The sequence below is a fragment of the Salvelinus fontinalis genome, chromosome 18, assembly GCF_029448725.1.
Source record: "Salvelinus fontinalis isolate EN_2023a chromosome 18, ASM2944872v1, whole genome shotgun sequence".
Taxonomy (NCBI): domain Eukaryota; kingdom Metazoa; phylum Chordata; class Actinopteri; order Salmoniformes; family Salmonidae; genus Salvelinus; species Salvelinus fontinalis.
Genome location: NC_074682.1, coordinates 36,168,475 through 36,240,563, shown reverse-complemented (window position 1 = coordinate 36,240,563; position 72,089 = coordinate 36,168,475). Strand labels below are relative to the sequence as shown.

Genomic DNA, 72,089 nt, shown 5'->3' with positions numbered 1-72,089 from the left:
CGTGTTTATATTCTAACTTGTAAACTTTCTATGCAGGTCTAGACCCCTGGCCCGTTCAGCGTACCCGCGCAGGTAGGCTATCTGTGTGCATGGGTGTGCATATGTTAAGGTCGTTCACCCTGGCGTATTGGAATGTCACAGGATTTGAGCATGTGTGTGTGTTTTGTGTAATAATAGTCTATATTTTAAGGTTTTGGGGTGTAGTGAGTCCGCAGCTAGGTGACCTACAATCAATAAACGAACGCCGACATAGCCTACATCTGGCTCATACCTTCTTATTTAAGCAATGCTTTTTCAGATGTGTTGAATTCCATCGCGATACCCAATAAAACCAATAGATTTAGAAATATTTTAAGGCTACTTTACTAATCGAAAACTCTTTATAGAAAACCCAGATGTTTATTTTTTTTGCCTACTGAAAACATCTGACTGATCCGACTGACTGACTGATCCGATGTTTTTCTACGTATCTTATTTATGAAATATACACTTATATTATGTTATAGTGCTATTAATATGTTATACAGATTATGAAACCATGGTAATCCAAGGTGTTTCATAAAAAAATTAAGATAGTTGCACATACTGTCCTACAAATAATATAATGGGTATAAAACACTAACATTTCAGCACACTGTGCCTACTTCAAGGCTTTTTGGAATTATAACGCTGATTTTGCTGAAAGCTGACGGGTCTATTCATTTATTTAATTATACAAGAGCCAACAACCAATCACAGTGCCTTGGATCAGTTCTGTCTAAACACACCCTTACAAAAAATATTAGTTTTGTTCCTAATGATATAGGCCTACTGACAATATCTTGTTGATATTCACAAATGTGTGGAACACGGGTCGACCAGGTGTTACCGACAACACTCAGTCACATAACTTCTCTTGCTCCTCACTGTCAGCCCATCCTCTTTAAAAACGTCATTGATATCAAGTAGGCCTATGCTCCAGAAATGGGCTACATACCCTTTTTTGTGATCTTATTAAGAACCAACCTCTGAATGTAATCCAGTTCCTGACATGTATTAAACTCAGATAGCCTCTAAGCCTACTCACCACACTGAAGGAGGCGGGATCTCTTAACAATCCTTTTTTAAGATTGTAAATGAAGCCTCTGTGCGCTATAGGCAGGCCGGCTATAGGCCTAGCTGTTTTGTTTTATTTCATATAAACATAAGGACGCGATATTATCAATTGTAACATGGACAGCCACATCACCATTTTGTATTGCTTTGAAATCAAGCTCACTCTCAAAGGGCTGAATTCTTATTTTAGAAACGGCCAAGTACGGGTTGTTTCGCATAAATCATGTCTCTTTATTGATATAAATGGGCGATTTAAGATGCGTGCAGATATAGCCTAGCCCTACAGTTATAGGATTCGACCAGCATAGCCCACATTCACTTTCTCTCACCCCTGATCCGTGTTTAAATCGTTAGGCTACATCATAACATGCTGTGAAAAGGCTGGGTCATTGTCAGTGACCTCTCTTTCGGCGCCATTGAGGGCAAAAGTCGCAGGTAAACAAACCAGGTAAACAAACCAATAATTCTTAGATGGTAGGCTATAGTTTACTCATTTGTGGATTACATTTATTTTTAATTGCAAGGCTCTCTGGCAGATTATGACAGCGACACGTTAACTGAGAAGTTAGATCAAATATAGGCTTATATGCATATCTGGAGAATGTAATGTTATGTTGTATTTTCTAAATCTAGAAGAAAAAGAAACGCACACCTATTAGGCGAGTTGCTGGCTAGCGGAGTGGAAAACTTGAAAATAAAGGAGAGCAGCACTCTCTAGGAGCTCAGATGCAAAAATTGAATGTCCAACGTTTCGACAGCCAAGCTGTCTTCATCAGGGTATAATCACAAATACTGCGGTATGACTCGTTTATATAGTGTCAAAAGACACACAGGTGTCTGTAATCATGGCCAAGTGTGGCCTAATATCATTGGTTAATTATCAAATATTAAAATGTCATACAAAAAACAGCATACAAAAAACAAATGGATAGCATACGATCATAGATTCATTTTAGACTATACAAGCTTACAAACAATTACAATGGCAAAGTCACAATAATCACAAGAATGGCTTCAGATCAAAGTCTACATTTGAGACCGAAGGGAGCAAGGGTCTTTAAATTAAATATCCAGGCAGCCTCTCGTTTTACCAATAAATTATCAAGGTCACCCCCTCTCCTAGGGAGGGTGACATGTTCGATGCCAATATAACGCAGAGACGAAATCGAGTGGTTTGCTTCCAAAAAGTGGGCCGCAACTGGGTAAGTAAAGGTTTTGCACCTAATGGTGCTACGATGCTCTGAGATACGTACTTTTAATTCGCGCTTTGTTTTAGTCACATCATTTTTACCACAAGGACAAGTTATGAGATAAATAACTGCCTTAGTGGAGCACGTGATAACACCTTTGATTGGGATCGTATGCTATCCATTTGTGTTTTTTTGTATGCTGTTCTTTGTATGCCATTTTAATATTTGATAATTAACCAATGATATTAGGCCACACTTGGCCATGATTACAGACACCTGTGTCTTTTGACACTATATAAACGAGTCATACCGCAGTATTTTCTAAATCACCATGGATTATGTACGCTAGGTCAACAGGAAGATAATTTAACTAAGTAAAATATGAACGATTCGGATGCACATCTAGTATAGTTCACCATATATAATACATGCCACTAGCAGACTACATTTTGTTTCTGTAAGTGATCTTTGCGGGAATTGAACCCACGACCATAGCATTTCTAGCAGTGTGCTCTGTAGGCTACTTACTGAGTCACACAACACAATTAACACTTACCTGATTGAATCCAATGATTAAGAATCAGCGAAGAAAACTGAACACTCAATTGCCACTATGTTATTTTTTATTTACTTATTCCAAAGTCTCTTCTGTAGGTTTTCTCATGCTATGGGGAAACAGATGACTCTCTATGAAATTGCCTCTCACACATTTTCCTCAAACAAGTGATGGCAGTAAGTTTTTCAAGAATTGGAAATAGATTAACCATGATAAAATGGGTTTATTTAAGCAATAAGGCCCGATGGGGTGTGGTATATGGCCAATATACCATGGTGACGGGCTGTTCTTATGCAGGATGCAACGCAGAGTGCCTGGACACAGCCCGTAGCTGTGGTATATTGTCCATATCCCACAAACCCCCGAGGTGCCTTATTGCTATTATAAACTGATTACCAACTTAATTACAGCTGTAAAAATAAATGTGGTATGCGTGTGGTATACGGTCTGATATACCACGTCTGTCAGCCAATCAGCATTCAGGGCTCGAACCACCCAATTTATTATTAAACTGTATAATGAACATTACGTTGGTAACCAGTTTATAATAGCAATAGGGAACCTTGGGGGTTTGTTGCCAATTTACCACGGCTAAGTGCTGTATCCAGGCACTCCGCATTGCGTTGTGCTTAAGAACAGCCCTTAGACTTAGTATATTGGCCATATACCACACCCCCTCGGGCCTTATTTCTTAATTATATCATGGCATTGATGAAAAATCTTTCTGATTGGATTGAAGAGCATTCTAGAGTGCTCGTTATTTCCCTGTAACTCACGGTATATCAGTTAAATGGTTATAGTTCATTCTTACATGTTCTATTGAGCTGCTTTTGAAAGCAGAAGTCGAATTGAAAACATTTTCTGGCATTGAATTCGATTTTCATAATAGCAAGCTAGGACTGATAGTTTGGTTAGCTAAACTAGCATGTCTGTTTGTTTGGTTACCAAGGCAACTACTGTAGCTTTCAAGTAAACTTGCTAGCTGCTTCAGTGGATGTTGACCACATTTCTACCTGTGAACAGTGCTTGACTTGGGCAGGCGCTCACTGGAGCTGAGTACAGGCACCTCAAAGTGTCTACTGCTTGAGCTCCTGTTTCTCTTATAGAATCTTAGCTCAAAAGTATTGTGGAGCTCCCGCCCCTAAATATAAACAGTACCTGCACCCAAAATGAGTACTGGAACCTATTTCAGTCCGAGTCAAGCACTGCTTGAAAATGAACACATTTCTAGTGGCAAATGTGTTCAATTATAGCCATGGTTTAAAAGGGATAATCAACTCGGGGCTCCATGCATCCTCTGGAAAATATTGAAACACCGTGGAAGGTGAGTTTAACTCCCGTAGCGCATCGTGGAACACACCTTCCACGTCGTTCATTATTTTCCTGAGAACGCATAGAGCCCGGAGTTGATTATCCTTTACATAATTAAATAATATCATGATGCAAATGTTTGCATCACTATTATAGCCACTATTGTAGCCTATAGCCTATATGTGGTTCAACTATATTGATCTATGATCAATGCCAAAAAATGGCCAGTAAAATTAGATTTTTTAAAAAATATAAACAATTCAATGGTTTAAATAATTGTAATTAAAAAAAGGCAAACAAAAGGGGTAGTAGTCTTTTGCTTACTTTTGAATTACTTGTCAGACAACGACTGTCTAAGTGTATAAAAACAAATATAAAGGTTTGCACACAAAAAAAGAACAGGCTTTTGATAACAGGTTAATGCATAGTAATGTGAGAAATTCTCTAAAACACATTACAGTACCTTTTGGCTATCGATAATAGTGTTTATAAACCTTACATCCCTGATACACTTTCTCATTCCACTCCTTTCTTTATCACTCTGGCACAGCCTATAAACAAAGCTGCGTTCATCAATTGTATTGTTCTTTCTCTTTTATTATACCCTACTATTACATGCCATTTATAAAACTCTATGAAAGAGACCTTAAGTTCTGCCATGTCCAGTTTTAATGAACTATAAGAAATAAAAACAACAGATAATGTTTCGTTATTACCTTTAGGAAACATAGTTCTAATAAGATCAAATCATAGAACTATTTGGCAGTTGATATTTCAAGAATCATTGTCAAAACGTTTGTTTTTGCTCTTGATGCTTTTAAATGAAATAAATAGCATGAAATAACAATAGTCTTATTTTTTTGGAGTGCAGACCCTCTACACAAGAATCAAAGACAGCACTTATCATGATGTAATGTCAGCCTACATGTTGTGCAATTTACATAACATATCTTCTTTAGGTTTATCCTCTTCCAGCTCCATTGCTCACTTTTGTTTTCTAGAACACATAATTCGATAGAACAGTATTTTAATTAGTCTCTACTACTGTATGGTCAAGAACTTGGGTCTGTACCCTATCTGTATCTGTCCTGCTAGATGGCGCTCTTACTCTGTCATAGAGCTAAAAACTCGACAACTTGCCCCTAGTGTCGTCATGGCAGTCTGGTGCATCACGGCCACTTTCAAACATCTATTGGTCTGAAAGTCACGTGGCATGCCTCGTACGTCCATAATTATGTTGATTAAGTTTTTTTGATGCTCCACGCCCCCGACTCGAATATGTCAGATTCCTACCCGACTATAATCCTCTACGAGGGCTCTGAACAGTGGTATCAACATAAGAAAGATAACAATAAAATGGAATGTCCAAATAGAATCCCAGCTTCTAAATTCCATGTGGAATAGTTGGTAGGAGGATCCTCTATGTGCAGAGATAAGGGCTATTTTGGTAGTTCCGGAATGCAGGCTCTTAGAGGTTTCGACTGAGTATGACTGTTCGACGGTGAGAAATTATGGAATCGCTTCTTCGCCTCTTTCCAAAGGACCAGGTGCGCCATCTCTGACAAAGACGGCTCTCACCACCTACCATCACCAACATTACCTAACGCAGCTAAATGCTTTTGGGGCTGAAGATAAAAATGCATCCCAGATAACACAGCCTGTTATCAGACCACTGTTTCCATGTTCTTTCCCATCAGAAAATGTGAAGAAGGACTCAATGTGCGTCCTATATAGCGGGGATCCAAACGGACGCACGTAGACTGTTGTTTGACCTTGTTCCTACAAGAGGATGGCTGACAGACGCCATCACAGTCAAATGCACGAACATTCTCGTCCGGAATCGCCTACAGCCAGTCAACGGTACCTGAGAAAGAAGAATTTGCATGGCTTCGGCCCATATAGTATCTTCTCTGTGGTCGAAACTGGGACAGAGAATCCAGAAACATTTAACTACACCTGCGAAACCAATCAGGGGGCGTATCTGGCAGACAGTAAACTCGAGGAAAATGACAGACCAACGAAACAACTGTCTGAGAAAGATATTGTCCTCAATACGGACGGAAGCACAGACAACTCAGACAGTGAGGTTAAAGGTAACATACACACGGATTATATCACATAAACAAGCATTATCAGACCACGCTGATTAAGTAGACATTTCCCCTAAATTGAGTAGCCTAAGCCATACACTTCCCTCCCTACTCCATCTTTATAATTATAGAATCTCCGATTCTTATCTCTTTCCTAAACATCTCCAAATAACATTCACACAATACCGGTTAAGCACAGGCCTGCCTGTAGGCTACTTTTCGTTGTTTATTTCACTGGACTACGAGGGTGATCTGGAAGGGTAGACTGCGTCTGCTCTTGACATAGCCCATTTAAGCAACTTTATTTCGTTCCCAAAACTGCCATGCCATTGCCAATTTTCTGGGAGGAACATAATCCGTTAACCATTGAACTACATTTTTGATTTTGAGAAATGAAATCGCACACTGCATAGCCTCAGATACTTTGCAGTTGAGATGGAGCTCATTCATTCTTATTTTGAGAAGGTTCAACAAATGAGATTTGTTATGTCTAATTGGTGGTCATGACAATAATAATAATCAGATTGGATAGACCTACTGTAGTCCCAATGTCTCGTTTGGATTTTTTATAATAAAATAATAGGCTACTAGTAAAACGGGAGGCCTATCCAAATGAATACACAGTAATTATATAGTTACGGCAATTAATAAAATAAAGCATAATTCACGTTGTTATGTGCTTCTAATGTAGCCTGGTTTATATCTCATTGGATTTAAACAGAAGATGCTGGTTTCCCAGACAGATTCCTAGACTAAAAGCATGTTCAATGGAGACTCAATGTTTAAACTGTATTTAATCTGTGCCCGGGAAACCGACCCGAGAAACCGACCCGAGAAACCGACCCGAGAAACCGACCCGAGAAACCGACCCGAGAAGACATAGCCTACAGACAAACTGTGCAGACAAAAAAAAAAAAAACATAGGCTTTTGCTTATGAAAGTTTCCTGGGAGGTGAAGGGTTACGGAATGGGTGCTTGTATGATTGCTTATGTTTTTGCAGCTTGTTCGCTTTTGAAAGTATAAAACAACAAATATAAAACACATATAACCTCAAGTTATGACGTTTTATTTTGTAAGTTCAGGAAAGAAAAATTGTTAAAAAAACAATTGTAGGACCCACTGGTGATTGGTTTATTATTTTTATTAGGACTATTATTAATATTATCATTATTTATGTATTCTTCTTAGGCCTGGTATTGAGCATATGTGACCACGGCATGTGCATCTGAAATTCACGCCAATGCTTGCACAATTAATGTTTTATTTATTTAACTATTGTTTAAATCCGGCAGATATGGTGCTTCTATTTCCATGTAATTAAAAACAACGTAGGATTTAGGGCGAAATATTAAAAGTTGCTTCAGTCCTTAATTTCTCTCTTCCTTAAATCTGACAGATTCGTTACAATAGGCCCTACTAATAACTTGCTATTAAAATATAGAAATATATACTTTTATCCCACATTCTAAAAGACTAATTCATCAGTCATTCACTGAAAAATGATAAAAACACTGCGCCGTTGAATTACTAGCCTTTATGATTTCCGGATTGTTTTCCCCATGTGAGCAGTGTGATTAGTTTAATTATTCGTGCCCGCTGCACCATGTAGGCCTAATCAAGACAGAAACTCCTCCGGACTCCTTTATGGATAGACTCGACTATACACCCCGGACATCGTCCGTGGTATACATCCCTCTTACCAAGACCTGTATTACGGCATTAACTAATATCTACATTTAATGTATCTCTTATGCTATTTATGAGGGGATTGAAAGAACAGAATGTAATTCTTATCGCCAAAAAATACACAAGTTACCCATATGAATTAACAGTGTATTTTTATTAGCCTGTGTGCCTGATGAGATCAACTCACATTTTTCGTGGGCCCTGTATTGCTATATTGTTAGTTGTTTCAATTGGCCTTGATTGAGCGTAGGCTTCTCCAGATACGCAAATAATGCAGCATTAGTTAAGCTATATTCTCTGAGAAGAGGTAATTTATCATCTCACTAAAGACTATGATTAGGCAATACCTCCGTGCATTAAGGTATCAAAGACAACTACATGTTATGACCTTTATATAACCTTGAAAGAAAACAATTGGAGTTGAAATTATATATATTTTTCCACTGAGTTGCATCATTAGCAACTCCATTAAGCTTTAGGCCTACAGTGAAGTTGTAAATACAATGGCCAACAGATAAAAATCCTGTAATGATATTAAATGACATGGCATTTTTGGTAACCTGATTTAGTTCGTGTTTTATCAGCGGTCAGAGCAATGCTTTTCTACACATTTTGCCATGAGGCTGAGAGAAAATGTTGCTTTTTTAACGCAAATTTCTTGTAATTCTCCACATATTGCCATGGGGCAGAGCATTTTTTTTGCAGTTTTATAGCTAATCTCATATTATTCTACACATTTTGCAATGAGACTGTGAGAATTGAGCATTTTTAAAGCTGATTTCCTGCAATTCTACACCTTTACTGTGAAGCTCAAATATATTGTTGCCGTTTTATAGCTAATCTCCTGCTATTCTACACATTTTGCAATGAGGCCGAGAGAACATTTTGAAATTTTAAAGCTAGTTTCCTGTTATTCTACACATTTGCCATGAGGCTGAGAGAACATTTAGCACTTTTACAGCTAATTTCCTATAATTCTGAACATTTTTGCCATGATTTATGACGTGTGTGGGTGGGTGTATGGGGGAGGGGGGCTACCTCCAGGGGGTCCCCAACCCTAAATGCTGCGGAGGTGTGTGGCATATGCCAGTGATTATTATGTTCTATCACAAATTAGGCTACGTTTAGGCTATCAACGAATAATTATGTTAATTCAACTAATTCCCTTTTTTTTTACAGGGGACACCAGATTGGAGAATTGCATTGGAAACTGGATCATAGCTAAAAGTGGACGGAAAAAGCGTTACACCAAACATCAGACTCTGGAACTGGAAAAATAGTTATTGTTCCACATGTATCTGACGCGAGAGCGCCGCCTGGAGATAAGCAAGAGTATTGACTTATCTGACAGACAGGTGACTACACCTGATTTGACTACACCTTATTTGAATAGAAATTTCACAAAAACAACACTTAGGCTACACATAAGCTAGCAGACTAAACTCCACTCCATTGTTAATGAAGTTTGCTACACATATGCAAACAAGGCCCAGCTTTGCAAACGCTACACGCATGCAGGAGAAAGCATCTAGAGCAGGTTATAAATTGAGTTCATGCATGGTTTTGTCAAATGTTTCAGTTTTTAGGACTTGACAGTGAAATGCTATTAACCTCTCCAGATGCACATTGTTTTAAAACGCTGGACATGAATTGTTTAGAAAAATGTCTTAAAGTGACAGTAGTGCGTTTGAATTGTTTTCCATACACTTTTGATGAATTTTGATGTGTTTACTTGGTCTCTGACTTTCTTTCGTTTATGTTGCTTTGTGTTTAGTAGTTTTTTGTTCATCTGAACTTGTCCTGTGCATTACAGCATCATAAAGTCAATGTTCTTCCAAATAATTATCGCAAACAGTATGTCTGGACGTTTTGTAAAGATAGAAGATAAGCCTATACAAAAAATAAACAACATGTGTATGGAGCATAATTTCCCCTTGCTGTCCTTCTCCTTCGTTTCCTTTATCGCTTGCTTTGAGAAAGAGGGGGGAGAGGGAAAGGGCGCAATAGTGGGAGTTTTAATGTGAGTGGAAAGACCGACCACATAGCGGTGGTTTAAATAGCCAGGTGACCACAATAATTCAAGGTCATAAAATAGTAACGTCATGATGGTCGGAGTACAGCGCTAGAGGTGGTTTTTATGATCTGCAAGTATAATGTGCACCGCAGCAGTAAAGATGCGTTTAAAGGTGAGGAGGAGGAGGTCTATACCCACGGAGCCGGGCTAAAATGGGGTTGGTTAAACGGGCGCACGCCACTTCTTTCACCAGATGAGGGAAATGTGACCTTCTTCAATGGATGATGGAGCAAATGATGGAACAAAAAGAGACCGGGTGATAACTTTAAATGAATGGATATGATGGAACAGAGTCAGCAACTACACGACTGCAGGAGCATGGCAACGGATCCCCGCATGCAACCTGCGTTGAAGGTAGGACTAGCCGCTGGCATTTCCCTTCTTTGCTTTGATCACGTCTGGCTCTGTTCATTTGTCATATTTGCAACAGGCAGCACATTCATTTCCATAACACCGAAGGTATCTCGTGTTTTTCTGTTGCTCTATTTTAACCTCATGCAGACATTCTAGATCCGACCAGTGATTGTTGTGGGGGTTTTCTATGTTGATGAGCTGCTCGAGATTTGCAAGTGGACTTTGGATTATGATGTGTGCTGTGACAGTTTTGTTCAATTTACCTCTGCCTTGGATGGACAACGATGTTTTGTCATAGAATGAACAGACGACTGTGAACCTGAATGTGTTCATGGAGCATGCTATCCTATTAACAAAAAATAGAATATTACAAAGAATCTTACAAAATGTGATCACTCCTTGCTGGATATGCATTCAAGTCGTGGATATCATAATATTAGGCCTATCTTGCTATTTTCAAATATGACTAATATGCGAAACGACATCAAGCATATCAAAGGAGTCATTAGTCCAGTATCCTAATGTCGAAGTTTAACAGGTAGTCCTAGATCTAATTGATGAACATGGAAACGCAGCATAGCCTAGTATCGTTAGTCCTTGTCTACATATGCAGCATTTTTGTTATTCTTTTATTTTCTATAGATTTTTTCACCCATCGGTACATAGAAAAACGTTTGACTATGCGATACGTTTGATATTGTCTCTAATTCTCAATGGATTGACCTTTCACGTTCATCTGATGCGTGGTTTAGGTAGTTTCATGTTGTTGGGATTGACTTCCTGGCTCGGCAACAAGAAACTGCCTTGATTACGTCAGTTAGCCTTCATCAAGGGCGTCCATTTCTGCAAGATTACACACTCGGCTCAGGAGTCGCCGCAAATGGCATCAATATCCACGACGAGACCTTTTTTCTTAGCTCTTTGGTTTTATGTGGTGGACACTAAAAGGTCTATTGGTGCAGTGGGAGAATTTGGGTTGTAAACATCACGGGGTAAAAAATCCTTTTCAGCTTTGTGTTGTTGCGCAGAGACTTTAGAGGTCTAGCCTTGTAGACGGGATTATTGACCGGAGGTATTTTAGGGATGGTACTCAGCATTCCAAGAGAGTCTCCAGGTGCCATGAGACATCTGCCAAGTAGTAAAAATCCCAGTCTCATCTCTGGACTCATGCTTTTGTTGTAATATTTTATTATATTACTTGTATGATCATTGAAATATAATCAAAGAACATCAACATGACCATTAGAGATTATAATGGTTTGTTTTAGGCCTATATTGTTCCTCATTATGGTGGGCTTGCTTTCTCTTTTGCACTTAATCTCGGCTCAAATATAGCCTGCACAAAATGTTTGAAATTTAACATGGATTGCAGTATAAACCATTTTGAAACATTAAATTCAGTCGACATCACAATACAGTATATTGTTTATCGAATGGTCACTGAACAGAAATGTGCAGCACGCTAAAACGTGCCACTGGAACCGATTTAGTAGCCTAGATCTGGGCCTTTCTGTTTTCTCAAATTTACCGTTATGAATTTACCTCAACATTTTTGCTACATATAGCTACTTATCTTCGTTAGATATGCCAGTAACTTGATGAGAAGCTAGAAAACAGGCAGAATGCAAATTATTTCGTAAAATGAGACATTCATAATTTATCCAAAAGGCTAAACCTTGGCTATAGCCTGTAGATAGGCCAGTTGTAGTTGTAAGTAGCCTAGCATATGTTACATTTGAACAAATATATGTGTGTTTGTTTATTATCGCCTATTAAAGGGCTATTGTATTATGCATTATTTTGGATATTACTAGCGTAATGGGTTCAAAAACAATTACATCCGGTTTGAGGCCGGTAACACTAGCCTATCTTCAATATTTGCCATTGCATGATATCAGGTACTCGCTCTTTTGTCTTAATCACCACTAACATTACGTAGACAAAATGTAATCTAAAATCCTCCATGAACGACATACATAGAAATTGACACAAAAATGTTAGCCGCAAGAGCAAATCTTAGCCCATGAGTGCACATGCATTGATGTATTGTCTCTTCCCTGATCTGTTTATTTAGTATTTTGTGTCTGTCATGGCTCACTTGTAAAAGAGGCATGTGTCTCAATGTGACTCCCTGTATAAAATAAGTATATAGATATAGATATAGATAGATATATATGGGTCCACCTTTACCTACGGACCACAATCACACATAGCCCTACGCAGACGCTGTCATTGACAACATGACCTGTCTATCTACAGGTTTGCGATGCCAACGCTAGGACTCAATATGACTCATTGGAATATTATTAGGCCTTTACTTAATCCGCCGTGTATGGTGGCCATCTCCGATGTCAAATATTTTTTTGCAAATATATAGTCTTCAAATTTGAACCCTCGTAAGAGAAGGTATAGGCCTAGGCAATACTGCTGTCGTAATAGGAATGCCTTTACGATCAGAGCTTTAATCAAACGTTTCCAGTCAGTAAGGCCTTTAAGTGGTCTTTAAATGTGTTTACGAGTTCGCAATGTTACTCCAGTCCACTCCACGAAATTAACGTCAGTAATAAACAGTATTTTTCCAATCCAACTACTCTCAATTTTTAATCCCACGGCATAGGTATAAATGTATGTTATGCACTCTATTGCTAGCAACATTTTATTTAACTAGGAAAGTCAGTTAAGAACAAATTATTATAATACAATGACGGCCTACCCCGGACAAACCCTCCCCTAACCCGGACGACGCTGGGCCAATTGTGCGCCCCACGATCACGGCCAGTTGTGATACATCCCGGGATCGAACCAGGGTCTGTAGTGACGCCTCTGGCACTGAGATGCAGTTTCTTAGACTAGGCAAGTCAGTTAATACAAACCCTAACGACTTTGGGCCAATTGTGCACCGCCCTATGGGACTCCCAATCACGGTCGGTTGTGATACAGCCTGGAATCGAACCAGGGTCTGTAGTAACGCCTGAGATGCAGTGCTTGGGAGCCTAGTCCCCTGAGCCTTGATATCCAAGAAATAACGTAATATTTGTATATATATTTTGGCTTTTTGAGAGTTTATGAAAGCTTTAACCAATATGGCGGTGTTGAATTAGGATAGGCATATACAATTGAATTAACGGAGAAATAGCTTTATCTTATTTTTACGTCCTTTCTCACACACACGCAAATCACCTTCAAGATTAATTTTAATACCACCTGCGCTGTCAGTCTCTTAGCTCGTTTGTATTCATGTTCTTAATGTTATTATTAATGGCATATATATTTTTTATTGGAAATAACAAGAGTATTGATGATGTTATAAACATAAACAGCATTTTTTTCAATCCTCTTACACCGATAAAGGTTTTGTGGGCTGAAACGTCTATATTTTTTTATTAACTAATGAACGATAGTCCCGCCTATCTTTGCAAATAGGCAGGAACCTAGAAAGAAACCTAGAGAGGAACCAGGACCTGAGGGGTGGCAAGTCCTCTTCTTGCTGTGCCGGGTGGAGATTATAACAGTACATGGCCATTTAAGGCCAGTATGTTTTTTTTATGTTTTCAATAACGTTTTCAAATGGCTAATGTTTTTTAATAAAATTCATTATGACCATTATTCAGTGATCAGTCAGTGTAGCCTATACTTTACAGCTTAGCTGAAATACAAGTAGGCCTATATACCATTAGCCTACTGCTGACAGTGATGATGTCACCTTAAAATAGGCCTACTAGGCAAATGATGAGCTTAGATTGCCTGATTCGCATTGATCAACATTCGTATCTATGTGCACATTCATATGGTTCTTGTTGTAGGCTAATTCTTCTTAGCACGTTGTTGAGTGTTTTAACACTCCCAAGTTACTAAATAATAAAGCCAATATAGCTGTAACAGTGAATAGAAGTCAAGGCCCCATGTTTACATGCCTTGTACTAGACTGTGGAACAGTGATGTCACCGGAGTGGACCAGCGTTGCATGCAGTGTGGCTGTGTGTCATTTCCATTTGCTTAGCAACCGCATGGTGCTCAAATGCGCTTGAAGTGGGTGATTAATCAAAATAAAGCCTCCTATGTACTTTAAGTGTATTGTTGTTATGTAAGTCATAAAAAACGTTGTAAAAAATAAATACAAAAATATCATAATGGAATCAATCAGTTGCAACTGGTCTACATTGTGCGTGTGTGTGCGTGTGTCTGTGCGTGTGTCTGTGTGTGTTGGTTCAATTGGATCTTCCCAATATTATGTCAGGGTTGTTTATGTCAATTTCATTTCAGATACATATATTTTATTCATTAAATGAACTGAAATGTAAAATATCCATCCCTGAAACGTATATTTTAGAAGATCTAGGATATTTTATAATGTGAGTTGTTTGAAATGGAGTCAACACCTATTTTGACTTATTTCAAGAAATTGCAATGGACACAAATGCTCAATCATCATTGTTTATTTGTTCAGTTTAAAGGTAAAACAAAGAAAAAAGCTGGCGTGGAAATGTGACAAAAAACATTTGAAGGCTTACATTGATGTAGATTCGTCCATAACTAGAATATGGATGATGTTATATGAGTGCAAAACTAGTCCTACACGTTACAACTCAATAAAGCCGGAAGTAGAACACGGTACCCAGATCTCTCCAAATACGCCCCAGAGCAGAACGTGTAAATGTGGGATAGGCCTATGCACAAACATCTGTAATTCTATATCCTAAGTAGCATTCTCAAATATTACACACATGTTGATTGGCCAATTTAGGGAACATACAATTTTAAAGGTTGAATCATGATTTATATGTAAACTACTGTACACTTACCAATGAGATGGTAATCACGCTGATTCCTAAGAAAGATTTTAGAGATGGAATTTATGGATTTCTACGGAAGTGCTTTGCTATAGTTGGCACTAAAATAACAAAAAAACAAAAAAAACGATATAGATAAGGATTGCCACTACAATAGAAACAACTAATCAAAGAGAATGGAAAGATAAGCATGCAAAAAAAACGTATAATGTATCCTGTATATAGTTTGGCCTAGTTTGAAGTTGTAATGTGCAACGTCAATGTGTAACCAAATTAGTAGACACAAAAACATACAGGTCGCAGTCTGGGATATATTTTTCATAATTTTGTTGCATATTGCTGATGCAGAGGAACGTATGGATAATTTTCAGTATATATTTATTTACCACCTATTTATGATTTGACAAGTATATGTTTATAGAATATCTGAAATATCCCTAAAACCAAGATCATGAGACAATGAATATCATGATAATATAGTCAAAGTTTAGGCCTATAGGAAATGCAAATAGCCTAGTATACTTTTACGCGTGACATATAGAGTTTGCGCACACGAATAGTAGCACAATTCAAAACCAACGCTCATGTTAAATGTTTGGCTTTGAAATACATTCTTGTTTATCTATAAATTAAAAATTAATCCAGATATTTTGATGTTGTAAAAATATATTCTCAAAACGAGCAATTCAATTATCGATAATAACATAAAATTGAATATAGGCCTATCAAAAGTTGCATTTTGATTGACTATTGACGGTTGCATTGAGAATACTTTTGAGATGATCTTATTCATAAAAATATACGGAGTAATTTCTTGTCTGTGTTAGTGGTTGGTTGTGTAGGCCTACTGGATGTCTTCTGGCATTAACATTGGTTCTCAGACGGCAGCAATAGATAGCAAGAAAAACGAGTATCAAGGCTATACAACAGAACACCCGCTTGTTATAAACATTTCCATACTTATCCATTTGCAGATAAGGTCATGGGCACCCCAGTCCGTGACCTATATATTCGAGCCCATGTATACGTGCAATTTGGATAAGAATCTAAACCAAATTCTAATGTGTAGGCAGGCCTACATTTTATTGTGATTGATAGGTTCACCAAATGAACATAGCCTACAGCCTAGACCTACTTTTTACAACATTCTGTGTTTTATATACCAGTTAACATAGCTTTTTGATGTTCAGCATGGCACAAGGCTGCATCATTTCCAGCAAATTATATTTTAACATGGATCTTAGGCTGATCATATAACAAAGGAGTCTGATTCAGTTTTGGATTGGAGAAGGCGCAACAAACAGTCTATTTGTTTTCTCAACAACAGTCACAGAGTCATGTAGCTAGTCTGTAGTTGTTAAATGTATTGAATCGATTAATCCAAGTGGCTTAATTCAGTCAGCCATCTTTTCCATTAGGTTTCAAAAGACAGCATTGTAAAATCTTAAAATACAGGTGTTATTGCAATTTTAGTATATTGCATTTGTGAATAGAATGTGATTTGAGCCTTGGCACCCTATTCTCAGCATAAAAGAGACAAACACAGGTTGAAGTGTTGTGGCAAAGGGCTTAACCCAGACTGAACGACAGAGGCTGCGTCGAGACAGGCAGCCGAATTCTGATATTTTCTCACTAATTGGTCTTTTGATCAATCAGATCAGCTCTGAAAAAGATCTGATGTTAAAAGATGTGATGTGATTGGTCAAATGACCAACTAGTGGGACAAATATGACAAATGGGCTGCCTGTCTAAATGCAGCCCAACTGAATGACAATGACTGGTCATCCGACGCCCAGACACTGCACTGCAGAGTTCCCTAGTATGCATGCCTCTTCATCTTTGGAGAAGTTATATATCCAATTTCCTAAGCCAATATAGGCTATACATATCCCAATGGATCATCATGTTACTAACTTTCCAGATTTAGGCTACCCATACCAAACATTTCTTAAAGAGATAATGTGGCAATTGTAGGTTTCTTATTTTGGTAAGGTTATTTAATTTACTCTTGTAAATTGTTTTTGTGCTTGTTTTTATATGAGACGATTTTACGAGTTTCCCTGACGACCACAATTTAAAGTTTGAGGTTGGGAGATGAATAGAGCACGCACATACTTTGTGGGGAGGTTGTTCTTCTAAACTGACGTGTTGTTTTAAGGTGGTCATACTATGGATCATTTAGCTATTTGATTTTAGGACACCTGTAGGTATCCCCAAAAATATAAAAACATTATTTGATAAAATATTTAATTTGGGCTTTACTACTATAGCCCATAGAAACGCATTGAATAACACATAAATAAATGGAAAAACAGCCAGTAACAAAAAAAATCATAAGGAATAAGCTCAGGAAATATTTTCGTTTTTTGTACACATATGTAACCCTTTTTTTGTTGGCACAAAACTACCTCCATAATTCCATTCAGTTTTTAAACCAGTACATGGTTACCTTCAGACGAGTTCTGTGAGAGTTGTGGGGGGTCGTAGAGCAACACAGACAACACCATCATGTTCGTGTTCATAGTGGCGTCACATTAGTTTGTAACACAAATGGTTCAGACGCTACAGAGAGAAGTTGGCATGTTTTTTTATTTTTTATATTTAACTACGCAAGTCAGTTAAGAACAAATTCTTTATTTACAATGATGGCCAACCCCGGCCAAACCCTAACCTGGACAACGCTGGGCCAATTGTGCGCTGCACTATTGGACTCCTAATCACGTCTGGTTGTGATACAGCCTGGAATCGAACCAGGGTCTGTACTGACGCCTCTAGCACTGAGATGCAGTGCCTAACACCATGCCCAGACCGGACGCGCACTTGCGCCATCGTGCGCCATCGTGCGCGAATTGATTTTGTCCCCCTACACCAAACGCGATTACGACACGCAGGTTGAAATATCAAAACAAACTCTGAACCAATTATACTAATTTGGGGACAGGTCGAAATGCATTAAACATTTATGGCAGTTGCTAGCTAATTTGTCCTCTTTAGCTAGCTTGCTGTTGCTAGCTAATTTGCCCTGGGATATAAATGTTGAGTTGTTATTTTACCTGAAATGCAGAAGGTCCACTACTCCAACAATTAATCCACACATAAAACGGTCAACCGAATCGTTTCTAGTCATCTCTCTTCCTTCCAGGCTTTTTCTGGTTTGGACATTATATATGCGATTGGCATCTAACTTTCCTAGTATTACCACAACGACCACAATCTCAGTTAATCTTTCAATCACCCACGTGGGTATAACCAATGAGGAGATGGCACATGGGTATCTGCTTCTATTAACCAATGAGGAGATAGGAGAGGCAGGACTTGCATCCTTTCAGCGTTGCAAATAGAACTGACTTCTATTTTAGTGCTTGGCAACGCAGACGCTCCATGGCAGTGTGGGTACAATGATTGAATAACATGTATGTGTACATTTATTTTGCAACGCGAGTGGTGTGGTCACCATGTTAGACCGCTGCGCCACTCGGGAGCCATGTGTCCTCAGTCCGACTTCAGACAAACGCCATTGTGTTCCTGAGAGTCTCATCATATTAGTTTGTAGGCTGGTTCAGACTCTCCAGACCGATTTTCAGGATGTCTCCTGGTTTGACAAACAGTGCTGTAGCTCTGACACTTCTCCACTGCAGATGCGGAAGGCCAACATAGGCGGGACCAAAAAAAACAGATACTGTATCTCTAGCTTAAACTATTATATTAATTAGTTTGACGCGCGGGTGCATCAGTAGACTCTTAAAGATTTGTGCACACCAGATAGACCGCAAATATTACCACTTAAATTCAAACTAAACTGGGTTTACTCCACATGGCAGTTTGTCATATTATTACTAGTGCAGAAGTACGAGACTGGAACATTAGACTGCACATTCCTCACTCAGTAGATGCGCAATTAAAGGGGAATTAAAATTGTTTTTTTCTGGTCTTCTGATGTGATTTAAGTATTAACATGGACTCAGAACATCCAATCTCGTTTTTTCTCTATGAACAATTGTAATTTTGAGAGTGAAAAACAAAACAAAAATCTAAAACCAGGAAAAATAAAACTGAGAAAACATAATTTTGGAAAAAATAAAACTGAATTTGGGAAAGACATCACAGATTTTATTGGGCCCCCCTTAGAGTTGTTTATTAACCATTATTTTACCAGGTATATTGACAGAAAATATAGTGCACTACTTTCTCTTGTACACTAAGGACCCAGGAAGAGTTACAAGTGAGAGGATAAGAGAAGAATGTACCTATTTGAATGCTAGAAAAAAATAGTAGCTCGGACACGTTTAATTTTTCTAAATGTAGAATGAGTGCTAGAAAAGGTTGGAGACCCCTGGCCTACATGATCAAAAACACACTGTATTGTGGTAGGCCTATAGGCTACTTGCTGTTATCACAACAAGCTCTCAAAGCCTCACGTCAGAATTAGACGTTCATCCATGTTTCTCAAACATAACATTTCGAAGTTGTTCCAAACATCAAATTTCGAAGTGTTTAAGGTTAAGTTTAGGCATTAACTCCGAATTCTTATGGTGAGGCATTAACTACGAATGGTTAAGGTAAGGGTTCAAGTTTGGGATAGGCTCAAAACAACATGTGAACATGCAACCTTTTGAACCAGAGGCAGATGCTAAAGCCCATCCGCCATCCACAACGCCCTAGCAAAACAGCGCTCACTGTTGCCTCTAGTGGGCGGTTTCCACGTCATCTCCCGACATCCTGAGACATGGATGGACGAATACTGACTTGCATCATGGGTGACCTGCCTGTTTATAAAGAGCTTTATCCTTTAAAAAAAGATATATTCACCCACAACTATCCAACCAACTTTTCATTGTAGGATATGTCTATAGGCCTATTTCTACTTTTGACTGTCGCTCAGACCAGTGATGCCCAATTCCATTCTGCAATATGGGTTAAGCATGTTTTTTTCCCTGCATAACATTTTTGTTGAATGTTGTTTTTATATAACTCCTGCCATAGTTGTATTTCGCATCTTGTTCTTTTGGTAATATGTTCGTTTTATGTTTATGTGATATGAATAACTCGGTTGAGTTTTTTAAAATTAACCACACGTTTATGAACAATCAAATGGTTCTCGTAAACATTTATTGAGGGACATAAAACATGAGCGACCTCTCTCCGAATTAAGCCGCAGTGGTGAGCAAGTGTTCCGAATCTCTACACAGTCACAAAGTTTTACAGTATGCACCGTGTGTTATGTGTTTCTACAATATAAAAGCCTCATGTGAATCACACATTTGGGGTATATTATTATATTCCTCGATCTTTAATCTATTGTTGCTATTGTGCATGTTACAACTATGTTATACCCTTTGAAGTCTATACAATGCATTACGATTGGATAAAAACTCTAAAGGAAAAAGGAATTCTTATTTTCCAAAACTGTTTTACCTCAAGAATTATTCAAATTGTCGACAAAGACAAATTACATCGATAAAAAGTCTTTCATGCATGCACTGTGATCAACGTACCTCATTCTCCAATACGAGGGGATAATCCGTTTTCCATGCTTTAAGGACAACAAGGAGAAACGAAAACATTATAGGTGGTGAATCCTTCTTAATGATTGCTCATATAATATAATTATTGTACATAAATAGCATTCAAAGGTCTGAGGTACACACACCCCTGACCTGTGACTGCTTGCGCATTAATCCACTGTAACATTTTGGGGTAAACATAATCACGTGTTCAACAGTGGCCAATGAGAGTCAAAGACCCCGGGATAAATAATTACCTGCCTTGATTGTTCTAGGGGTAAGATAAAAGTACACATACACTCCATATAATAATCTGATGCATGTAAAAGAGACCAGAGCATCGCCATGTCGACCACGGGTCCCATACGCAATTATTATGTGGATTCTTTGATAAACCACGAGAGCGAGGATGTGCTGGCGTCGCGGTTCTCAGCCCCAGAGCTTCTCCCCATCCGCTCGCGTCAGACGACAGTAGTACCAGAGTGCTCCGATTATCCCTCCTGCAGTTTTGCGCCGAAACCTTCTGTCTTTACCTCCTCCTGGGGCCCAGTTCACTCCCAATCCTCAGTGGTCTACCACCCATACACCCACCAACCTCACGCTGGAACGGACTCGAGGTATGTTCGCTCATGGCTGGAGCCCATATCTGGAACAGTATCCCTTCCAGGCTACCCGGCTAACTGCAGACACTACGGACTCAAACCCAATGGTTTCCCTCAGCCCAGTGCCAGAGACTGCACCACCTCCAACAGTCGCGGATACCCAGACTATTTCTACAACACCTGCGTGGACATCCGAGACAAGGCCCAGCAGATCGTCCCTTCTCCAGAGTCGGAGGTTTTGGCTTCCGGGAAGCACAAAGACGACAAGACAGAATTCGACCCAAGTAAGTGGAAGCCATGCCAGTCTATAAACGGGTATATGAGTCGTGTGTGTGTGAGGTGGCGGTGTTTGTCATCCATGGGGTTTTTGCTCGTGGTTGTTGTCCCGCTATAAAACGAAATGGTCGTCTCTTTTCTCTTCCCTTTGAACAAGAGGGGAACTGGATGGGCTGTTAGACAGTGTTAGCCAGGACAAACGCTAATCCCCTTAAGGTTGTAAAATATGAATTAGCTATAAAACAGCTATACACTGGGGAAACTGGAAGCAAGCTTTTCATTGGCGAGATCAGAATCTCTAGTAAATTCCACTCCACTGTCTTCTTGCATGGCCAAAACTTGTGCCTAAAAGCATTTTTTTGTGCGTAAAAGCATATTTTATTTTACTTATCGAGACATTTGATGTTGTATAATTTATACACAAGAGGTGTGGCCTTATATAGGCTTTGTGTTATAGTGGATTATTATTATTTTATTATTTGTTATTATAGCCTTTGATTTAAATGCACACCCAGAAGCCTAAAATCAACCAACAAGCTAATTCACACGATCCATGTTTACAGAAAAGTTTGCAGAAACCACCAAGAGTCACCATGGTTTTTATCTGCAGTATGATTATAATGGCTAATTTCATTTCATTCAATGTAAACCTATACTTATTTATTGCCCCGTGTTATTTAGTCAATAATGGCAGATTTTTCACGTGATTATTCAACTTTTTGGTACAACCGAAGCCGAGCCAATCACAAAACATAACTTTGCTCAAATACAGCCTATTCAGCAAGTACCAAAACCATTGATATGGATGTTTCTTCATATCAGTACTTATAAAAACATGACAACACCGAGCTAACGCCCTACAATAAACACAGAAAATAATATTTTAGGCCACAACAGGAATACCAGGGTGAAATGCATCTAGCTGGCTCGGTTGCAGACCTGCGGAGACTTGAAGTTAAAGGCTTTTAAAATATTTTATGGGCCAATAAAGCAAACGGGTGCACTCACAATTTTATGACTCGGTCCTTTTCTAGCACTGTTGAAGATGGATCATGTCTATAAGAGAGATGATTATTTATCATTATTAAGGAAAACATTGATGACGCATTTGACAATGTACATGGATTATATTGAACCAAAGACTTATTCCCCCCCAAAATGTATAAGAGAGTAGGCCTGCTCTCCGTTTGGTCTGTTGTTTGTCAAAGTGTTTATGATAATGATTTTGGGTTATAAACTGGAAAAGGTCAGCAAAAGTGCTCAATTTATTTACTTTGTTCTGATTTATCATTTTACAGGCAACCCGGTGGCGAATTGGATACACGCTCGTTCAACGAGGAAGAAACGGTGTCCTTATACAAAATATCAGACTCTCGAACTCGAAAAAGAGTTTTTGTTCAATATGTACCTTACCAGGGACCGTCGATATGAGGTCGCTCGGGTTCTTAATTTGACTGAGAGACAGGTCAAAATTTGGTTCCAGAATCGGCGAATGAAGATGAAGAAAATGAATAAAGAGAAGACAGAAAACAATGAGCAGTAACGTGCTGTATGGTCAAATTGACTTGTACACGTTCAGAAAAATGTCACTCGTGTTCTCTCCTCTCCAGTGGTCTCTCCTCTCGAGAACTACTGTTTTCCTTTTTGATCTGACATAATTGAGATCTATAGGCCTATTCTTGACAAAGTAGCACATTGCAAATTGGGGCCACGTCTCTCTGTGACAGTATGCAGCTTGTTTTGACTATTTATCCTTTATTACTGCTTCATAGTGAAGACACGAATAGGACATTAGTAAAGAAATGTATTGGGTCAAGTTGGATAACTGTGTATAACAAAACCTGTGTATTTTTGTAGATGTTACATCTTTGGCCTACTCAAGTTTAAATGAATGTTTTGCACACGAAGTACATGGAACGAGTGTCTTGTGTTTCGTCTAGGCCTATGTGGATATAGATTTTGTTGTATGGTTTTTATATTATTTTCTCTCGACGCTACAAGTTTACGTTATACTGCAGATTGTGCTCATCTTTCTATCCGAAATAATCTCCTTTCCTGTCTTTGTTGGGTCATTATTAAAACGTTAGAACCTTACCTTTATCATAAATATTAACACTTGCAAAAATGACATTCTGAGATGGTTTGACAAGACAGTAGGGTACAAAAATATAATTCGCAGTTGTTGTTAGGATATTAGTAATTCAACAATTCCAATAGGCTACAGACTAGCAATAGATACGGACTACTCCTTATTGAAAGCAGATGTGTCTTTTAACTCATTAATCTTCCTTTTCTATTTCCTTTTATAAAGCACGTTTCCTGACCACTTCCAGCTGCTGTGTTTTCTGAAATGTGAATGGTTCTGGGGGGAAATAAGGTGACATTTGAGGCCTTGTGTAAACGCATTGCATCGCGTTGTTTCCATTATACGTGTTATCCAATCATAATCATTTAAGATTATTGTAACTATTTCAAGGAAAAGCTTTAGTGTATTATTCTGACATTGAAACGTTTTCAGTCCGTAATCTGTCCAGGCCTGGCCATATTTCTAATTGGTGGTCATTTGACAAAACATGCCACACATAATAATTTGATAATTGCAATTCGGTATAACGGAGGTGGGCATTGAGAGTGCATTTCGTGCAACAATGTGGCATAGGCCTATCTCAACGTAGGCCTATCCGTGCGTAGTTCTAAACAACGTCGGCTAGTTTACCACGTGAGGTGTTTTATAGTTTTTACTTAGCCTTCTTGTAGCCTAGACACTCCACTATTTTATAATACAAAATGCCGTCTATATGAGTGTTAACACTGGGCACGCACTGGTTGAATCAACGTTATTTCCACGGCATTTCAATGAATTTACGTCGAACCAACGTGGAATAGACTTTGAATTGATGTCTTTTCCCAGTGGGTTGTTTCCATATCATAAATCGCGAATATAGGGCTTAGGCTACACATTGTTGACGTTACGAAATCATTTGTAATAGACTAATGAAATTGGTCCCGTGTGGCTCAGTTGGTAGAGCATGGCGCTTGCAACGCCAGGGTTGTGGGTTCATTCCCCACGGGGGGACCAGGATGAATATGTATGAACTTTCCAATTTGTAAGTCGCTCTGGATAAGAGCGTCTGCTAAATGACTTAAATGTAAATGTAAAAATGTAAAACTAATGCAAACTTTCGGTCACTGATTTGAGGCTGTTGTGAGCCGAGCAGTGCGCACTTAAGGGAAAAATTATTATTATATTATATTATATTATTATATTATTTATATTTATATTATATATTATATTATTTTGGTCTAGCTGAGTTGGTGCTCTATGTTGTATTTTAGATGGGCCATGCTGGCCATGTGTCGTGGGTATGTAACCCACAGCAAACGTCGATACAAGTGTTCCCCTGTGTCATGGTGCTATTTTTTATTTTGGTCTAGCTGAGTTGGTGCTCTATGTTGTATTTTAGATGGGCCATGCTGGCCATGTGTCGTGGGTATGTAACCCACAGCAAACGTCGATACAAGTGTTCCCCTGTGTCATGGTGCTATTTTTTGGACACACTCTGGACGCCACACTATTTTGCCGCGTAATCTTTTGCATCTTTTAGCCGATCAGTTCATTTGAGGTGTGAAGTATCTTTTCTGGCGTTTATTTTTCTTTCTTGGTCGCTGAACTAAATTGGCTTTCCCTTAAGTGTCAAAAACAATACTGACAGGATGCAGAGATTTTAGAGCCCAATATAGTTGAACATTTCCGTTGTGGTGCACAGAGAAATGTGGGGTTTTACGACCCTGCTTCGGGCAGCACTGTTCGTCTTGAATGCAATCTAACAAAGCAAACCTAGCAGAACTGGCTAGACGTCTAGGCTAAATTACTTTATTGTTCTTATTTCGAGGTATGGTTTGCTGGTTTCAAAGGAGGCTTATTGCACTTGTTTTTGTCTGCTGCAAACGTGACTCCATCCTCCTCTATTTACACACTCTGAATTGTGTGGCAGAAGGGGAAAGAGGAACACATGAAAGGCCCCAAATTGAACTTCCTTTATTCAAAATCTATATGAACAAAAATATAAACGCAACATGCAACAATTTCAAAGATTTTGCTGAGTTACAGTTCACATAAGGAAATCGGCCAATTGAAATCCATAAATTAGGTCCTAATCTATGGATTTCACATGACTGGGCAGGGGCACAGCCATGGGTGGGACCTGGGAGGGCATAGGCCCACCCACTTGGGAGTCAGGCCCAGCCAACCAAAATTATTTTTTTTCCCGCAAAAGGGCTTTATTACAGACATAAATACTCCTCAGAACCCCCCCCCCCCCCCACCCCCATCCCGGATGATCCCGCAGGTGAAGAAGCCCAGGTGTGGAGGTCCTGGGCTGGTGTGGTTACACATGGTCTGCGGTTGTGAGGCCAGTTGGACATACTGCCAAATTCTCTTATTGTAGAGAAATTAACATTTGATTCTCTGGCAACAGCTCTGGTGGACATTCCTGCAGTCAGCATGCTAATTGCGCGCTCCCTAAAAACTTGCGACATCTATGGCATTGTGTTGTGTGACAAAACTGCACATTTTAGAGTGGCCTTTTATTCTCCTCAGCACAAGGTGCACCTGTGTAACGATCATGCTATTTAATCAGCTTCTTGATATGCCACACCTGTCAGGTGGATGGATTATCTTGAGAAAGGATAAAATGCGCACTAACAGGGATGTAAACCGATTTGTGCACAAAATTGAAGAGAAATACACTTTTTGTGTGTATGGAAAATTGCTGGGATCTTTTATTTCAGCTCATTGTAGCACAGTGCAACAATATTCTATTGGAACACTGGCCCTGTCCCCTGTCGAATGGCAATCTCCATTATTCTAAAATTGCCTCGATTCAATCCAACCCATACCCATGTGTCTTTATGACTTTGTCTTAGGATATATATGACTACTGTATACATGTCCGTCATTTCAAGTTTTTTACTATTGGGGCCATATGGCAAAAATGATGAGGACCCCTGCGATTTATAGAGATTTTATTAGAGTTGTAAAAGATATAGGTATCCTCATTGCTCATTATTAAATGGTTATTATTTCTACTTTCACTATTAGGCTATAGTATTCTTATACTATATCCCTTATGAGGATTGGCATTTTAGCAAGCTAGCAGCACTAGCAGTAGGCCCAGTAGTGGCAGAAACATTCTGTTCATATGATTCATAGTATGTATTTTAATTATTGGCTACTAATTAGGCCTATGGTTTAAAATCTGTCGCCGATCCAATCTTCCACTATCATGATATGCCATACAAATGTGTAGGCCTAGCATATATCTCACGAAATAATAGCCTCTCATGGTTATGTGAAAGTACTGTAGGTCTAGAACTAGTCCAATTAGTGTAGTACAAATCACAAAAAAAGCCCACTGGATGTCGCTGTTGACTAAGTATTTAACATTTTCGAGCCCATGTAGCCTGTTTACCTTTTGTATGGGAACTTTTGGGGGACTGGAGAGAGAAAATGTTCTTAAAGGCTGTTCTAGGGTTACTAGTCACATGCGTAGAGCTGAACAACCAACAACGTCCGTTTTCTCCAAAACCTATTATTAATCGTCTGCATATAACTTTTACGGATAATAATTATCTTTCTTCTCTAGCCTACACTATAGGCAGTAGTATATCTGTAATATGGGAATATTGTATTATTTTTATATTATTTAAGTATCGAAATTCCAATTTATTTAGCCGATGTCTATCTACACCCATTTATTTTGTCAGTGGGTCTCTATCTCTGTCTTGGTGTTGTATTGTTATGAAGAACAATTATATTAGTTATAACTGATCAATTATCTTTTACCGTTGTGTTAATCGATAGCCTATGTTTAGTGTTAAGTAGCATAAGGTAGGCTACATCTACTATAGGACTCAAAAGAACATCAGAACATGGAGGCCTAACTTAATGTCAAAATGTATAGTCTGTAATTGTGAAACATATATTCATATTTGTATTATGTTTGCTCTAAGTAAAGACCAAAAATTCAACCAAACGCGTTTCTTTCACTTTTATTTTCATTAATAATCATGTAGATCATGTACAATAATTAATCAATGTCATCAACGACTATTAAGCATTCTAAAATAATTCTGGTAACATAAAAAACACATCAAACCAAATACCTAGGCTGTATTATTAGAAAATACAATTTTGCTGCATATAAACATTTTCGATTAAAATATTTTAATTCAAATAGGCTAGGCTACAAAACATTTCACAGCCACTGGGTGTGCGCGTACATGTGTGCGTGAATGGAAATCATTGACGTAATGCATAAACCTTGCTTTCACATAGTCACTTTCTTAAGGGCAATCAACGGTAGGCCTATTAACTAGGGAGGAAGGTCTAGAACACTACTCTTTCAAATAGACAATGTGTATAAGACTAAACAAAATAATAGTCGACACCGAGTCTAAGCTACATAAAATACTCAAAATGTTATTGTATTGTAAAGCAAAATGCACAGTCCCTTCCCGTTTGCCTGTTTCATGGTTTAGACGTCTGAGTTCTCAATGAGAATGGGAGGGGGTTGAAGGTTGGTGGGGAGTGGGGAGGGGGTCGATGTCCTGAAGGGGGGGGGGACAAAACGCTAGTAACTGTTGTCGGAGGGGCTAGCCGCTTTAGCTATATAGCACACATCAACCATGCATGACATAAGAAGCTGATTTGAAGCTCCAAAATGAAATAGCCAATAAAAAGCAAAGGACTTCCTTTGGTAGCAGGGCAGTGTTTTAACAAGGGAGAGGTGGATAAGGAAACAGGCTTTATTATCTTATTCCTTAAACCTGTCTCTATGATTTCGTGGTTTCGTTCGTTGTATGTGTGGGGTTTGGAACAAAACTAAGGCAATACTTGGAATTGTCGTAAACTAAGTTCTTCCACTGTAACATTGTGAACCGTAAAACATGAGCTCCTATTTCGTGAACCCTATCTTTTCCAAGTGCAAAGGCAGTGAAACGTTGGAACCAACTTACTACAACTCCAGGTTCCCTCAAGGAGTCACCCGGAGACACGCGCTGGTGTACGGTGCGGGAGCGGCGACGACGGGATTTCAGCACCCGCCCCATCACGTCCAAGACTTCTTTCACCATAGGACGCCGGCGATCTCCACACCAGGCTACCAGCAGAATCCATGCGCCTTGGCTTGCCATGGAGATGGCACTACATTTTATGGATACGAAGCCCTTCCAAAACAAACGCTTTATGGTACCCAACAAGAGGCAAGCGTGGCGCTATACCCAGACTGTAAATCGTCAAATGGCACTAACCTCGGAGAAGGACAAGGCCACCTAAATCAAAACCAGTCACCTAGTCTCATGTTTCCATGGATGAGACCCCACGGTTAGTATGCTACTTGTTTATATGTGCATTAGTGCAATTATATTGGCTCTAACATTATAAGAGTAGGCTACAGTTAGGCTTCTTGTGTGGTTATTTTGTTGTAGTTTTCATGGCATGTAGCCTACATCCGGTAACATATGATAACGTTTTCGGAGCTTCACTTATCACTCAAATTCGTCGCTTAACCGTGGCACAATGAGTCGCTCTCATCAGATCTTAGCTACTGTGATTACAGGCGTATACATACCAGTAGATCTGCGTCAGTGCTGTGCCATTAATCGCGGCTCAGTTGATCGCTAGTAGATGAGAAAATAAGCAGAGATTAATAACAACGGTAAAAACGAATTCAGTGAAAGTTCACCAGAACACACACACACACACACGGGCACGCACACACACAATCTCAAACAATTGATCTTATATTTCAAAAAAAATAGTGAACCAGACACTGTCTTGCAACAATTCCTGCTTAATTGTAAGTTATTTTTCCATTCTATAGCCCCCGGAAGACGGTGTGGCCGACAGACCTACAGTCGATACCAAACACTGGAGTTGGAGAAGGAATTTCTATTCAACCCTTACCTCACCCGTAAGCGTCGGATCGAGGTGTCTCACGCTTTAGGACTGACGGAGCGGCAGGTGAAGATTTGGTTCCAAAACCGAAGGATGAAGTGGAAAAAGGAGAACATCAAGGACAAATTTCCGTGTCAAAGAGTAGAGACGGAGAACGAGGGTAATGGTGATGGTGAGGGAGAGGGAAAGGGAGAGGGAGGGCGTGATGATGAAGGCAATGATGATGGTGAAGGAGAAGAAGGAGACAAAAAGGAAACGGGAGATGAAGAGGAGGCGAAGGAGTGATTTTTATTGCTCTTTCTTTTTATGGTTATATGGCTTAAAAGTTGAAAGATGGTCCCGGGAGAAGGAGATCACATTTTATCACCACCGTTTTATTGAGTCAACAAGATGAGAGAAAAAAACTGTTCTGGATTCCAGCAAATGGCTCTCTCTATGAGGATAATAACTACTAATAATGTTTAGCTTATACAGTCTCCAAACGCTGCAAAGGTTCTCATAACATTCAAATTCTTTGTACTTTTTTTTCCTCGAGTATTTTTTATGTGGATTTGTGTGTGTGTATTGGGATGATGGGACTTTTATTTGATTCATAACTGCCAGTTCCAAAGGTGGGAAAATGGGTGGCAGTTGGCTCAGTGGTTAAATTCGTTCGGCCAGTAAGGGATATTTCATGTTGTTGTTTCTCAAATATCAATCTATACGCCTATTATTTTCACAAATATAGGCTTACTATTGTGTATTGTAATGTAGCCTATATTTTGTAAACATTGTGAGCGCTGTCTGTTCTTTTGATCGCAAATGGTCCCGGGCCTATTCAATCTGATATCAAAACAAAACAAATCGGAAATTCGACATATGTAGAATATTTCTTGATTCTTTACCTAATTCTGAAAAATGTAAGATTCTAGAAGGCAGTAATAAGTTATGTTGATGTGATTATTAGCCTATATTGGTTTTAATAGACCGGGAACTCTTTACTACCTAAGATGCACTTGGAGGCGATGTTAAAATCTACCAAGAAAACGGTTTTGTCATTAGCAATGTTGATCTATCCATTCTCACTGAAGGGACAAGCCAGTGCAATGATAGGCCTATAACACATTATATTGCATTTGATTGCACAATACTTATGGTGTTACTTGTGGCGGTATAGTAGGACCTATATTGATCTTCGAAACAAATGTCTCTGCGCCATACTACCTAGCCAGCTAAAGGACGGTGTAACAACAATTGGTGTCCCAACAACTTAAACTGCCTTAAGTAATGCACATTTATTTAACCAATATGTTATAATTGAACAAAGAATTGTACTTCAGCTTTTCAATACCATTAGCCTACAATATTGTACTGATGCAATAGACTCGTTTTTTATTGCACTGAATATGACCTCTGTATGTCTTCGTATTTCTTGTTGTATGAATCAGCTTGATTTCTTCTGTTTCAAGTTAAAGGAGGGGAGGTTGGTTGCGAGTGCACACACACTTGATTTCTTATGTTTCAAGTTAAAGGAGGGGAGGTTGGTTGCGAGTGCACACACACATGATTGGCATGAACATGTTCAAATAAATGGAAAAACATTTGAATTTCTCTTCCTCATTCTTGATACCATTTCGCAATTTCTCCGAATTGCGATAGACCAAAACACACACACACACAAATTAGGTAGGCAATCCAAACATCTAATTATGGCTGTTTTGTAATTTTATGATGTTTACCTAATAACATCAATGAATTCTAATAACATTTAATCACAATATCTTACACCCAAACAAAATGACATTATAGAAAATATTTTTTATCATGACTTGTTTTCAGTCAGACCAATGAATGAAGGAATGGATACGCCTGTATTGATAGTGGTTCATAGCCATTTTTAGTTTTGAGACACAAACGCCTGCAACGTAGTTTATATTTGATAAGGGAAATATCATGTATATAAGGAGTTATTTTACCAATAAGCAGAGTAGTTTTATGATGTAGAAGCCCCCCCTTACCTAAAACTATTTCGTAGGCCTACAATTCGAGTGCACGTAAATATGCGATATCCATTTGAGTACTTAATTTATTATATTTATTTTATCTTTATTCAACTAGGCAAGTCAGTTAAGATCAAATTCTTATTCACAATGACGGCTTACCCCGGCCAAACCTTCCCCTAACCCGGACGACGCTGGAACAATTGTGCGCCAACCTATAGGACTCCCGATCACGGCCTGTTGTGATACAGCCCGGTATCGAACCAGAGTCTGTAGTGACGCCTCTAGTGCCTTAGACCCTCATACTTCCAAGCTACCTTATAGGTGCCCAAAATACAGTATAAATGATTGTACAAGTTAGTGTGTGTGTGTGTGTGTGTGTGTGTGTGTGTGTGTGTGTGTGTGTGTGTGTGTGTGTGTGTGTGTGTGTGTGTGTGTGTGTGTGTGTGTGTGTGTGTGTGTGCGTGTGTGAAAAAATGCAATCCAACATGTATTTTTTTTTATGGAAAGAGAAACAGGTGAGTAGGCTTCTATGTGCATCTTTAATCTCTTGTAGTCAATACGTTATTATGCAACGATCAGAGTATGCTACAGTGCCTTCAGTATTCACACCATTGACTTTTTCCACATTTTGTTATGTTACAGCCTGAATTTAAAATGTATTAAATATAATTGTTTTACTGGCCTACACACAATACCCCATCATGTCAAAGTGGAATTATGCTTTCGATTTTTTTTTCAAATTAATTAAAAATAAAAAGTTGAAATAACATGAGTCAATAAGTACTCATACTAAGCCTAAATGAGTTCAGCAGTAAAACATTTCTTAACAAGTCACATACTAAGTTGCATGGACTCACTCGGTGTGCAATACAAGTGTTTAACATTATTTTTTAATGACTACCTGTACCCCACACATACAATTATCTGTTAGGTCCAGTCCCTCAGTTGAGTAGTGATTTTCTAACACCGATTAAACCACAAACACCAGGGAGGCTTTCCAATGATTCGCAAACAAGGGCATCTAGTGGTCAATGTGTATAAATAAAATAAATACAGACATTGAATATCCCTTTGAGCATGGTGAAGTTATTGCACTTGGTTAATTAATACAGGCGTCCTTCCGAACTCAGTTGCCAGAGGAAGGAAACCACCCAGGGATTTCACCAGGAGGCCAATGGTGACTTTAAAAAAGTTACAGAGTTTAAGGGCTGTGACAGGAGAAAACTATGAATAGATCAACAACATTGTAGTTACTCCACGATACTAACCTAACTGACAGAGTGAAAAGAAGAATACAAATATTTCAAAACATCCATCATATTTGCAACAAGGCACTAAAGTAATACTGCATAAAATATGGCAAAGTAATACATTTTTTGTCTTGAATAAAAAACATTCTGTTTGGGGCAAATCCAATACAACACAACAGTAATGAGTATCACTTTGAGTATCACTTTACATATTTTCAAGAATAGTGGTGGCTGCATCATGTTATGGGTATGCTTGTAATTATTAAGGACTGGGAAGTTTTTCTGGATAAAAAAAAACAGAATGGAGCTAAGCACAAATAAAATTGTAGAGAAAAACCCTGGTTCAGTCTGCTTTCCACCAGACACTGGGAGATGAATTCACCTTTCAGCAGGAAAATAACCTAAAACACAAGGCCAAATCTACACTGGAGTTGCTGACCAAGAAGATAGTGAATATTCCTGAGTCACGGTTTTGACTTAATTCTACTGAAATTTTTACAAATAAATGTTACCTTTATTTAACTAAGCAAGTCAGTTAAGAACAAATTCTTATTTTCAAGACGGCCTAGGAACAGTGGGTTAACTGCCTTGTTCAGGGGCAGAACAACAGATTTTTACCTTGTCAGCTCTAATCTATGGCAAGGCCTGAAAATGGTTGTCTAGCAATGATCAACAACCAATTTGACAGATTGAAGAATGTTGAAAAGAATAATGAGCAAATGTTACACAATCCAGGTGTGGAAAGCTGGTAGACACTTACTCAAAAAGACTCACAGCTGTAATCACTGCCAAAGGTGCTTCTACAAAGTATTGAATCAGGGGTGTGAATACTTATATAAATGAGATATTTATGTATTTCATTATCAATACATTTTTGATAAAAACACGTTTTCAGTTTGTCATTATGGAGTTTTGTGTATGGATGGTTGTGATTTTTTTCTATTTAATCAATTTTGAATTCAAGCTGTAACACAACAAAATGTCGAACAAGTCAAGAGGTATGCATACTTTCTGGAGGCACTGTACAAGATGAATGCGATGTGTTATTCTAGGTTATGTAAATTCATTCAAATCATACTCAGAGTAGACGATGTAAGAAATCATATGCACATAGGCCCATTACAGTCTGCAGGTTACAGGAAATAAGAAATGTTCATATTTAAATGTTAAGTCCTTTGAGGCCTATCGGTCTTGTCTAACATTTTCCCGAAACCTTTCAGGGATTTGTTATTTTATGGAGGCTAACCCTTAAAATAAGGTGACCAAAGATATTCGTAAACAGCGCAGTGTGGCAATTGGAATATGGTGCATATCCTATGCATATTTAACACCACACAGGCCTAGCCTAGACTCAATATATATTTTTTAAACCATCTCTTAGAATAAAATAAAAAATGCCACATATAGCCTGCATTAGGTCTAAGTAACATGACTACAAACAACTCAAGAACAGCTTGTACAATGAGAAATAAAGATATCCCGAGTGGCGCAGCGGTCTAAGCCACTGCATTTCAGTGCTAGAGACTGGTTCGATTGCAGGCTGTATCACAACCGGCTGTGATTGAGAGTCCCATAGGGCAGCGCACAATTGGCCCAGTGTCGTTAGGTTTTGGCCGCGGTAGGCCTTCATTGTAAATAAGAATTTATTCTTAACTGACTTGTCTAGTTAAATCAAGGTAAAATACAAAACAATATCCTTAACATGTACATTTACAGAATAAAACTCACCTTGTCAATCAATGCCGCCACAGTCAGATGTTCAGATGCCTTCTTACCTACACTGGGCCCCTTATAGAAAAACTCTCTTGACTTGAATGTCTCCGGCTACATTTAGCCAATTCTATATGCTGTTTACTGCCGAAATTCCGGAAGTTTTCTGGAAAGGGACAATTGTCTGTGAGCATTGTCTACCTGTCTCCCTTTGTACTTTATATTGTCATGAGGGGAGACCATTTCCGTAATAAGGTCGTAACCACCTGTTAACTTTATGGACGGCAAATAAACTCGACAGTGTCTCTGTGTTCTGACACACTATAGCCCTCAAGCTCAACTTTGGACCTCGAAGCCAGTTCCACTGCATTTTTTCATTGTTCCCCTCTAATCACGGAACGATTTAGACATGGGACACCAGGTGGGTGAAATTTATTATCAGGTAGAACAGAAAACCAGCAGGCTCTGGACCTCATAGGGTAAGAGTTGAATACCCCTGCACTAGTATACTGGTGCTTTCAGTGTAGGCCTCCACAAACAATACGATTGTCTGGTTTTCTCTTCTTTGACCAGTTGTTTAAAGAGGAAAACCTAATACACAGCCATATGGACAATTAAGTCTCATATTTGTTCTTTAAAAACTTTAATTATTAGATAGCCCAACTTTAATGTATTTTACCGACTTATTTAAATTGTACTGTGTATAGGCTACATATTCATTGCTAGAAATGTTAAAAGGAAATGTAGTAGGCTTACACGCTACAATGTAAAGAATTCATAGAATTGAAAAATAAATCGAGGCTCAACTCTCTAGGTATAGGCTATCCATTATTGTGTTAAGTGAAAACAATGATGGCCAATCTTGAGTTATCCTCCATTGCTAATTAATTGTGCACACCAAGAATGTTCTCCATTATGGCGGACATTTTCTTCCAATAACTAAAATGCAATCCTCAATTATATTTTAGTGGAAAGAGGAATATGCATCATGTGAAGGTGGCTTGCACCTTTATTCCGTTGTGGGCAAGTGATCACCCTCATTACATCGCTTAATAATAACAGGTAGCCCTTTCTTGCAGTCAAATTACCTTGTAGCCTCATTTGTGGAATGTTATTAATATTTTTCATAATTTCATAATTAATAAAAAACTAAAATAAATCAAACAGACGATAATCCGTGTTTCTATGTCAAACAGTTTTGTTTTTTTCAGTCTTCTGTGATGTATATACAGTGTATTGGGATGTATACAAAAGAATATATACATTTCAACTCTATATCTGACATGGTATAGGTGTCTTCTTCTTTTTCTTCTTTTCATATCTCTGTCGTAGTCGCCGGCGCCCAAGTGTTTCTGGCTATTGTGCTAAGCTAATATAACGCTACATTTTGTTTTCGCTGTAAAACACTTAATAAATCGGAAATATTGTCTGGCATCACAAGATGCCTGTCTTTTATTTGCTGTACACTATGTATTTTTCAGAAATGTTTTATGATGAGTAATTAGGTATTTGACGTTGGTGTCTGTAAATATTATGGCTGCTTTCAGTGCAATTTCTGAATGTTGCTGCAATGTAAACTATGATTTATACCTGAAATATGCAAATCTTTTGAAAAAAACATATGCTATACAATAAATATGTTATCAGACTGTCATCTGATGAGGTTGTTTCTTGGTTAGTGGCTATTTATATCTTTATTTGGCCGAATTTGTGATAGCTACTGATGGAGTCAAAAACTGATGGAGTAATAAAAGTGGAGTCTTTTGCTAACGTGGTTAGCTAATAGATTTACAAATTTTGTCTTCCCTGTAAAACATTTTAAAAATCGGACATGTTGGCTGGATTCACGAGATGTGTACCTTTCATATGCTGTATTGGACTTAATGTGTGAAAGTTAAATATTTTAAAAAAATATATTTTTAATTTCGCGCCCTGCACTTGAAGTGGCTGTTGTCATAAGTGTACCGACGTCGGGCTTGCACGCCAAACAGGTTAACCTCTTGACGCTAGGGGTCAGATTATTTTTTTTTTTAAATAACATTCCCAAGGTAAACTGACTATTTCTCAGGTCCAGATCGTAGAATATGCATATAATTTACAGATTAGGATAGAAAACACTCCAAAGTTTCCAAAACTGTCGAAATATTGTCTGTGAGTATAACAAAACTGATTCTGCAGGCGAAAACTTGAGGAACTCCAACCCGGAAGTGCTTTTTTTAAATCTGTGTTTCCTTGCCCGTCTTTCTTCCATTTAAAGGGGTATCAACCAGATTCCTTTTCCAATGGCTTCCTCGGGCTGTGACCAGGCTTTAGACATAGTTTAAGGCTTTTATTTTGAAAAATTAGCGAGATCTTTCAAAAGTAGTCAGGTGTCCTTTGATTAGTTCCTGCGCGCGAGAGGGGTAGCTCTCCATTTTCTTTCTCTCTTTTATTGAATAGGTTACGGCCCGGTTGAAATATTATCGATTATGTTTTTTTTAAAATAACCAGAGGATTGATTATAAAAATCATTTGACATGTTTCCACGAACATTACGGATACTTTTTGGAATTTTCGTCGAACCGAACGAGGCTTTGGTTTTCTGAACATAATGCTCAACCCAAATGGCGTTTTTTTGTTATAAAAGTAATATTTATCGAACAAAAATAACATTTATTGTGTAACTGGGAGTCTAGTGAGTGCAAACATCCAAAGACTATCAAAGGTAAGCGATTCATTTTATTGCTTTTCTGACTTTCGTGACCAAGCTAACCAAGCTAATATAACTCTAACTGTTCTAGCATTGATTCTCACAAAAGCTTGGATTGCTTTCGCTGCAAAGCATATTTTCAAAATCTGACACGATAGGTGGATTAACAACAAGCTAAGTGTTTTGGTATATTTCACTTGTGATTGCATGATTATAAATATTTTTAGTAATATTTTTGAATCTGATACGTTTGGGAATTTTCTTCTGCCTTTCAGGACCGGAACGAGGCTGTAGTTTTCTGAACATAACGCACAACCCAAATGGCGTTTTTTTGTTATAAAAGTAATATTTATCGAACAAAAAGTACATTTATTGTGTAACTGGGAGTCTCATGAGTGCAAACATCCGAAGATTATCAAAGGTAAGCGATTCATTTTATTGCTTTTCTGACTTTCGTGACCATGCTAATTTGGGGCTAACTGTTCTAGCATTGATTGATACACTCACAAAAGCTTGGATTTCTTTCGCTGTAAAGCATATTTTCAAAATATGACACAATAGGTGGATTAACAACAAGCTAAGCTGTGTTTTGGTATATTTCACTTGTGATTGCATGATTATAAATATTTTTAGTAATATTTTGCACCCTGCAATTCAGCGGTTGTTTAGGAAAATGATCCCGCTAAAGGGATCCGTAGCGCAGAGAAGTTAATGCATATCCGTGCGTATTGCTTATGGTAGATTCCAAGCTATCTGCTTTAATGTTTCTATTTTGTAGAACGCCTTTTGTTGATACTAGCCAGATGGCCACAGCTAGTTAACTACCTAGCAAGAAGACAAAGAAACAATTTAATTCACTCGCCATAATCCCATACTGCCAGTGCCAGTCCATAGACAAATATTTAGCTAGCTAGCAAACGTTTGCATATTCACTAGCACAACATAACTAGCTAGCTAACTTGGCACCTAACACAGGCAGCTGTTTCATGGAAACTAGCTAATCCATTGTGATTTAATTATAATGTCAATGCTAGCTACAGTGGTTCACTAGCTTGTAGGAAGTATTTAGTGTTGTGTACATTGTGTCTGTGCACTTAGCTAGCTACCATCCCATAGCCTACATTGCATATGAAGTGTGACTGGCTCATCCATGGATGTATGGAGAAAACACCCTCTTTTATCCTTTTTTTGGGGCTCCCTCAAGTGGTAGTTCATGCTCTCCAATTGGCTCAAAGTCAAGTTGGTGGCCACTGACAAGCATTGTGTTGGTTCGTCACTAACGTGTCTGCACGTGGCAAGTACTGCTTTTGTTCTGGCAAGAGAAGGTACAGCCTCCCACTGTGATAAGTACCTATCGGCAGTTTATCTGCAGTGAGATTCTCGGTGTGTTTCATGTTTTAGAGCTGTTTGAAAAGACCGCATGAAATTTCAGCCTGTTTTGGTGGGATGGAGTTTTGGCCTTCCATGGTGACATCACCATGCTGTAAATTAGTTAATAGACCAATAAGAAAGATAGTTCCAAACCTCTCTGCCAGTAACAGCAAGTATTAAACAGCTGCATTGGACCTTTACGAGCATATCATAGGGTATTACAATATGCTCACATAGCCAACAACATGTAGAGAATGAAGACAGGAACGAATACCAGGGCGGTCTCACATTAATAAGCAAACTATGCTGTCATCAAAAATATTTTAAAATGGTATACAGACCATCTTACAATGTACTCAATGGGATTATAATCAAATCAATTGGGCTATTTCTATTGGCAGAGTTAGACAATCTAATCCTGTCGTCAAATCAATTGATAACATGAATGTGTCTCTGTCTTGGAAATATATGTTTTCATGTAAACAAAGGTCTAAAACATGTTTTATAGATATATTTTATAGCTGATTTCCATCATGTACAGAATGAGCTGCTCCTGCTGACCTAGGATGAAGGTACAGCATGCGCGCGCACATGTTTGGTGACGCTATGTTTACCCGCATGACTGCGCATGTGGAGGAGTGGTTGGTGCATCTGCTGGATACATCCGCCGTGTAAATGCTGTATTACGCCCTGACTAAAATGTAGGCTATGTGACTGATGTTTTCAGATGCAGAAGCAAAGAAAAACAGAACTATATTTATCGATGGAAATGTAAGTTGGCATATAGGACTCTACAATTGCGTAAAGGGAGGCACATCAGTATGGAACGAATAAGCAAATTATTAAGTAGACTAGCTTTCATCGACACATACTGAATGAGATGTGAGTTTCTGGAGTTGTTGACCTTATTCCATGGATAGTGAAGTGTTCTTATGCAAAATGAAAGATATAGAGAACGGGTCGGCCAGGCAGGAAGGAGGCGCAACGCAGTCCTGGTTGTTTAGTGGAAAATTTACAGCTGAGTAATAAAACTTTACGACTGAATCGGAAATTGGATTGGCTGTAACTTGACATGTGACTCTCTCTCCATGAACATGAACTTTATACTGTTGTCTCCCCCTGATTACTATCTTTCTCAATCGGTACACGACCTGGCCGTTTAAGCGACAGCATTTCCCGCGTTCTATACAGAAATGTGTTTTCTTTTGCAGCACACCTACATGTTTGCCATTCCATTTGACTGCTACTCCTTCTCCCCTCCCTCTCTCGCTTTGTGTCTCTCCGTCCCTATCCAGTGCTCCCCCTCACTCTCTCTCTCTATTTCTCTCTCTCTTCCCCTTTCGCGCTCATCGCTGTTAGTGGAAGTGGAACCTGAGTAGATTACTCGGATCCAGGTTGTGGATTGTGATACTTCAGAACCTGAATACCTTTAATTTCGTTTTACAGCATTGAACAGAATACAAGCGACATATTGGATATTAACAAGTTGGGTTCCTCGGTCTCCTTGGTTTCCCTCCAGCGCTGGTAGCTGCTGGACCAGTGGATGTACGTCACTGTAGCAGCAAGGAGAACGTGGGTAAGTTTGGGTTTCTGCGTTCCTTATTGGTTTATAATTAATCGAATGGTCTGTGGCCTTTGGATGTATTTAAATATGTAACATGTATTTTGCTTATTAACGGGGGAAAAATGCAGAAGTTTACCAAATCATGCATCTTAATGTATACTTGTATTGACACTGTAGGTCTATGGTCTATGGACATAATGTTTTCCCCTGATATAGGTATAACTATTGTAACGTCATTAGACCTGTTTGTGTAAACATCAAATGCACAAAATAAAGGTATAGTGTATATATTATTGTTTAGTAATAAGCTACACACTCTGTCATTGTAATAAAATAATTGATCGTCTAAAGGCTTTATCTTGTTCTAGAATTTTGGTTAGTGCAGGTAAGTTGCCTTTTTAGGACCTGAGCCTGTGTTTGTAAATTTAGTAATAGGGCAAGCTATATATTCTGCAATTAATCTACAAGTGGGACTGGGGAACTATTCCTGATATTAGTAGTAGCTCGCTGTAACCCACGTGAGCAATCATTTTGATTCTGACAGAAATAGGCAAGAGGGCCTGTGTGCATCACCAGGACTAGCTTGTGACAACGCTTCTTGTACCAGACCATGTAATATAACTGGTACCTGTGGGGTATAGAGCCTGCTGGTTGGTGCATTTATGCCTGGCATGATTTACTGTAATGGTTCCGATCAAATTTGAGCTATTTCATTTATTTAACTCTTGAATTGTATGTACATGAAATATCCAGTGTGATACATTATGATACCCAGTCAAGCATTCGATGTTAAAAAAGGGAACATCTATTTCATTACTAACCATACCTTACTACCAGGCCAAGGTTATTGTTTTGGCTTTAATGTTTAGGACCGATGTCTCTGTGTGACAATGTATTGCGATGGGCCAAGCTGTAGCCTTTCTTATAAACCTTACAATGATATTATACAGTTAGGTAAAGCTGCTCCACATGCGTAAATCAAAGACCCATTGTTCAGTTAGTTACTTATCTGAACCATATTGCAACATGAGCAGGCAAAACAAAGTTAGCATTGATGGTTGGTTGTGCTGACGGTTGTGGTGGTGTCATCATTATAACATTGTTTAAGTATTCGTTTTGTTTATTGAACTGGTACACTAATGTATAATGTGTATAATCTACAAATCAGCCTGTACACTAATGTGTATTGTGTATAATGTACACATATATATATAAATACACACTTCATCATCATGGATCACCAACGCAAACACTTTATTTAGTTACACAATGGATAGCCTCACGCTTCGAACACACCGACAGTGTATTGTGCAAAATAGTATGCAGCATCATCTGGATATGTACGCCACAAAAGTTAAAAATGCACTTTCTGCTACCATTTCTGTCAAACCGTCTACTCAGACAGTTTGACGCATACATTCGATAAATCCAATGTATGCACCACACCGAACGCACTGCAACTTCCTCTGCAACGCAATGCTGCAAGGCAAACGCAGCTTTTCATTGGAAATGAATGTAATTCTGGTGTAACAAAATGCAAATGCACTGTCGGTGTGATCGACGCGTAAGTCAATAACGCATCACAGCAATATAAAATCAAACGTGTGTTTGTCATGCACAGCATTTGGCAATAGACTACAAATTCAGGCTCAAACTTTGATTACCTCTTTTCCCACACCTAATATGTATTACAGTCAACACTGCCATCTAGTGTTAGATCGCAGCACCTCAAAATCCTGTCACTGGCAATACTACTGTGTGATGGATAATGCGAGAACATACATACAGTAGGTCTATGTCAGTAGGGTGCGTTCAGTCACTTTTGTTTTATCTAATTAAATGTTAGCTTTGACACAATATAGGACAAAATAACAAAATTATGTTGTTTGGATAGCCCACAGTAAGCTGCACGCGGTGTTGTTCGTAATGCGCCATACATATATTGTGTCATAGTAGGGCCTATTGTAAAGATTCACTGTTAGGAACCTATATGACACGTGGCAAAAACTTTGTGACCACACTGCAGCAACCAACAACCCAATGGCTTTACCGTACTAAAGTGCCATTCCTCGCCAACATTGAGGGTTGTAGACTTCTTTCTATTGAAGATGTATTATTAGTATTATTATAGCTTCTGTTGTTGCTGCTTTCCCGGTTCTCTACAGTGAGAGCCAGGTGTCGCTTGGCTTTGTTTGGGATTAACATTTTATGGATGCATAGTCAACAAGTGAGGAAACTCTTTGTAGGCCTATAAGTGAACATCTTTCATCACAAAAGGCTGGCATGCATGCCTGGCCTATAGTGAATTGAATCATAGACAACAGATGTGTAGGCCTCTAGCCTACGTGTGAATAGCCTACTAGACTACAACATTTCATAAACATTCTAGCTACTCAAGCTCAATATGAAAAATGAAAATCAAGTACAACATTAAGACTAAATATTTATTCGAGTCAGCAAATTTCATGCCACGATAACATTTTGGGCGTCTAGACAGAACCTGTGCGTAATATTTGGTTGAAACCCAAAACGCTGCACCTAAAATGCACGGACCTACTATAAAAGCCATTGATTTTCTTTAGGCGCACTCTGTCTATACTGTGGTTGTTTTCATATCAGTTTAATGTTAATTTATTTTGCTGTTAAAGCAGGTAGGGGGTTGCAGGAGAAAGTTAACTGGTAATGCGCTTGTCTTGTCACCTTCACTGGCACCTAATCAGAACATTTCTAAAAACTGCTGAGGGTTTTAGAGAATGGCATAGGGTAAAGTCACTTTTAAAAGCTTTATACTTACAGGTGTAGGCCTTCGATATGTTGCTTTATTTGGTGATACAAATCTTTGAAACTACAAAAAAAGTGGTTCAAAGTATTTAGAGACTATTGGGCATATCGCAAATGTAGGCCTGAATCTCTTTGGTAGGCGATTGTCCCTAACATTCTGAAGGCTATGTTGCACATTCTGCTTTGTGCTTTATTAAAATGTTAGAAATATTCTGAATAATTATGTTCTACAATAATAATATGAAAGTGCATTGAAACAAAAGCCTTATCGTTATTATGTGAGAGAGACTATTGTAGCCAACTTATGTGATCATTTTGGACAGCTGCTTTTCTTAATTTATTTTAAATAGCCTACGTTTAGGGTTGTTTTGCCCATATAAGATAATATTGTAATTTAATGATGGTTTTATATAATATTTAATCTTAGACCAGTAATATTGAATATAACCCATAACCCTGATACTATAATTGTTATTATTAGTGTAGTATAGTTATTTACTAACCTATTCTCTTCGTGCTACTGGCGCATAAGACAGAGTTAGAGTTGCAATAGTTTGTTTTAGAATGCATCATTTTGCTACTATTGTATGCTTCTAAGGCTTTGTTAGACTTGCTGTGTCTGCCATAGAACACCATTTTAACATTATCTGTAATGCTCGTGGTTAGGTGGAAGAGAGGAGGACCAAATCGCAGCGTGGTACGTTTCCATATTTATTGGAACACTTATTAAACACGAACAAAACAATAAACAGAAATGAAACCAACAACGCTACAGACCTGAACATGTGAACCTAGTGAAAACAAAGAACGCAATGAACAGGAACAATCACCCACAAACAAACAGTGAACACAGCATACCTAAATATGGTTCCCAATCAGAGACAACGTAAAACACCTGCCTCTGATTGAGAAGCATATCAGGCCAATCAGACACACCTAAACCAATGAGACACAAAACATAGAATATACCCACCCAGCTCACGGCCTGACCAACTAAACAAAGACTAAACAAAGGAAATAACGTCAGGAACGTGACATTATCAGGACGACATGGTTTTAGTCCGATTCGTTTTTTGTCTGGTTCAAATGTTATTGTGTGTATGAGGAGGGGGGGTTGGGGGATCAATTAATAGATGTATTAATTATGTAAAGTTGCATGACAAACAAGGCTTACAGAGATAAAAGGTTCCATGTAAAGTTCTCTATTCAATTTACAGAAAGGCTCACCGATAACATCCTACTGCATTCCAACTGCTGCGTTTGTCATATGGCCCGCATTAAAGCAATAGCCTTTTAAAAGCGTTCGGATTTAGAGATCAAAGGCTGTTTGGGGAACACCACGTTTGTATCCGACAACTTCTGCCAGACCCGTGAGCTCATTAGTTCGATTAAACTGAGTGCTGAACTTTTATTTGGAAGGCAGAGTAAGATTGATTAGGCTATGTGGATATCAATCGAAATCATCAAACTTGTCATAAAAGTCGGTTTTATCTTTCCCATGTTACTCCAAAAAGAATAGTCTACCAATGTCTTGTCATACAAATAACGTTAGATAGACCTACGTTGTTTGTGTGGAAGTCTAATATTCTGAGTTTGATATCGAGGCCAAGACAAAACGCCACAGACCCATTTGAAACACATATTAAATATGTTTAGTGGATATTTGAAAATCAAGATGTTAGCTATATTATTTTTTCATTCTTTATTTTGTATTGCATTGTCCTACAATAGACCTATTCCGACAATGATTCATATTTTCCATCTCCACACTGGCTTCGCTATTTCATCAACAAATTTCATCAACATATTACAGTTACTAATGTTGCACTGCAATACTGTAACTTAGCCTAGCAATAAATGTTGCTCTCTTGCTGTTGCATTTTATGCTGTAAGGTTTAGGCCTGTAGCCTTCTTTGTAGTAATACACGTTTTTTTTAAAGGCACCACTAAATGTCTTGAATTAAAGTGTGTTTTCTTTCCATGCTCTAACGCTAAAGCCTTCCATTCACTAGTGCATTTAATTTATTTGTATGGGCGAGGATTTCCCACACGCGGATACACACAGTGCATGCAGGAGAAGAGTATAGACTAGAATCCGTCATTTGTCTGGTTTAATGACTTCTGTTTTATGACACAGGCGTTAAGACATTCTTTCGCTGTAAAACTGCCATAACCCCCCCCCCCCCCCCTTCTGCCGAAAGAATAATTACTGAATAAAAGCCTCTTGTGCCAATATAAGACTTTTCTTGCCTCTTCGAATACGTTTCTCGAATTTTGTGCACCAGGTCTAATTTAATTATTTTAAAACGTTGCATATATCGGGCAACCTCACACGCTATCAAATGTAGCCTAGACCTGTTAGCTTTTTGATGGAGAAGCCCCAAAAGTCATGCCCGTCTATCCACAACAATATATACATAACTTGTTTTTATGGCTAGCATTAGCAATAAGAGGAGGCTTCTCTTGCCATAAGCAACAGTGAACCCTTTGCATTTTCGTGTCATTCCAACTCTAATGAGAAAATAGGTGTGTGTGTGTGTGTGTGTGTGTGTGTGTGTGTGTGTGTGTGTGTGTGTGTGTGTGTGTGTGTGTGTGTGTGTGTGTGTGTGTGTGTGTGTGTGTCGCACACTCTTGTGTTCAGTTTTCCTGCCAGCCTGTAGCCTTCAAACAAGCCTGTGTTAGGATTTATTTTATGTCAAACTGGATTAACGCAATACTTCCTATTTGGAAGTATTATATCATTGTGTTATGGGCCTTCATATTATCAGTACATCAACATTCAGTCCATTCATATTAGGCTAAAGCATTCCCTATCTATCTATTTGTTGTTATTATAAATAATATAATTAAAAGTCACCCAAACACGTTTTCTTGACTCTATTTTAACAACTGGATTAGGCCCGCCTAATCCTCTTTTTTCAACATAAATCATGCTTTTTAATCCGTTTAGAAACCATGTAACTCACACCGAAGAAAAACATATGCATCGATTTAAGAGGGCAATATGGTCAAGCTTTTTCGAACTGAATAATTCGATCACACTGTATTGCGGTTATAAACCCTAATCATGTTTTCTCAACCGCGAGGGGTATAGAAACATAACTCCCGCTCTTCTTTAAGGTCCAATCTTTTTTTTAATTACAAGAGACTGGACTCAAGTCAAATAATTTAAATAGAGCATGCTTGTCTAGCGATGGCATTTATTTCTCTCAATAATTAAATTCCACATTTAGGCTAATTCATTATTGTGAATGTTTATTGCTAAAGGCCTGTCTGATTTAATTCATCCACACACTGAATCTTCTTTATACCTTTGTGAACAGGAGTGTTATTATGTTGCTATGGGATAGTACTGTACAACAAAGAATATGCGTTGCAGGAGCAGATTGGCAAGAGGTGACGTGTGTGTGCGTGTGTGTGTGTGCGTGTGTGTACGTGCGTGCGCGTAAATGCTCCCTATGTATGTATTCCTTATTCGTGTATGTGCACGCGCCTGTGTACATGTGTTAGCTTGCGATGGCGTGTGTGTGCGCGCGCGCGCATATGCGAGAGTAGTTTCGACTGAGATTTTTTTTTAATTAAGTTACTTTTTCTCCCTCAGTCCCTCTACTCCCTGCTTTTTATTGGAGGAAATTTGGTCAGCTGACATTGTCATCTTGTCCATCCTAGAGTGAGGCTTTAGCAACAACATTCGGCGGGGCCTTGTGTCTTTATTGGCGTCCAGAAATACATTATAAAGAAATCATACAGCGTGCCTGTATTAAAATATAGACTGACAGTGAAAAAAATAGATTGACTTAATGAGTGTGAGAGAGGGAGAGAATAAAAAGAGAGCTGATATTGAAAGGGAGGGAGGGAAGGGAAAGAGAGGGAGCAAGGGAGAGAGGGAGGTATGAATTCTTATTTCGCAAACCCGTCGCTCTCATGCCATTTAGCTGGTGGTCAAGAGGTTTTACCAAACGTGGCCCTAAACTCAACTACCTATGACTCAGTTCGACACTTCTCCTCCTACGGAACCGCTGTAGCCCAAAACCGGATATATTCCTCGCCTTTCTATTCTTCCCAAGACAACGTTGTATTCGGCTCGACCAGGGGACCGTACGAGTATGGATCCAACGTGTTTTACCAAGACAAGGACGTGCTGCCCAGCTGTAGGCAGAGCAGTTTGGGACAAGGTTCACAAAGCTCGCTCGCGCAGGATTACCCGTCTGATCAAGGCAGGAACGGCTCACATGAACAAAAGGGGGACATTCAGATCTACCCGTGGATGCAGCGGATTAACTCTCATAGCGGTGAGTAGGCCTATTACAAACTCCTAGAGATGAATTAAACGAGCTGGTCCGTTTTACGACTGGGGAAGCTACTTTTTATCACCCCATAAACCATTGCTACAGCAGCACCCTGTCGCATGCAATAAAGGCCTTGTATCTTCGTAAGAAAAAGTCTCAGTCCCAGTCCATCCCCATGTCCCTCAAAACAAAATAGTTTATATATTTTAAGCTAATCCTTTTGTCACCCATATTAAAGAGTTCACGGTATTTCAATACGAATAACCTATAATATCTTCAAATATCACTCAGTGGACTGGGTTCCCCTGATAGCGATAGTGTGTGTGTTGCGACAGTATGCACCACCACTGTTGTTGATTATTTAGAAAATTGCAAAACATAGGCTAGCATGTAAGAACTGACACGATTAGGCTATATCCTAGACATTCTTTCCGTGTTTTTTTTTTTGTGATTATGTTTGCGCGTGTGTTCGGCTTGTGACATTGCATATCCTACGTAAAAATATTGATTATGCCTGATTATGATAATTCAAAATTGTGTTTCCATTCAGGAGTTGGATACGGTTCTGACAGACGAAGAGGACGCCAAATTTACTCCCGATACCAAACTCTAGAACTCGAAAAGGAATTCCATTTCAACCGCTACTTGACGAGACGCAGACGTATCGAAATCGCCAATGCACTATGTCTCTCCGAACGTCAGATAAAAATCTGGTTCCAGAATCGCCGGATGAAATGGAAAAAGGAAAGCAATCTAACTTCTACTCTCGCCGAAAGTGGTTCGTCAGGGGCAAGTCAAGACACAGGAAAAGAGGACACAGAAGAGGCGACAGAATAGAAGAAAGAATGAACGACTTCATATCTTAGCCTACAATATGCATCAATCCGCCGTGATGTGAGAATAACTTAACTACCTAGCAAGTACCTAGCAACTATTTTTTGGTACAATAAAAACACTAGTGTATTCAAAGATATGGCTGCGTTAAATGCGATGTGGATGCAAGAGATCTCCAGACGTCAATGTTTGCCTTTTTCATTTTATTCTGTATTGATATGAACTTTTCACGGTGACCACAGAATTTCTTTCCTTACTTGACATTCCCTCATATAGCCTACCCAGACTGTTTGTAACGCGAAGACGTTCATTATTGTATTTTCATAAATGTTGTTGGACAACGATGCAAAACACATGGTTCTCAGATGTCCATACACTATGACGAATATGTTTTTCCAAAAATAATTGCCAAAAGAATATGTGAATGAAACTACAAGCGTTACATCCACTTGTGTGAAGTATTTATGTTTTTTTGGTTTTTCTGTTCTGTTGTACGAAAAAACTATGCTGAATATTAACGACACACACTACCTAAATCGTTTATACGTTTGTATATATATATATATATATATATATATATATATATATGTGTATCTGTTATACATGCCTTAGCCCTGTGAGAGCGTTTGTGTGCAACCCGCAACTTTTTTTGTAGTAAGTAGGCCTACTTTATTTATGTTTAGATATGTACCAGTAGCCTACATTGAGTATGTGGTCAAATAATAATTGACCGATGTGGCTTAGATTGTAGCGTTAGATGAAAATCTAAAATTAAACAATAACAGTGATGTATGACATTTACGTCAAGTCATATTTAATAAAACTGTTAATAAAAAAGTTGTCCATGTCTTTGCGCCCACCATACCAAGTTAGTCTCGTTCTCAAACAGCAGCATTATAGCCCTCCATGCAGGTTAAATGTGTACACGTGTCATTGTTCAAGTTTTTTATCCGTCATATAATAGACCCAAAGCCAGCTACCCACCCATTAATGTTTTTTTGACGTTCTTTTTTTTAATTCAAAGCTTTGCAATTTAAAATAAATGAATGTTCTGTGGCTCTCTGATATTTGTCTGTGGCTCTCTGTGTTAGGGCTCACTGAGATGTTAAAGCAATTCAATTTACGCACATTTTTTCAAAGCCATGCAGTGAAATCTTTGAATAGGCTAGTCATTTCAAATAGCTACATAAATATTGGAAAATGTGGATGGGGAGAGGAGAGGAAACGCAAATCACACACAATTCGATAGAAAATCACTGTGTGAGGCCTGTCTAATTTCCTAGTCTGAATATACTTCCATTTCATCTTACACTGTATGGTTTACGGTTGTGATTCGTGTTATTAGGTAGGCCTATATGTAACGTAATACCAAGCATAATACTAAAAGGCCTTCTCAGTCACACACAATCCATTTCAAACCATTGCCAGGCGATGTTACGCCGTTGTTTACGGAGGACATTCTGTTTGCCTTTGTCTTTTCAGATAAACCAGTGATGCAACTTCAATAAAGACAACTTGGGGTTTCATTTACTCTTATGAGAATTATTATGTTGGCATTATCATAATGTTGGCATTATCATTCTAAGAGTCGTTGTAGGCTATACAAGTACTCAAACGTATGCACGACTATTTCGATTTCTGCCATACCTGCCATATCGAGAAACTTGTTGCTAGTGATCAGTCAAGCCATTTAGAAAACAATTCCAGATACAATTCAATATAAAACATATAGCCACAGTGAAATAAATGCGAACTTACAGTATAGCGACCCAAAAAAGTAAGCTCAAGTATTGCTAGTACGGTGACTGCATAACAGAAGGCCAAAGTCATATGCCATAGCAATTGATTGTTTAGCCTTCAATTATTATCATTATTATTATTAGCAGTTTATGGTGGAAAAACAAACTACTGACAATTGCGTTAAACTGTGGTCAGACATTATGTAGCCTGACAATTCTATTATAAAGGAGGTTGAAAATTGTCCTTGTATTGTTTGGAGACCGACTGCCTGCTCTACGCTACACACTTTTAAGGCTAATTTTAAACCTATAGAGTCATTATACTATTGTTGATTATGAAGGTAATCAATTAGCTGGTCTGCAAGATTAGGCCATCAATGCAGTTCTATCCTACGAAATAACAATATTCTATCTGCGCACATGCCTCGATGCGCATAACTGTGTAGTTGTTGCCAGGTAGATCAAGGCATAGTGTGGCAGAGAGAAGGAGAGGGTGCCCTATGCCCTTGTGTGTTTTATGCTCTTATCCGTCCCTGGCACCAGATGACGCTCTCCGCCTTCCGTCCAGCCCTGCACCGCGAGTGCCCCACCAGGGTCCCCGATGCCCGGATATCAGGCGTTTCTCCTATTGTCATTAATAACCTCCAAGTGTGATCTAGCCAAATTTATGACTGGCCGATACGAGCACGTGATTCTTTTTAGGCGTCCCATATTTGGGCAATGGATAAAAAAATGTTTTTTAAAAACCCACCTATAAATCATTGTCATTATTAGGATAAAACCCCATGAACTTCAAAAGAGCTACAAATCAAACGCAAACGCAATAACAATACCACACCGTTATAACTGCTATCTGTACATATTTTACAACTATCGTGTTACGTCAAAACTTTAATGCAATAATTTAGTCCGTATAAATGCTTCCATTTTGTTTCCTTAGCGTTTTTTCTTGAAATGAGCTCTTACGTAGCCAACTCGTTGTTTAAGCAAACTCACGATGCGTCAGCTTTCGCTTTGCACAACCATGGCTACGGATCTAACCCCGAACTCAACGTGTCCGGCTACAGTGGTTATGGAGGGCATGATCACCGCGGGTCAATTCCGTCCCCACGGTCCTCGAGTTCCATTGGCATGGGAGAGATGAACGCTGTGCTGCGTGGCAATCCTGGTGACCTTACACCACGGCCAGAGTCTTCCACAGGAGACGCTACCCAGAGACACCTCATGAACGAGCAGACAAGCGGCCAGGGATCTCTAAATCTGGGACTGTGTCGTCGAAAACCCGTGACGGACTCAGATTTGAGCGAAATATCCATCCGCAAGACACAAACAGGAGAGATCAAAGTCGGAACTTTGCAACCCGTCCAGCCAGTAACACTAGCAAACCATTCGACTCAGCCACAAACCAGCGAGCAGCAACCACAAATATATCCCTGGATGACTAAACTACACATGGGTCACGGTAAAGTTTGATGTTTCTTTTCGCTTTATTTTATACAGAAGGGAAAGTGTCCCTCTCACCCTCTTTCCTCCATGTGTTCTATCTTTTTTAACCACTTGAGTCCATTCACAGTTTTTCTTCTATGAGTTTTATAGGTCGTATTCGTAAATAATAAAACTCGCAGTCATAAATTGTATGACAAAGGCATCAATTGCTCGTAAAACTGTCCTGTTAAAACGAAGAGGCGATCTGCGTCAAAATTTATGACAGGGTAATTGGATAAGGGAGACACAAGTCTCTGCAAACCCTCAACAAACAATGTTTGCGTTCTATATTTAGAACCAAAACAACGTAGTATGATAAACATGATCCATATTTTGAGGATATTTGAACTGAAGAGTGAGATTGTGGATTTCACTGTATACTCTTTAACTGAACGTTTCTAATGTAATAAAATCTGTATATAGGCTACTGGCCTTAGCGAGTTATTGTTTTTTATACAACAGGGCACGTAGACTACTTTAGAGGGAGAAATGATATTTTTGTAACTGTAATGACTATTGCCCTTATTTTAGTTATTGTTAAAAAAAACACATTTGCATTATAATAACAATACAATTATTAGTCATAGGCCTAATTGTAATACAATCACTGTAGTTTCATTGAGTAAACCCGAATGGCCGCATTTTGGTAACTCATACAGCTCTATATTGATGATCATTTATCCAGCCATCCAGCTATCCTTACGTTCATTAGTCCATACAGTAACTTTAAAACTTTAAAGTAATCTATTGACATGGGGATATAGTCACAGAATAGTGACTTACAGGCTGTGTTTTGCTATTCATTCGTATTTATTGGTAAACTACAAGTCATTGCATGTCCATTGACAAGTTAAGATATATTTTAAGTGATCATGTTTACTCTGTTTTTATATGAATATTCACATTTCCAGTGCGGTCACACATTTTCTCTCAATTACACCACAGAGGCTGACGGCAAAAGGTCAAGGACGAGTTACACGCGCTACCAAACTCTGGAGTTGGAGAAAGAGTTCCATTTCAACCGGTATCTGACGCGTCGTAGGCGCATCGAGATCGCGCATACGCTCTGTCTGAATGAGAGGCAAATCAAAATCTGGTTCCAGAACCGACGAATGAAGTGGAAGAAGGACTCAAAGCTTAAAATGAAAGAGTCCATCTAAAACAGGGGGGCATTTTCAAACGATATCAACGTTTCTGTTTGAGATGACATTCAAAGACTCATCACCACCCGTTTCCAAACCGTGACTTTTGTGATGCGATGTTTCAGTGTGATAATAATGAACATTCCTCGATTACATCTGATGATGTAATATACCTGTCATTTTGTTTGAATATTGTACTGTTTTATTTTATACCTTGGAATATGAACTTGTGCAACAGAGTCCTATAGAACTTGTGAGAATGTAAATGCTTGAAATAGATGAATTATAGAAAATGTTACAGAAAATGTTATAGAAATTGTTATAGAAAATGTTACTTTAATCATTTTAACGTTTCATCCCTTCCCCTCTTTTTCCTTAAATTCATTTAAAGTTGAAAGAAAGTTATTGATATTATCGTATTCCTGCTGTACTATCACCATTGTTTTCTCCGTGTGAGTTTTCTATTAATTTATATAAAACACAACCACGAAAGCTAAATTCATTGTAGTTAGCCTACTCTTCAAACTTCTTGTATATTTCTGTTCTGTTCTGTTTTGTGTTTTTATTTTATTTTTATCAGGCATGTTTAAACAACCAGGGAACAAAAGATGTAACAGACACATTTTAGTAAATTGCGGGGACTATATCATTCTCAATGACGATATTGTATTTGAAATATTCCACGTAAAATTGTTGTTTTTATCAACAGTGTCGTGAGATCAGTGAGATACTCGTGCAATCTAAATAGTTTCGATAAAACATTAAACCTTACTATACATTTCGTAGTTAACATCTATACTGTGAATGGTTTCCTCATATGAAAGGTATATTGGAACACATAACTTGCCAGTCGGCAGGAGATTCATATTTGGGGGAATTTGGCTTGATTGTTGACTAAGATCTGACTCAATGTGCCAAGTATGATCATGGGATGAGTTTTTTTTAGCCTCAGCATTACATTTGTGACAAATCATTATTAACAATTTGAATATATTTTGTAAAACACGAAAAATGCATGTAATAGAGGATTTCTGCTGAGAATTGGGCAGTGTTCTGGTCATCCTACATTTCCGGAAAATGTCCCATTATTTTGGAACATGGAAAAATATACATTAATTTGCCCAATGTTTGAAAGTGAAGAACACAGAACAGGCCACCAACCAAGGTGAGATGTTGAGTTCACATAAATGTTGTCATGAGGCAGGAGGCTCATGTCCACAATGAGTAGCTAGCAATTAAACAATGTCCTTCTCACCCTCGTTTCCAACGTCTGCCACAAAACAGTGTTATGTCAACCTTTTCTCATACTCTGCATGGTTATAATTGCTCACAAAGAAAACTTTGAAGGCCTTGTAGGTAAAACGATTTCACATATTACAGTTCACATTTTCTTGTCAAATCCCTGTTTCACTTTGTGGAAATAATCATGTATTCAGTGGTAGAATGGGGGTTGATCCTCTGAAACAAAATGCACTTGAATTATTTAATGGCCTATCCATTCATCTAGAACAGTTATCACCATGGTAGAGCCTATACTTTAAATTGCTCACCTTGTTAAGATAGCTGAAGTTTTGTCTTTGAAGTGGACTGAAATCTTGAGAAGAAAGGCATTCGTTAATGTTTGTGTTTTAAATAATGAAATAAAGATGGCTGAACATGTGCTTCATACCACTGTCTTTTGACGATGTCACGGGGAAAAAAGGTTGTGGTGGGGAAGCATAAGGGTGTAGGCCTACTGGAATTTTATGCAGCCAATTCAGTAGTCGTTTGATTACTCCAAGAAGAAGTGGGTGTTTTTTTACTCTTTGGCCCTTAGCAATTCTCAACGTGGTCTCAGGTTTTGATCCAGAGTTCTCTGTCAGCCTCCACTTCCTCGGTAATTATTTACAGTACACTACAGACGGATGCCTGTAAACTTTATGGCCCTGACGCATCATAAAACGTTACAGCTCTCCCTAACACCTCTCAAACAACGAAAATTGTTTAACGAAACAGATGCACATTCAGCACGACTCTTCAATCTGAATACATAAGAAAACGCTATTTCCATTGAATGTAGCCAATCTGTTCACTTAGATAAAATAATAAATGAATCACGCAAGGTTGATGAAATGAATATCATTTTCCCAAGGAAAAGTTAACTTTTAATCAAAATCCCAAGCTGCAGTTGAACTTTTGAAGTACTTTTAAAATACGTTCTACTCCTAGGCTATTTCCAGAAACATTAAACACAATATCTAGGCCTAACAAACTTACGTGATAGTGTTTTCTTTAGTCGTTTTGAATGATCCATCAGCGGCAACCTTGTACCTGAAACGATCATTTATCCGTAACAATCAGTTCACACGACTATCGGTACTCAAAACAGGTCCAAACAGTTCTTCCACATGTTGTCCATATCTATGTTTCTGACATAAGTTTCTACACAACACACATTTAAGGAGCCACTTTGGATGGAACGTCCACTAAACGTAACTTGTAAAGTTGAAACCGATGCATCGAGCATTTTCAAAACCTCTGTTCAAAGTGAATTCTAGTTTGGTTACATTTTTTGGGTCAACTACCATGTCGTTCCTGGAATAGTACCTACATGCCTTGCCTCCATGATGTCATTAGATGTGTCCTACACCGGGAGCAGTATGAAACCAAGTAAATCCCCTTAAGAGGAACTACTGGAGCCGTCATCACACAGCATCAACCTTACTGTCTCAACCGTATCAACACAGGCAGGTAACAGTGCTGGACAACCCCACCCCTCTTCCTGCTCTTTCACTTTTGAAGTAGCCTTTCCATTATACTAGACTAGAGGGAAAGCTCTTGTCTAGCTACGCAGTCCTCTGCGACTTCTTGGTACAGTATTTCCCAAACACTATTTACACGTCAAAACCCCTGCTTCCACGTGGGAGAGAGAGAACGAAAAAAACATTACTCACCCCTATGTTATTGTGGTTATAGTTCCCCAGGACGTCCTGCGTCTGACATCCCTCTCGGATATGTCAGTTACAGGCTTACCGCATGGAGTAGGGTTGATTTGGTATTGGTTACTTTTTTGTTTCCGTCTGTCTTTTTTTTTTTTTACTTTCAAACTTTTGGAGGTTGTGTATGCTGAAGGCCCTAGGGCGCTGACCCTGAGTGGCTCACGGAGAACACGTGATGTCATTCAAGTACATTTTATGGTTTGGGAGAGCTGACAAACCAGCCCTCAATATAGTTACATCATATATAATTTTAACTGTCGTGAATCGCAGCTGTTGGGTCCTCTTATCTGAGTGGTCGGAGGAGTATGAGGCTGTTAGTGAGGATTATCTAGCCCCCGATGCTCTGCACTCACATCGTTCGACTCCGGAAAATTGTTCCCAGACGGTGCAGTAAATTAATAATCTTGTTTCTCTTGCTTTTTAATGAAACAGACACATGCCCCTTGTAACACCCAGCTAACATCAAGTGAATGCTGTAATTTAATGTTAGCCTGAGAAATGCCTTCGTGATCTGTCGCTAATGGTTCTCAATTAGGCTCTTGACATGTTGTCATTTTCTCTAAACTCAGATTACCTTTAAAAGTAGACTAGTTGCGTGTGATATGGATGTGATGCTATGGGGGTTAACAGTTCAGTATAGGCTATGTGCGTTTCCTTCAGATAGTGTAGCATGTAGCATATCGGAAGCCCCCTGTGTTCTCCTGACGTGTTTGTCATTACATAATTAGTCTTTAACATTACAATGTTTTTGTTGATCCGGCAGTCAATCAGCTTTGATTCAGCAATCAGCATTTATACTGCATTTATACATAGGCAACTTGAACACAGAACAAAATTAAATGAAACATGAAATCATGGCAATTGTAGGCTATCAATTGTTGGTTAATTGTAGGCGGGATGCCAGGACTCCAAAATTTGGGCTAGTTATAATTTATTTTCACCTTCTGGTATGAGACAATAGCTCATACAATGTCGACTGTAGACTGCTCTGCAATTCTATTAGGTCTATATCATTGTACTGAATAATCCAACCCAAAATGTGTTTAAAATGTGTATGATAATGGTTCGAATGTGAATTTTGCAGCTGAGAATTTTTGGAAATATTTCATACTTCAAATTAAGTATTGACTTCAGTAGCAGAGTAGACCAACGGCCATCCCCATCCACAACGCCCAAGCAAGACGCTCTCGACATGCTTGATGGTAATAGCTCTCACCATTGCCCCTAGTGGCCGGTATTAAAGGCATCTCCTCCTGTGCGAATGTCGAATAGAGTATTGGATCTGGTTTGACTTGGCTGAGCAGGCGACTTAGAGATAACAATTATTCCCTCTCAAATTGTATTAGCTAAGATAACAACAGGTTGGACCATTAAACCCTGTGATGCCTGCCAGTATCGTGTGAACCCCATTCATTCATTAGAGACTCCTATACTGAACACAGGAACAGATTGTGGAACTCTAATTTTCCAGACCTCTAAATGTAACTTTATAAAGTTCCAGCTGTGTTGGCTTCGTGGTTTCCTTGTGTTTTACATTAGATGGCAGCTTGCTTTTAGTTCAATAGACAGTTTTCACAAATGGTGATTTGTTTCATTCTTTGTTTGATGTTTGTTGTGAATTGTACCTTGAATACCCTAGATTAGGCTTCACCAGTAGCCTAAGAAATGTAGACACATGTTCCTAAGAGCTAATTTATGAATCAATTGAATATCAACAAGCATTTAAATATTGCTGGAATTAAAATGTTACATGACAGATACAGTCAGAGCCAGAGCAGGTGTACGGCTCAGGATATAACCTAGTTTTATTAGGTCACGATTGGGTCACGTGACGTCATGTCCGATTGACAGCTCTAACCAGACTGCTGCAACTCATGGCCTCATTAACATAACATTGGACTGGCACCTGTGATATTCAATATTATAATAGGTCTAAAAAAAGGCCTACAGGCCACCTCTACAGGCCACCGCTACAGGCCACCCCTCCAGGCCACCGCTACAGGCCACCGCTACAGGCCACCGCTACAGGCCACCCCTACAGGCCACCCCTACAAGCCACCGCTACAGGCCACCGCTACAGGCCACCGCTACAGGCCACCCCTCCAGGCCACCGCTACAGGCCAGCCCTACAGGCCACCGCTACAGGCCACCCCTACAGGCCACCGCTACAGGCCACCGCTACAGGCCACCGCTACAGGCCACCTCTCCAGGCCACCCCTACAGGCCACCGCTACAGGCCACCCCTCCAGGCCACCGCTACAGGCCACCGCTACAGGCCACCGCTACAGGCCACCCCTCCAGGCCACCCCTACAGGCCACCGCTACAGGCCACCGCTACAGGCCACCCCTCCAGGAAACCCCTACAGGCCACCGCTACAGGCCACCGCTACAGGCCACCCCTACAGGCCACCGCTACAGGCCACCGCTACAGGCCACCGCTACAGGCCACCGCTACAGGCCACCCCTCCAGGCCACCGCTACAGGCCACCACTACAAGCCACCACTACAGGCCACCGCTACAGGCCACCCCTACAGGCCACCGCTACAGGCCACCGCTACAGGCCACCCCTCCAGGCCACCGCTACAGGCCACCACTACAGGCCACCACTACAGGCCACCCCTCCAGGCCACCGCTACAGGCCACCGCTACAGGCCACCGCTACAGGCCACCCCTACAGGCCACCGCTACAGGCCACCGCTACAGGCCACCGCTACAGGCCACCGCTACAGGCCACCCCTACAGGCCACCCCTACAGGCCACCGCTACAGGCCACCGCTACAGGCCACCCCTCCAGGCCACCGCTACAGGCCACCGCTACAGGCCACCGCTACAGGCCACCGCTAAAGTCCACCGCTACAGGCCACCCCTCCAGGCCACCGCTACAGGCCACCACTACAAGCCACCGCTACAGGCCACCCCTCCAGGCCACCGCTACAGGCCACCGCTACAGGCCACCGCTACAGGCCACCCCTCCAGGCCACCCCTACAGGCCACCGCTACAGGCCAGCGCTACAGGCCACCGCTACAGGCCACCGCTACAGGCCACCCCTACAGGCCACCGCTACAGGTCACCCCTACAGGCCACCCCTACAGGCCACCGCTACAGGCCACCCCTACAGGCCACCGCTACAGGCCACCCCTACAGGCCACCCCTACAGGCCACCGCTACAGGCCACCCCTACAGGCCACCCCTACAGGCCACCCCTACAGGCCACCCCTACAGGCCACCCCTACAGGCCACCCCTACAGGCCACCCCTACAGGCCACCGCTACCAGCCACCGCTACAGGCCACCCCTACAGGCCACCCCTACAGGCCACCCCTACAGGCCACCGCTACAGGCCACCCCTACAGGCCACCGCTACAGGCCACTGCTATACATTCTGAATAATCTTGACTCTAAAAGGCGATGTTGAGTGTTTTATGAGGTTTCGCAGAAGTGTAACCTTTGTGTTCATATTGGGGATGTTAGCTATAGTGTTGTAAAATGTAAGCAAAAAAAACTGCTGGCTTGATGTTTACTTGATCATAGCACTCAGCCTCAGTCTTCATGGCCATAATCACTGTTGGTCTCCTTTATCGCTCTCTCTCTCAAATGTACCTGATTAATTAGGGTTATCAATTGACTGGAAGGTGATAACCTGGTAACATAAGCCTTAAACATATGCTGATTGAATAGTAGGCTATGTAATGATAATAATAATAATACAACATCAGGCCTGAGTCAATGTATCTGTGGTGCATGAGGTCAATAGTAGTTGGGTCACGTTTGATGAGATCTGGTAGGCCTAGCTATTCAATTGCTATTTGTGGAAGCTAAAGAAAATTGATATCGGATCTTGATAGCGACCATTTAACTGGAAGGAAATAGGCCTATGAGTAGAAAGAATGCCTCCCCTGTAGGATGGCCTTTTTTTAGTAATAATTATCAGCTACTTGGAGAGAAAGATCCTGGAATTTCAACTCTGATGATTAAAAAAAGGCAGAGTGTATCTATTTAGTTTGAAAATATGATGATTCAAATTTTGCAACACATATACAGTAACTAGGATATTATTTAGTTATCATTCCATTAGGGAACTAAATGACATTTTACCACAAAATCCTCTTATCCACATTTACAGAATCTTAATGCGGAAACAGTTAAGAGGCAGTATATATCATTGTTGTATGTACTTCAAATGCCTGGCTACAGAACCCACTTCTGAAACTATTACATTGCTGATCCCACACCAAACGTATGATTACTGTGATTATGATATAGTCTACATTTTATGCTACCTCTAACAATGCTGCAATACTGTTGCACGTCCATATCAATTCCACCAGACTGAAATCAGTGTTGTACCACCTCAATTACTTCTACTCTGAAACATGTGTATTAATAACATTATGTCTTTACTGCATTTTTACAACAACAACCCCTTAAACTACCCCTTAAAATGAATGATGTGCATCAAATTACAGCTCCCATCTGGGTCACATTTCTCCTGATCTGGCTTCCTCTCAATTCAAAAAAATCCTACCATGCTATATATTTATTTCGTCCACATAAATATAGGACAAAACACACATCAAGACAAGAGAGACAACACAACACTACATAAAGGGAGACCTAAGACAACAACATAGCAAGGCAGCAACATGACAACACAGCATGGTAGAAACACAACATGACAACAACATGGTAGTAACACAACATGGTAGCAGCACAAATCAAGTACTATCTCACTCAGCTATTGCACCCCAAAACAATCCCTGTCCCCTTCAACTTTCACTTTTTCAACTTTTACTTTTACAACACTTGTTAACGGAACTTCGTATTGGTTTATATAGTAGCTTCACTTCTTGATTTAACATTGGATTGGATTGCTAGCTTTACATTCTGTGGGTTTCAATACTTAGTTCTAATAATTATTCAAACCATATTCCCACTATTGTAATGAGCTTATTGCTTTAACAAACGATCACAATATAAACGAATCATCTCTGAAGATGTGTCATCAATATCGATCTCGAGTACACCAGTCCTTGCTAGGCCAGCCACACACTAATGACCTTGGGGTCAACTCTCGTGCAAGCACAGGGTATAATTGATTTGAGTGCACGAGGGCACGGCTGAGGTCACCTTAATGTGGGCAACATGATACATCTCAAGTAGTGTATGTGAAAGAACTTTTAAACTAATCAAAATGCAATGAATAGGCAGAGGCTATGTTATGTTTTTCCTAACATCTAACATGAGCAACAAACATTTTGATTGTATCTTATCTTATCACATTTGATTGTATCTTATCTTATCACATTTGATTGTATCTTATCTTATCACATTTGATTGTATCTTATCTTATCACATTTGATTGTATCTTATCTTATCACATTTGATTGCGAAACTGAGGTCATGCCTTGTAGAGATCTTTTGGTGAAAACTATTGCAGGGAGCTGTAACATCCTGACTAGAAGAATTTGAAAGTACCTTAGTCTTCCAACTTGATCAAACGGCATCGGCGAGAACTGAAAATAAATTCCAAAACCTTGCCCTGGGATTAGTAGTGCTGATTTTTTTCCAAAAGCATGCGTTGAGTTGAAGTAGCGTACATATTGCAACAGAGCCCATATAGATTCAAGGAACTTAATTTTGCCATAATAAAAATCTAACACGATTTAAGATTTGTTTACTCAAGGGGTTAATTTTTACATCTCTACCTATACTCAGTTATTAAACGAGGCAACAGATCTAAATGGTATTTGTGTGGAGACTAATTTCATTGGTGATTCTTCATCAATAACTCCTTGGCAGTGAACTATTGGAACGAGTCAAATGCAAGAGGTGAAACACCAGTCAAGCTGTCTAACTAATATTAAAATGAGCCTTCAGCGAGAGAGGGTGAGAGAGAAAGAGGACTGTGGGGGATGGGAAATTAAACGATAGTCCCCCCCCCCCATAAGTCTATAGGAAGTAGCTTCATAGTCACGGGACTCTTAGCCTATTCGTATCAAGGTTATCAAATACGAAATAAACACATATAGACGACGGCATATTACTTATTTTTGAAAATGTTGATTACTGTTATTCCTTATATTAATATTGTTATTGCTCTTGAGGTTGATATTTTTTCATTGTAGCTTATATTCAATGTATTTTTTCTGGGGAGTTCACTTTTGATATCTTGCATAGGCATAGTCTATTGAGTACGTTCAGCGCGCCACACTCGGGTTACCCAACGGTCAGTATGGTAATGAAGAACACAATATACTTCGGGAATAATAGAAAGTTATTTTTCATCTCTACTGTCACGTGGCCGCTTTGTGTCCTCCGTTTTCCCAAACTGAATATTTATGATTAGGAAGGGGTACCCGCAAGGTTATATTCAGGGACATATCGAATGACATTTGATTATACATTTGACTTTTGCATATTCACTTGTTTGTTGTGTGTTTTGGCTACTTCTCGAAGTTCCTTTGTGTAGCCCGTATATTCCAGGTGTAGGCCGAACATAGGACATTCAGCTAGAGGCATACATTTTGTGCAATGAAAGATGTAAGTCTTGCCTCTGCTTAATCATTTATGGGTCTAATAGACACTAACCGCGTCTCACAGTGTGTTGCGGAAATTTCTCAAATGTTTTTTTTTGTGTGTGTGCATCAGGTTTAGATGACACTATGATGACAGAAATGTTAAATTCTATATACTTATTAACACTTTACCATCATGTGCACCCATTAATAGCCTATAACATATTCAAGATATAGGCCACTATGTGGTGTGTTATGTGTATTGACGCTTCATAACCTATACGCTAGGCTGTGAGAAAGTTTCTACGAGCTGAATACGTGCTATCTCTAAAATATGCCCGCATGACATTGGCCTACTTATTATTCTGAGTGGGATTTATTAAGAGTTATTTCCAGTTTTCACAATCACAGCTTGCAGCATTGGAATGCAGTTCAAGTCGTCTATATGCACCCTGTAGAACCGAATTTGTGTTTACAATTAACAACCGCAAATTCGCCTCTACGGGAATATATGGGCGATTTCAATACCTCTGTGTCAGATAGAACGTAATAGCCCATCAAGAACATCTGATAATGCTTCAATGGATGTAAGCAAATGTCTAACCTTTGGAAGATGGAGAATGAGAGGGAAGGTGGGGCAGCAAAGAGAGAGAGTGGGAGAGACGGAGCGAGATAGAAACCTGGAGAGAGAATGTTCTAGGAAACCGTAAAGCGCGCGTGCGAGCGGGCATCATTTGAAGCGATTGATTTACTGCATTTACAGCCTAATAAAACTCAAACAACAAGGGGGGTTCTAATAAATAAGCCATTCTAACTTTTATGTGTCGTTTTTATTTTTATCCAATAAAAACTGACACGGCAATGATGCCTGTTATTTAGGAAGTAGACAGTTAACCTGGAGGTTCAGCTCTCAGTCGCTCTGATATAGATCGTGAGGGGGACTCCGTCTGTAATTCGCCAGGCCATTATCACTCATAGGGTCACTATTCAACCATAACTGCTGGTCCATTGCAACTACAGTTGCCAACTACTCCTTATTTTACCACCAATACCACGACCTAATGCTATGTTCTAGTCTTCGGTTTACACAAGATTAAAAATTGCAATGGCAATATTGTTGTTGTTATAACAAGCCTACAATAGGATAGGAATGGCCTAATAGCCTATTAAGCATATTAGTATAATTATTGGCCTATTCATATCGTGAAAATCAGCATTAGAATTATTCTATTATCATATTAGTAGCATTGTACTGGTAGTAGCATCATCCTCATTGGTTTAGAATGGTTGAATTGACCCTGTGCGTAATGGTCTCCAAACGATTGGCTTGTCAATGATCAATACGGCCCAATTAATTAGACGTGTGTTATCGTAAGAATGTTGTCCTCCTTTTCTTCAGATATCTGTTATCTTATATCATTGTTAGCCATTGGGTGTGATTGTGAATGCATTCTGCTGTCATGGTTTAAGAATGGAGTGGTTTATCTGTACTTAACCGCATAGTTCACACCAATTTATGCCATTGTTACTTTGTTCTGTTTGTTTTGGTGTGTATTTTTCCGAGTCATGTCACGATACCTTTGCTCTCCTCAGTCCCTGCCTGAGATGTGTGTATATATGACTTTCTGTTTCCTCACATAGCCTCCAATGGATCTTCACCACTTTCTGCCCTATTCAGTCATTTCATACTGATCTTGGTCGAAGAGCCGAGGCCTTGCCTCGAGAAAACACTCTCACACAAAGGCAACAAAAATATTCGAATAAATGTTTGGTTCCTTATCCGGGAACTACCTCGCCAGCTGCCATTGGACTGCTGTATCACGTGGTTAAAGTAACTTTACAGGGTCGCTTGCTAGTAGGAGGGCTTTATGGACCAGAAAAACGACAAAGGTAGAAAAAATATTTTTCACTCCAGAAATTAATGATCATGAGCTCGTATTTGATGGACTCTAGCTACATCGATCCGAAATTTCCTCCTTGCGAGGAATATTCACAAAATAGCTACATCCCAGAACACAGCCCTGAATACTACAGCCGCACGAGAGACACCGGCTACCAGCATCACCACCAGGAGTTGTATCCTCCGCGAGTGACCTACCAGGAGCGCCCGTATAACTGTGTAAGCATCCCCGAGCCCGAGCCCCAGACCGGCCATGGGCTCACACACTCGGGGAATATGCTTGCGGGGAAGGCACATACATCTCCATGTGAACCCTTGCCACTGTTACCCACATCCCCTACCACCCCACCGATTGCGCCGCCTGCCTGCATCCAAGCCGCCCCGGAGCAACCCACCAGCTCTGCCTTGGCTAAGCAGCCTGTAGTGTACCCATGGATGAAGAAAATCCACGTCAGTATCGGTAGGCAATCTGTGTTGTTATTCTCTTTACTCGCTCTCCCTACCTCTCGTGCTCTCTCTTCCCCTCTTTCACCCCTATTTTACCTATATATCGCCTGACCTATAACCGGCTCGTGCTACGTACGTTAAGAGAGCAGCCCCTTTGAAATGGCACATATGATGTGGATTTACGAGTCAGCATTGGCAATTACACCCGCCATAAATTTTATAGCGGAGGCACTAGTCTGGACAGTTGTATTGCCATGTGGCTTTTTCTGTTATGTATGTGTCAGAGGGAGGAGAAAGTGAGCGAGGGAAAAAAGGGCTAAGGATTTTTTTTAAATATAATGTAGAATAAATTATTCAGCTGCTCTCTCGCAGTGGAGAAAGTGCTACCCATTATAGAGCCCACGAGTCGAGTCACTGACTGTGAAATATTTTATTGGGGATTAGATAATAGTGATTTCATTCTATTGGGGATTAGATAATAGTGATTTCATTCTCCATTCACATCTCTATTTCTTTTCATATTTCAATTCACGCCAATCTTGCTTCCCTCCTATTTCTTCTTCTTTTCCTTTCCCTTTCTCCTCTCTTCTACTGACCTCTACAAACCTCTCAGCGAATCCCAATTACAATGGAGCAGACGCAAAGCGGTCCAGGACTGCTTACACTCGCCAGCAGGTCTTAGAACTGGAGAAGGAGTTCCACTATAACCGCTACCTAACTCGGCGAAGACGCATCGAGATCGCCCACACCCTGGTTCTCTCCGAGCGCCAGATCAAAATTTGGTTTCAGAACCGAAGAATGAAGTGGAAAAAAGACCATAGGCTACCCAACACGAAAGTGAGATCTTCCTCCTCATCCAACACTAGCGCGACCTCCGGGTCCAACACAGCGTCCACAACAGCCAGCACTCTCCCGCGTGCTGTGGGCTCCAACACCGTGCCAGCTTCCCAGGAACTCTCTCGAGTCTCCGTAGTCGAACGAGACCAGGATATTACAAGGTTATAGACACAAAATAGTATCTGACAAAGAGAAGGAAAAAACAACGGATTATTTATTTAAAAAAATATATATTCTTTTTATATATATATAATTGTTCCTATAGTGTTCTTGTGCGTAAACGGGTTTTTCTTCTCAGTCCACAGTTATTCAAGTATGCATGTTATATAGCATGGATTACTGCAGATACTGTACCAACGGATTATTACGGTTATCAGGGTTTATTTATTTATTATATCATTTTTTGTTATTTTTTAGTAAGTTGTTCTGACGAATAATATACATTATCAAAGTATTTGCCTGTGGCAGAATACGTAGCTGTCAGTAGACTTATACAAACACAATCGTTTTATTTATTCTCTGAAAAATAATGTTAGGGTAATCTATTTATTTAGGCTATTCATCTCAGAGGTGACAGTAACAATAGCCAGTTTTTATTTTGCAATACATGTGAATCAGTGAAATGTTGTGATTTATTTTTCAGCACAACCTCTTATCAAGCAAAGTCAGTGAGGGTGGTGTGTTTTGTGATTACATTTTGTGATTTGGATTTATTTTAATTGATCATTGTAAAATGCAACAAAATACGTTTAGTGTTTTTGTGATAATCGTAGTGCTCAATAAAACCGTGTCGAGTAGTTTAGAATACGTTTGAGTCATCTTTATTTACGAATTCAGCATAAAAACTAATATTCTATTTACATGTGACCTACACCATGTTTTGAAAATGTATTAATGTAAGAGATGGGGAACCCTTGAGCGTCCCCATTGCAAACGAAGAAGTGCTCGGACTTTAAAGTGGTAGGCCTATATGTCATCGGATTAACTGATTGATAACTTCCCTTAGAGCAGTTCCATTCTTCTATGAGTAAGAGGGGCAGAGGTTTTTCCGAGTCATCTCACATGAATAGCCCTTTCAGAGTTCACCAAAAGGTTGAAAATGTTTTCCCCAAATTCAAATGCACATTATGCATTGTTAAAACTTAAACTAATGCCATAGAATGTTTTTGCAAACAAAGTTTGATTCATACGAGCACAGGTGACGTGTTTCAAGCAGGCTACCAACAATGTTATGGACCCGCGTGCGCATTTCCATAAGCCTATGTGTAACTGTTTTGCACATATGGACTATTAAACATAACTAAACCTATGAAAGCCTCAAAAAATTGGCTATAACTTAAAAAATATGTGTATATTGTATTATGTTATTTCAAGACACATTTTTAATTGTAGAAAACAATTACAAATATTTTAATTGTAGAAAACACCGAATTCGTCTAGTTATTCTATGAAAAACTATTCATGCACACACAGTCGTACCCCAAATCAAACCAGCTAGTATGTCTCTTCAATCTAAAGTGATTTTAAAATGTATAGGTTAGACTGCTATTAGCAGCGTTATAAAACTCACTGCAGCTTCGTAGCCCACAGATTCACTTTCAATCTACAATTTTCAAGAGTTGTATTCCAAGCCATTTTCACATGCAAATAACACTTGATATCTTCTATAGGTTATCTGTAGTGCTCAAGGGGATGACATTCCAAGCAAAATACTTTTCAAAACTGTTAACAAAGTCTTATATGACAACAAAATCATAAATGTTTTGTTATAATATGTGTATAAGTTAATAACAGCTAGATGTCTACAGATTGTGGCGTTAATTGCCTGAGGCCCAAATACTGCTAGTGAGCATCACCGTATAGACTGAAGTTGTAAGCCTTGATATTCTAAGTCTTAAAGGAAAATACCACTCAATATCTTTTGGTATTTGTTTCATTAGTCCACTGTTGATACATTCACAAGATGTTTTGCATGTCAGTAATTAAGTTTTCAAGATATAGAACTGTCAAAATACAGAAAAGGTCACAGTATGATGAGTTTGGCAGTTTTTGAGTGGAATATTCCTCTAATATACATGTTCCTATCTTAGCATGGACCTCTCAGCTCTTTCTTATAGAACAAAGCGACATGGGCCTTTCGGAGTTTCACTTGGCCATGACTTTCGGGGAGAGTGGAACCCCTCCAGATCCACCCACCGTTCTGGCTGCCATTATACTCCCGGACACCGGTGAGAAATGAGGGTGTATGCATACCGAAATCGCCGCCTCCCAGTGATCTGTTTTCCATAGCCTACCACTCTGTCGCCCTATAGCGCGGCTGAAAAGGGCAATCGTATTGATTTTTTTTTCAGGCGGACGGTATAAAAGACTGGGGTTCAGGCGGGGGACACGTTTTCTGTGCCATTAGCTTATTTCCAGTCCGGGATGCTCGACAATTTCAACGGCCTGACATGCCCGGTCAAGCTCCCTCGACTTGCAACTTCGACTTGTAACTTGTGTGTATGTCTTCATGGGGTTGCCTTGATTGTGGATGTTTGTTCTACGTCAATTGACCTGTGGAGAGTGTGTGTGATGTGATTTGTTAATTGCCCTGATGCTGTAACCTATCTGTGACCTCTAACTACAAATATGAAGCCTAAAATCTCATTATGCCTTAATACCGTAAGTGCGTGAGTAAAGTCTGAAATTAATAGCCTATAACAAAGCTTAGTTTACGATTATTAACATGTAATACACCTGAGGCTATTTAACACAAAAAATGTCGTATAGGCCTGTATAAAAACATACAAGGTTTATGGGGAGAAATTGGTCCTGTGTTGCAACGTCAGCATCGTGGGTTCGATTCCCACTGGGACCATCCATACCAACATGTTTCTAAGCGCTATTGTAAGACACTTTAGATAAAAGTGTTTACTAAATTACTAAAGTGTATTTTTAGGTCTATACACTGAGTGTACAAAACATTAGGAACACCTTCCTAATATTGTATTGCACCCCCTTTTGCCCTCAGAACAGCCTCAATTTGTTGGGGAATGGACTCTACAACGTGTCGAAAGCGTTCCACAGGGATTCTGGCCCATGTTGACTCAATTCTTCCCACAGTTGTGTCAAGTTGGCTGGATGTCCATGGGTGGTCGACCGTTCTTGATACACACCGGAAACTGTTGAGCGTGAAAAACCTAGCAGCTGCAGTTTTTGTCACACTCAAACCGATGCGTCTGGCACCTACTACCATACCCCGTTCGGAGGCACTTGAAACTTTGTTCTTGCCCATTTACCCGCTGAATGGCACACATGCACATTCCATGTCTCAAGGCTTAAAAAACCTTCTTTAACCTTTCTCCCCTTCATCTACACTGACTGAAGTGAATTTAACAAGTGACATCAATAATGGATCATAGCTTTCCCCTGGATTCACCTGGTCAGTCTGTCATGGAAAAAGTAGGTGTTCCTAATGTTTTGTACACAGTGTATATTTAGCATTAAATCGTTTTTTATTACTTTTGGTTAAATGATAAATAGTACAGCTAGTAGCCTAGCTTTAAATTGTGTTTTTAAAATTCAATATTTATCTCAATGTGTCATCCTCTCAGTACAGGCGTTAACCTACCAGATATATATCCGAGCATTTTAGCGTACCAAATATATCCACTATTTTCAATAGGCCTATAGGCAGCACACGTGTTCATCCATCTAGTAGGCTAAAACTTTTACAGTACCACCTCCTAATACTTCCCAAGTGTCTTTGACGGGACAGAGAGAGATGTGTGTGTATGTCAGGATTGGATTGATTGGCTACATCATCGGGTTTCTGCACTTACGTTGACATTTCTGAGCGACCAGTGTCAGTGATGAATACACGTCCATTCCATTTTCATATTCATATTCATATTGGCAAAAATAATCGATATCTATGACTAACATCATTGCATTTTCTAATGAAAAGGCTGAGTCAGAAAAGTGTTGAGGAGCAATTGATAGGTTGTAAAATGAATTTCGATGTAACCAGCAACTCCAACAACGAAAACACACAATTGTCGTGATAATAACCTAGAACATGCCTATTTTCTCAAATACAACTATTTTATGTAACAAATACTTTACCAAAAGGATGTTTGCATTAGCTTAATCTTTTTGATTTCAGTGAATCCTTAAGTGTTTCAGAATGTCTTGAAACGGAATTGGCCTTTTTTGTTTTTGAATCTTTGGTGAGTGAACATAGGTGGGGTGTGTGGACTGTATGTTTCTGGCGGTAGGGTCAAGTCTCTGGATTTTACTGTTGTTTGCGAGCAATGATAAATATTTAAACACCCAATGACATATTTACTTGTGAGTTCGTGTCTGGCAACGAAAAGGGTCATGACCCTACTTGAGACAGGGATGGACACTTTAGAGGAGAGGGAGGAGAAGAGGTGTAGCAGAGACCCACTCAGCGCTGTGGTATGGGTTATGGACCACTGGCTGTATTGGCACCGAACTAGGCTATTATGCAGGTGCAATGGGCATGGCACACGGACAGACATTTCCTCTCAGGTCAACGAATCCTTCCTTCAGATATGATGCGAGGAGTGATGAAGGACTGGATCGAACTTTGTCTTTTTGTAAAAGGATTTAGCCTATAAACAATATGTTTTTAACTTTGAAGTTTAAAGGGATTTAGTAGTATGTAGTATTTAGACTTTTCGTGTAATTTGGTAGCCTACAAAAATCCGTGTGTAGGCTAGGGGCTCGAAATAAATCATTATTTCTTAAGCCTAAATTTCCCCAAATGGGTCTTTATGACGTGATATTGTAATATCTTAAACAATACATCCGTCTTCAATTCAGACAGCCTCATGTTGGCAAGCACCCTTGATAGTTGTGTGTCTACAGGCCTAAGGCCGTTTTAATAGGCTGAGAAAAGTGCGATCAAACTTGCAATTAGCCCTATAGGCCAATTGGTTTAACCATAAAATTACTCAAAACATGATGCTTTGTGTAATTCAGTGGGCTTATATACAGCTTTCTGTGTCGCTGCATGCCTGGAGGAGTCCCCAGCCCCTGGGCTGTTTTGGAACTGTGCAGTGTCTTTCCAGCATTCCTCCTTCTCATTCTGATTTATGGCAAGTTTTGCTCTCATGTCCCTCAAAAATGCGGAACTCTTCCACAAGACATGGAAGGGTTTTGGAATAGGCCAGGCTATGTGGGAGGATATATAGGCTACAGCTGCAGCCAATGGCTTCCTAATTTACACACGCACGCACGCACAAGCACACACACAAATACAAATAAACACACACACACGCGCGCGCACGCATCCGGGGAGAAGGGAACATCTGCTGTGCTTCGGAGTTTGAATAAGGAAGCGGCTAGATTTATAACACATCACCAATGAGAGGGCCTCCCTTTTTATTCAATAGCCAGACGACCTCTGTTTCAACCCTGGGCTCCTATACTACCGCCATGATGCACATAATACTCTCCTGCACACTGAAACCATCGGCCAACTCCCAATAGAGAAGGAATCAGCTAAGCTACCGATGTGAAATCCAAATGGTAAACTATTTATAGAAAATATTTTTCTAATAACTTGGTCATTTGATAAAATTATCACAAAAAGGCTGTGTCGTTTAGGACCTCTCCCTGTAACCTATCACATGTGATGTGATGAAAAATTATTCTTTAGCCTACATGAAACAAAACTATTTTCATATTATCATGTGTTATCCGATGTACTTCATATACATTGTAAGGAATCATTTTTGCGAAAGGTGGCTAGTATTTTCATATAGGTCTACAAGTCCCCTCACAAATCACATACACACCCTTAAGGGAGTTTTGCAAGTCAAATAATCTGTTGGCCGTGTCAACATGTTCTCTCAGAAAATATGTGGTCTAAGAGAATGACAGATTTATATTACTTGCTACTTTCAAGTTTACAAAATTGTAAGTTATTCGCCAATAGCCCGTTTTAAGTCATGTGATGGATGACAAATATTGCAAAACAAAATATTTGGCCAATCTTCAATATCTTTCCATGTCAATTGTCCTTAAGATTATATGCCTGAAGGCTAATTAAAAACTTTGGTGGAATTTTATTTAGATCCATTTGTTAATTGTTTTATTTTGAAGACTCAATGGAATGACAAACATAGGAAATTCAGTTGCATGGTAGCCGCTGGTCGTTGGTATTCCCTCAATGGATCCTCTGTCCACATGTGTCTAACTCACACTTTACACTACAACTTTGCTTGTGGGTAGGTTATGGGTATACTATTATATTCCAAAAAGGATTGTTTACATGAGGGTGGAGGTTGTGTATCCCGAACCTTAATTCCAATTTAATACGGCTTATTAGGAGGATCCACAATTATGCCTTGACAAATAAAGTCTTGTTTGACTCTCCCTCCAGGCCCATGTGTGGAGAATAATACACAGTCCCATCTAGTCCAATGGACAAAACATTGTACTATTTGAGGAGGAGGAGAATATCAAATGGGAAATCTCTATGTGAATGAGCAATACAGTGAGGTCAGTCAGCCTATTCATCCTATCCAGTCACAGATGCAGTGTGAAACATGTCAAAGGAAAATGGCACTCAGAAGATACTTCCACTTCAGATGTATGGGTGTCAACAGTAATCAACAGTAGGCCCGTGCTCTGATACATAAAGCTTTCCCCACACAAACAGTCATGACTGTTTCATCACCAGTGATTATTCTGTCTTGTCAAGAGATTGAATGAAGATGGTGTGTGCTCAAGGCTCCAGCAGGTACTATGACATCATCATTAGATGGGACAGTAGGGCTATCAGGTTATGCTAATGTATATCAACTAAGTTTATCTGGGTAACACACACACACACACACACACACACACAGTGGTGGAAAAAGTACCCACTTCTCATACTTAAGTAAAAGTAAAGATACCTTAAAATAAAATGACTCAAGTAAAAGTGAGTCACCCAGTAAAATACTACTTGAGTAAAAGTCTAAAAGTATTTGGTTTTAAATGTACTTAAGTATCAAAAGTAAAAGTATAAATAATTTAAAATGTCTTATATTAAGCAAACCAAACAACACGATTTTCTTGTTTTTTAAATTTACAGAT

The 72,089-nt window shown here is 39.4% G+C and overlaps 5 protein-coding genes across 6 annotated transcripts; all 5 read left to right on the top strand.

Moving 5' to 3' along the window:
- The first annotated feature begins 20,948 nt into the window (after window positions 1-20,948).
- LOC129815431 (homeobox protein Hox-C9a-like) lies at window positions 20,949-23,436 on the top strand. Its single transcript, XM_055869263.1, has 2 exons — window positions 20,949-21,537; window positions 22,828-23,436. Exons 1-2 carry the CDS (start codon window positions 20,997-20,999, stop codon window positions 23,070-23,072), a joined length of 786 nt encoding a protein of 261 aa, XP_055725238.1. The 5' UTR covers window positions 20,949-20,996; the 3' UTR covers window positions 23,073-23,436.
- Window positions 23,437-28,194: 4,758 nt separating this feature from the next.
- Window positions 28,195-31,072, top strand: LOC129815430 (homeobox protein Hox-C8a-like). The gene is made up of 2 exons (XM_055869262.1): window positions 28,195-28,913; window positions 29,413-31,072. Exons 1-2 carry the CDS (start codon window positions 28,478-28,480, stop codon window positions 29,769-29,771), a joined length of 795 nt encoding a protein of 264 aa, XP_055725237.1. The 5' UTR covers window positions 28,195-28,477; the 3' UTR covers window positions 29,772-31,072.
- Window positions 31,073-39,147: 8,075 nt separating this feature from the next.
- Window positions 39,148-49,021, top strand: LOC129815429 (homeobox protein Hox-C6-like). Of its 2 annotated transcripts, XR_008753430.1 has the most exons (3): window positions 39,148-39,259; window positions 39,935-40,064; window positions 47,673-47,758. XR_008753430.1 is itself a non-coding variant. In XM_055869261.1 (2 exons), exons 1-2 carry the CDS (start codon window positions 46,726-46,728, stop codon window positions 47,957-47,959), a joined length of 687 nt encoding a protein of 228 aa, XP_055725236.1. In that variant the 5' UTR covers window positions 46,709-46,725; the 3' UTR covers window positions 47,960-49,021. The 2 variants fall into 2 exon arrangements, 1 of the variants encoding a protein (XP_055725236.1); XM_055869261.1 differs by lacking the exons at window positions 39,148-39,259; window positions 39,935-40,064 and adding an exon at window positions 46,709-47,125 and having other exon boundaries at window positions 47,673-49,021.
- Window positions 49,022-50,433: 1,412 nt separating this feature from the next.
- LOC129815428 (homeobox protein Hox-C5-like) lies at window positions 50,434-53,982 on the top strand. Its single transcript, XM_055869260.1, has 2 exons — window positions 50,434-51,157; window positions 52,126-53,982. The coding sequence occupies exons 1-2, from the start codon at window positions 50,650-50,652 to the stop codon at window positions 52,338-52,340; spliced, it is 723 nt and encodes a 240-aa protein (XP_055725235.1). The 5' UTR covers window positions 50,434-50,649; the 3' UTR covers window positions 52,341-53,982.
- Window positions 53,983-62,830: 8,848 nt separating this feature from the next.
- On the top strand, window positions 62,831-65,805 carry LOC129815427 (homeobox protein Hox-C4a-like). The gene is made up of 2 exons (XM_055869257.1): window positions 62,831-64,176; window positions 64,777-65,805. Exons 1-2 carry the CDS (start codon window positions 63,738-63,740, stop codon window positions 65,166-65,168), a joined length of 831 nt encoding a protein of 276 aa, XP_055725232.1. The 5' UTR covers window positions 62,831-63,737; the 3' UTR covers window positions 65,169-65,805.
- The last annotated feature ends 6,284 nt before the right edge of the window (window positions 65,806-72,089 follow it).

Bases quoted from the DNA above. Each gene is read 5' to 3' on its own strand.
- LOC129815431 (XM_055869263.1), top strand. From the start codon at position 20,997: ATGTCGACCACGGGTCCCATACGCAATTATTATGTGGATTCTTTGATA. The intron at 21,538-22,827 runs GTAAGTGGAAGC...ATCATTTTACAG, and splicing joins CAAGACAGAATTCGACCCAA to GCAACCCGGTGGCGAATTGG.
- LOC129815430 (XM_055869262.1), top strand. From the start codon at position 28,478: ATGAGCTCCTATTTCGTGAACCCTATCTTTTCCAAGTGCAAAGGCAGT. The intron at 28,914-29,412 runs GTTAGTATGCTA...TCCATTCTATAG, and splicing joins TCCATGGATGAGACCCCACG to CCCCCGGAAGACGGTGTGGC.
- LOC129815429 (XM_055869261.1), top strand. From the start codon at position 46,726: ATGAATTCTTATTTCGCAAACCCGTCGCTCTCATGCCATTTAGCTGGT. The intron at 47,126-47,672 runs GTGAGTAGGCCT...GTTTCCATTCAG, and splicing joins GCGGATTAACTCTCATAGCG to GAGTTGGATACGGTTCTGAC.
- LOC129815428 (XM_055869260.1), top strand. From the start codon at position 50,650: ATGAGCTCTTACGTAGCCAACTCGTTGTTTAAGCAAACTCACGATGCG. The intron at 51,158-52,125 runs GTAAAGTTTGAT...ATTACACCACAG, and splicing joins TAAACTACACATGGGTCACG to AGGCTGACGGCAAAAGGTCA.
- LOC129815427 (XM_055869257.1), top strand. From the start codon at position 63,738: ATGATCATGAGCTCGTATTTGATGGACTCTAGCTACATCGATCCGAAA. The intron at 64,177-64,776 runs GTAGGCAATCTG...CAAACCTCTCAG, and splicing joins GAAAATCCACGTCAGTATCG to CGAATCCCAATTACAATGGA.